This window comes from Eurypyga helias, unplaced genomic scaffold, assembly GCF_000690775.1.
Source record: "Eurypyga helias isolate BGI_N326 unplaced genomic scaffold, ASM69077v1 scaffold10208, whole genome shotgun sequence".
Taxonomy (NCBI): domain Eukaryota; kingdom Metazoa; phylum Chordata; class Aves; order Eurypygiformes; family Eurypygidae; genus Eurypyga; species Eurypyga helias.
This window is the reverse complement of record NW_010264986.1, coordinates 1-50,650: the sequence shown is the minus strand read 5'-3', so window position 1 is coordinate 50,650 and position 50,650 is coordinate 1. Positions and strand designations below refer to the sequence as shown.

The 50,650-nt window shown below is 38.0% G+C and overlaps 2 protein-coding genes across 2 annotated transcripts; both read right to left on the bottom strand.

The window, feature by feature from the left end:
- Positions 1-7,721: 7,721 nt before the first annotated feature.
- F13B (coagulation factor XIII, B polypeptide) lies at positions 7,722-17,364 on the bottom strand. The gene is made up of 11 exons (XM_010156559.1): positions 17,283-17,364; positions 15,363-15,563; positions 14,674-14,859; positions 14,056-14,232; positions 13,725-13,901; positions 11,847-12,026; positions 11,225-11,317; positions 10,377-10,559; positions 8,921-9,118; positions 8,259-8,441; positions 7,722-7,933 (listed from the first exon to the last, which is right to left on the bottom strand). Exons 1-11 carry the CDS (start codon positions 17,362-17,364, stop codon positions 7,722-7,724), a joined length of 1,872 nt encoding a protein of 623 aa, XP_010154861.1.
- A 1,637-nt stretch (positions 17,365-19,001) lies between these two features.
- On the bottom strand, positions 19,002-49,140 carry ASPM (asp (abnormal spindle) homolog, microcephaly associated (Drosophila); the record flags this gene model as incomplete). Its single annotated transcript, XM_010156560.1, is given in 30 exon segments — positions 19,002-19,116; positions 19,196-19,368; positions 19,918-20,094; positions 21,020-21,174; positions 23,646-23,838; positions 24,263-24,454; positions 27,109-27,258; positions 27,762-27,968; positions 28,543-28,642; positions 29,504-29,670; positions 31,639-32,166; positions 32,437-33,385; positions 33,387-33,583; positions 33,586-36,444; positions 37,253-37,447; positions 38,153-38,281; positions 38,383-38,549; positions 38,642-38,831; positions 39,754-39,972; positions 41,378-41,463; positions 41,542-41,687; positions 41,788-41,963; positions 42,647-42,777; positions 42,856-42,997; positions 43,531-43,598; positions 43,742-43,987; positions 44,850-44,996; positions 45,725-45,826; positions 47,431-48,787; positions 48,997-49,140. Coding segments are annotated over 30 exon segments (9,798 nt in total), but the record flags the coding sequence as incomplete, so codon positions are not given.
- Between the last annotated feature and the right edge of the window lie 1,510 nt (positions 49,141-50,650).

The window sequence follows — 50,650 nt, the reverse complement described above, 5'->3', positions numbered from 1 at the left end:
CTGGGAAAGCTCCAAAAAATACACAACCCCTTAGTGCCAGCAATGGCATTTTGTAGCATTATACTGAAATAAATTCTGCAAATAAGTCTATTTGTCCCAGATTCCTAAGTTCCACCTTTTTAAAATGAAAGAAGCTGAATCATTATTTGAAAGTATAAGGTATAGACAAGAAGCACTATTAAGGGCAGAGAGAGGAGAACAATCCTGATGTGATTACTAGATTTAAATGGATCAATTACAGAGTGTAAAACTGGTTATTTTAATAAATGTATATCATACAACTTACTGAAATAACAAAGTACCTGTATTTTTAAAGAGTTGTGTAACATGTTAAAATCAAATCAGTATTCTGCATGTGTAATAGCATGTACTCAGGGTGATAGTAGCTAAATTGAAATACAAAGGAATTGATATGGATTAATGCATTTTGAGTGAGTGATGGCTAGTAATGAGTTAGGTTCTTTATGAGAGCCATTAAGTTTAGGCACAAGGCAAAGAAGCAAGCTCATGCAAGACAATACAAAGCAAATGTTCTCAAATGCACAGCCCTAAATTAGAACTCTCGTTCCAAACTTCTGAAGGGAATTCTATTAAAAGTAGATGGTATAGTTTGGGGTTTTTTTTCAGCTGATTTTTCTTGATTGTCACCAGCTACATCAGTTGAAATCATAGTTTTTTACTTAACAGCTTACCTTTACACGTGGTACAACTCATCCACAGCAGAAGCACTACGGTGCGGCTCAGCAGTGTCATTTCCAACCTTTAGAAGGTAAAGATGTAGTCTGCAACAGAGTTGCTATTTTCTCTACTCCAAATTGCATTTATTGTATTCACTCATGTGATTCTTGAGGCTGTCCTTGCAGTCACCTCCCCTAATTTTCTTGCAACACAGCAGCGGATCTGTACATATTATGCAGTTGTTGCAAAAGGCTTCGATAATTTTTTCACAAAACTTTTCAGACTGAAGTTGACACAGAAACACCAAAACCCTCTGTTTATAACGCACCATATAGTGAACTTAGTTTTTCAAATGTTACAACTTAAAATTGTGTTATCGGCAAAACCACCTTATATGTGGAGCCCCTAATATTTTAAGCAGACTGATAATGAATTAACAGCTTAATAAAAATACTAATAAAAATAATAAGCTATTGTTAATAAAAATACTAATAAAATAAAAATAAAAATACTAAGCTATTGTTAGTCCACTTCCAATAATGCCAACATTCATAGTCCAAATTAACGCAAGCAAACCTCATAATGCAATTTTTTTAAAAAAAGCATTTTACAGAAAAACTGTCCCAATACCTAGCCACTTCCTTTGGTGTTACACTCCCACTTCCCCTGCTCCTCTGGTTGATAGCACCAGTGTCTCTCATGGATGCAAAACAGGAGGGGAATGACACAGCGCACCAAGGCTTTTGTTGGGAAGAGTTCAATGCAAGTAGCAGGGTTCTCTTCCTCCTAAGAATCATAGAATGGTTTGGGTTGGAAGGGACCTTAAAGACCATCTAGTTCCAACCCCCTGCCATGGGCAGGGACACTTCCACTAGACCAGGTTGCAGAACTGCAGTCTGCTTGTGTTTACATGCCTGTATTTTGTTAACACGGTTCACTTTTTTGGATCCCAGTCACTCAGCATCACTGTTCACCAAAATTGGGTTTACCTGGACAAGACCAAGCTGTCCTTCTGCTGGGGCGTCTGCTTGACTGCTGTGGTTTGGTTTTAGTCTTTGACCTCTGTTCATCCTCATGTCATCCCATATTCTCCTTTTCCACACCACATTTTGGCCTGATGTCATAGAAAGCTCGATAGCTGCTTGTTATCAGTATGAATTAAAGCTCAACTAAAACACATTTAGGCAGCAAATGGGGTGATGCTAAGCCACCGCTATCACAGCTAAACCAGCTAAAATCAGCTCAGGACAAACCCAAGCAAGTCAGAGATTGTCCAGTCAATGCAGAGCCTGTCTTCCATTATTTTCAATGGCAAAAAACTTCATTGTTGGGCTACACCAGCAGGACAACTTTGACTGAACCAAGCTCCACCCTCATGTTACAACAAAAAGATCATTTCCTGTGGAGTTTCTTACGTAGCCCTCTTTCTTAGGACACTTTTATTTCTTTCTTCTAATGTGCTTGCTGCTGGGAACGATGGTGAAATACAGGATTAACCAACAGCTGTTGGCTTCAAGTTGGTTTTTCTCCCTGCAAAAACACGCCTGGCATTGTTTTATCTACTGAATGATAACATCCACCTGAGGACCAGCAGATATTGCTGTTACTATGGACACCCAAGGAGTTTGATCATTGTCGAGATGCCTCTCCATACAGCCAGCAGAACTCCAAAGCACCTGGCAGAAAGCCTTTTTTCTAAATGCCAGTCCACAAAGGTCTCGGTGGCAAATGTCCAATATTAACACCCATACTAACAACTTTTAAGGAACTAGGCACACTCCTTAGAGAAAACTAGGAATATAAGCACTGGTATTTCTAGAGGCGTGTAGCATTTATTTGTATTTTACATTCTTACGTAAGAAGGCAACGTGACCCTCAGCATGAACTGTTTCTTACGGAGTTCGGGTAGGTTTGCAATATAAAACAACAAACCCCACAAACAGTACATAATACAGCTTTCTAGATTTCTCTCTGAGTCTAATCTGTCTGCCTCAGTTCGTCCTCCCCTTGTCAACCTGCAGAAAGCCTAGTCCCTCACTCAGGAATTTTTACTTTAAGTATAGCACTAAGAACAAAAAAGCGGATCTAAAGGAAAATTAATTTCCACCTTATCTGCCACCATTCCTACCCCTTTATGTCATTAACTTTTATAGACCTGCATAAGTCATTAACTTTTGGCTATATTTGTAACTCAGTTACTCGGAAACACAAACTTAACCTTTTCTAAATACCAATTGTTGGTCAGACAGTCATTTCCAGTAATTCAGCTCCAAAACAGTTGCATAATTTTTATTGCATAACATGCAGATTTCTTTCTTTTTATTAAAAAAATAGACAACAGAAATTGTTCTTCCTTATATTCGCCTGAGAAAATACAGACAGCGTTTAAAAGATCTGATCTCCACACCAAGGTAGGACTACGCTCAGCAAGACCAGCTTTCTGCACCAGTGCCAGTCTGAATCAGCACACAAAGTACCCAAAACTTTGATTGTTACAGGAATTGCCCTGATCTGTGAGTTTATATCCATACAAAAGTTCGTTCCCTCAATTATGTACCATGGAGGTGAGAGCTTAAATGGAAAACAGAAATCGCAATATATAAATAAATCTGATGTTGGCAAAAAACGTGTAAACGCAAGGTTGTTAGTCAAGAGGAAAGGCTCCTCTGTCGTGACAGAGCGACGGTTTTAAACTGAAAAAGAAATTGATTTGATTGGATGAAAGACTTTTTTTACAATGATGGTGGACAGACACTGGTGGCCTGTGTTGGTTTATAGTCGGGACAGAGCTATTTTCTTCTCAGTAGCTAGTATGAGGCCACGTTTTGGAATTGTGCTGAGAAGAGCACTGGTAACACTGGTGGTTTTAGTTGTTGAAAGGAGTGTTTGTACCAAGTCAAGGACTATTTCCAGCTGCTGACAATGCACCTGTGCTCCCAACTTCTTCGTCACAAGCAGCGGAGAGGGGACACAGTCTGGACAGCTGACCAAACTGACCAAAGGGGTATTTCATTCCACAAAATGTCATGCTCAGTATTAAAGTTGGGGGTGGGCTGGAAGCCATATTGGTTGGCTGGTTAGTTTTCTCAGTTGCTCTCTCACTCCTGGGGCTTGCTCTGACTCTGGTGCGTGCTCTCTCAGGCTCTGTCTCTCACTACTCAGGACCTGGCTGGGCATTGCTCGGCAGGTGGTGAGCAATTGTATATTTTGTTTTATTTTCCATTATTTTAATTGCAACAGACTAGAAATAGTGGTAGTATTATTTTCACTACATATTATTAGTAGTAATATTAGTATTGCTAGTATTATTAGTATCACTATTTTATTAATTTATATTCAATTATTAAATTGTTCTTATCTTAATCCACAAGTTTACTTGTATTTTCCTCCAATTCTCCTCCTCCTCCACTGGAGGGTGGAGGAGGGAGGGAGGAGGGGGCAGGTGAGCAAGCAGCTCTGTGGTACTTAGTTGCTGGCTGGGATTAAACCATGACAAACAGGCTGCCCAGAAAACTGTGGACACCCCATCTCTGGAAGTTTTCAAGGCCAGGTTGGAAGGGGTTTTGAGCAACCTTAGTTGAAGGTGTTCTGGTTCATGGCAGGGGGGTTGGCACTACATGATCTTTAAAGGTCCCTTCCAACTCAAACCATTCTATAACAAATAAAAGGCTGATCTTGAAAAAATTTGCTCAAGACAAACTTGGTGCAGAAAGTGTTATCGTATGATCTACACACTCCCAAGTCAGCACTCACACTGTGAAATGACAGAACTGAGATATACTGCCATTCAGATGCTATTAGAAAGCCCTTCTACACAAGAAAAACACCAACAGAAACAGTTATTTTTATCATGCCTCATACAAGAAGAAATAACACATTCTTTTCTGAACGTTTCTTGAGAAGGCTGTGAGAAGGCTTATTTCTGGTTTTGGCTTTCTAATGGAAGAGCACAGAGAAAATGGAGTCCTACTCTTCTCAGAGATGCACATGATATGATGAAAGACAACAGACACAAATCTGCAGGAAAAGAATTTCCAATGAGGTATTAGAAAAAAAGATTCAGCATGAGTGCAGACAGACATTGGTACAGGTTGCCCAGAGAACTTAGAAAATATTCTTGAAGATACTAAAAATCTCTGCCAGACAGGGTCATGAGCAACCTGATTCTTATTCTGCAATTCTATGCCTTGCTAGCTTTCTGCAGAGTTAGGATTGTTAAAGGGTTAAATTGAGCTCTTTGGTATGTTTATGCTTACTTTAAAAGTTTTTCTAGCCCCACAACTTAAGTCTTTCTCTGCTTCCAAATACACTTAGGAGATCAGAAACACATGGACTTGCACATCACCGAGCCTCATTTGCACGATATACTCCACATACCCTAAGCACAGCATTTTGACAGGTGGGCTTTCAGCATCTGACCTGCACGAGGACGACAGTATGTCTGAGCACCTCCTCTGCTACCAGAGCAGTGCAGGGAGCTGCTCTGTGTCCTCTCCCACTGCATAGCCATATTTGCATGAAAATATTCTGGGAAAATTAAGCTAGTGAAAAGGAATCATTAGCAAAGTTTCCTTACCGTCCAAAAAGCAACTTGATCGCCTCCTGTGTAATTCTGTAAGAATTCTGTGTCCAGTCAGTTTTGTACTGTTCATGTTGTAAATCTTTTTCAAGATTGCATGCACATATTTCTGAGCTATTCCAGATTTTGAAACCCAAACGGTAGCTCTCATTTTCTTTCACTTACTCCTGCCGTGCTAATTAACAGAAATATTATAGCCCCAGATTTCAAATTGCAAGCAACAAGTTCCTTTTCAAACAATTCATGCAAACAAATTGAAAATGAGAAAATGAAAGAAATGAGAAAATACCTGGATGCTGTCCTGAACATGCTGAAAAATAAATAAATAATCCAGAACAAGAGAATTAAATACACTGGTACAGGCTGGCGTTAGGAAGCAACTGGGAAGATGCTGGTGCCATCAAACCTGGAACAGGCACCAAGCACAGTGACATGTGGATGCTCCATCTGTTTTTCTCCGGTGTTTCTCCCTGCTAGCCAGAGAATGTGCACTCCTGCCTGCCCTGACTGGGTCTTCCAGACCATGCAGACAGGTTTGATCTCTGCAGTATGGTCAAGGCTACGGATTTGGCGTTTTGGCCCAAATTAAGCTGAGGTGATCAAGCGCAGACCTGCTTGACTGCTATCCCTGGAGAGTCTCAATTACACCATGTGCAGACCTTATGACCTTTTTTCTTGTTTATTGATTCTCTTTTCACCATGTCTGTATTTCCCTTTCTTCACCCCGTTCTCCTTCCAAACAAAAAAAACCTGTCCAAATTACTTTTCCCTATTTGCCCCAGTTTGGCTACATCTGTATTCAAATTGGGTTTTTCTGATACTGACACCAAGGTCATGTTGACCTTGTGTGGTGTTACTGATTTGGTCACAGTTGTACTGGTTGCCGTGAAAGATTTTCTCACAGATCTAGTCCGTCACGCAAACACCTTTCCCACTGAAGGGAAACAGTTTTTCTTCTAGCTCTCCTCGACACGGGAACGATTAGGACAAGCACTCAGAGACCGAGATGAATTTCTGTGTATTTTGGCCTCAGCACAAATAGTTTCTTGATGCATAGCAAGCCTACCTGACAGCTATTAAGGTAACAAAACCAGTGAGTTTTGGTGTATTGAGTGAAGAACTGTACACCAATTATTTTATTTAACCAAGTTCTTATATTATTTCTTAATTGAGAAAGACTCACCAATTCCCATTACAGTCATTGTTCATAACATGACCTACAAATAAAAGCTATAGGGAACACCTAGTTCCCATGTGCGTGTCATGCATCGAGAGTTCATTATATTAAATTGCTAAATCTCATTATTATTTGTCCTCATTTTAAATACCACTTTACAAAGCAGTGAGTTTTAAATCTTTTGAATATATTTTGTAACACTACTGTAAGTGGCATGCAAATACTATATTTATCAACCTTTTTTTCCCACCAAATGGCTGAATGGGTTTTGATAAAATAAGCAGAATTTTTCTATTTTGAATGTTTTAATTTCTTTCTTGTTTATTCATGTAGCACTCACAAAAAACTTGCAAAACCACACAGGACAGCACACATGCAATATCATAGAAAGATGGAGTTTAGAGAGAAAAATACAGAAGAGACCCTTACAGTGACTTTTTTTATTAAAACGTATTAAAATGGATATGAGGCAAACAGTGTCTGTATTTCTGAATTTCCTTCGTACCTTCAGACACACAGCATGTTCAAAGGCAGAGCCCCACGAGTACCAACGTTTAAGTGTCACAGTAAATCACACAAAGTAGTTGGACTAGATGCTTAATAGTTCAATTATCTCAGTTATGAAAACAAAGATGCCTGCTTGACTTTTTCTTTAAGAACAATAATGAACTACTAAGTAGAATTTGCGTATTTTTAGGTTTCATGGATCCATTAAATAGAATTTTTTTTTAGAATACTTGATTTTTTTTCTTGTCCATCAAGCCTTGTCCTTTAGAGGCTTCTCACCTGTGAAAGGAGACATGAGTACTGTTAAGATGTATAAAAAAAAATTGGTCTCTCCTCTCTCTCTGTAAAAAAACATCTATTTTGAAGGGCATGAAATTAAATCTCAATTTAGCTATGATCTGTGATCAGGTATAGCACTCATCCTATCAAAACCATCAATATCCTCACGAAGGGCACCATTTGTTCATCATCATCTTGTTGTGCTGCTTTGCTTAAGTCCTCCAGATTGTGACACATCCTCAAGTTCATCACTCTAAGCCTTACAGAACTCCCTCATCCTAAATTTTCCATGCATAGACCAATACTGCATTCTTCTGCTGCATTCCCTCATAACACAAAGCACTTTTAGCTTCTTCCCGTCAGCTCAGACCCAACAATGCCATGAGCACTCATTTCTCAAAGCTGCCTGTAGTGATCTTGAAAATCCATCTTAATTCAGCTGTTAAAACTAGAGAAAGAACATGTACATACCTTTCACAGAGGCTTTCCTGAAGTCCATACTCATTTTCCTCGTTCAACACACCTTGGATACACCAGCTCTCCTCTCCTACACTGTACTTGAAATAAAGTTGTACCAGATTCTGCTCCAAAATGATTTTCTTTACAGTAAAATCCAACATAATCCCCATGGTAGAAGTAAACTTGATTCTTATAGAATCCTTGCAGCAACACATTATTCTTTTCCATTTCATTTTCTGACAAAGTGCACGGCTCTAAAGAAGAGACACATAATCAGTGTTACTAAAGCAATTATTTTTGAAATCACATAATTTTGACTATTCGACACCAAAACTGTAGATTATTTCCCGTTCTCATAATACATTATATGTGAAATCACTCTATTTTTGGATAGTACTTACATGTCATATTTAAGGAAAAAAAAAAGCCAGACAAGCTTACACTTGCTTCGGTTAAAACTTCCATCTCTAACTGAAAAAACTTGAGATCTTAAATTTTTAATTATCAATATTCAATTTATAAATTCTATGTATCTGAATTATAGAGAGAAATAAGTGCTTGTTTACCTTATACACCTACCTATACAAACTGGTGGTGAAGTCCACTGTCCTTCAGAACAATAGATTCTCTCAGATCCTTGTAAAAAATGGTAGTCAGAGCAAATATACTGAACTGAAGAACCACTGTCATACTGAGTCAGTGGCGGGACAGTAAGAGCTCCATTTGCAATAGAAGGTGGAGAGTCACATTTTTTTGTAGGAGCTGGAATAATGTTAAAAAAGCATTTGAGAAACATTCAGCTTAAGGAACTAATAACTTAGCAGCTTTACATGCCTGTCAACACTAGATATCTATCAACTCTCAGTATTTTACTGTGTTCCAGGTCTGAATGCAATCTCCTGCTTAATTCTAACTATAAGAAATCCCTTGTGTACATTTAGTTGTTTACAGCTGTCTTTCTACAGAGCTGCTTCTACAGACTTCCCTCAGCTTGGAGAGGAGCTCATCCCTCCTTTCTACAGCCTTCCACATCAAGGGAAGGCGTATTCTTTTTCCACGTTTGTATACATTTAACAATATAGCTGTCCTGTGCAGGGGTATCTGTGTCTATCTGTATTGTTGAATCCTAAACATCTACTACTTACAACAGATTCTAGTCCTGCACTGCCAAACAGAATTGTTTCTAAATAAGTCCCTAATTGATTAATTAAAAAGGCCATAAAAAAAAAAAATTCTTTTACCTTGCAGAATGCATTTTGGATACTTCAGTCTGCCGTTGTTACACAGTGTGCTTCCAGGAGAGGTAGTCTCGACAAAACTGTATCCCTGTTTACATTCAAACTCTATGAGATCACCATGTAGGAAAATTAATTCTTCCTGGCTCCATTTCAGCTCTATGTTGCTGCCGTTCATATCAATTACATCAAGAATGCACGGCTCTAGGAAACAAAAGCATACTTCAGTACTCTCCACTGGACAGTTAGCACCATTAGCTTTTGAATCCAACTTCCATAAAGCCTGAAAGGGGGACAGTTAAATTTCTGGAAGTTCCACGAGAATCATTACCTGATAGGAGCTCTTATTAATGACCTGCTGAGGGAAAGGCAAGGAGAATCCCCCCTGACCGTGTCAGGGGGGTTGGAACTAGATGATCTTTAAGGTCCCTTCCAACCCAAACCATTCTATGTTTCTAAAAGAAATCATTTATTATGGATTTTGATGACAGCACCATAACAACAGCTTGGTATGGATGTTTTCCTGAAACTAACTACAGTATGTGCTGTTTCTGGTCTGGTTAGATGAGGGTTAAAAAGAAGCCACAGAAAACACGGGAAGGATGATGTGGTTATTTGGATGCTCAGGAGACAAATAACACTCACAGGAAATCAGTTTTCATTATTTCACAATATTCATTAAATTTGAGTATTCAGATCCAAGAATGCTGATCTGGATGTTTCAGTCCAGGCGACATATATTTTTTTCATTTAGAAATAAGTAATTAAAACTGAGCTGATTATTTATTTGCAACTTCATAGTAGCTTACAAACAAAGTGAGTCAATCTAACAAAGGATGCTAGTAAAATAGAATTATTTCATTAAGGGAAGGAAGGAAAGATAAACAACTCCTGTAAATCATCAGAAGTAGTATTCCTGCAAGTATTTGTCAATTCCTATTGAGAGTTCTATACATCGTTTTGAACAGCATACATAAGAATAACAGAAAAATTAGAAAATCCAAAGTGAAATTATAAAGACACATAATAAAAACAAAGGCTGAAGATTTAAAAGTTAAAGTCCAAGAAGTCATTGTATTCCTTGTTAATCATATCCAAAACTATTCTGGCAATGTCTACAGTAATTCCTTCTAAACATCTATTGAAGGATAGGAAAAAGTTTACTGAACAGAGAAAAAAATAGATACAGGGCTAGCTATGTTCTAAAACAGCTCACTCAGGAAAAGAGAGGAATCTAATTGGGTGTTTGTAAGAAAAGGCTAGAAGACACTTAGCAGGACTGGCCTAGGTATATTTATTTTGGTTTATCCCCATGTTTCTGGAATCTTTGTTAAATCAAATTAAATCAAATGAAAGAGAAAAGCAGGTCATGAAAGTGTTGTCTAGAGGTTCCTTCCAATTTTACCTTTCTATATTACACATGACAACACTTTCCTTTTTTTTGTTTTCAAACAAGACTTACCAAAGCAAGTTGGTTGTTCTGTCCAGTTTCCTTGTTCGCAGTAAGCAGTACTAGGTCCATCCAAAACATGGTAATGCTGACAAGCATATTCTACTGAGGAACCATTTTTGTAAGTTGTCAATAATGGACCAAGAACACCACCATTTTTAATCATAGGTGGAGAGGCGCAGTTTTGCTGCATTTCTAATACAAGGTAGGGAGAAAGGTGATTAGATTTCTAAAACAATATGAACACTGGTGAAAGTATTAGACTAACAATAGACTGAGCAAAAAATTTACATACAAAATAAAATGTAAACCAGTATAATTTCTTTTTCAAACTACGTTTTCAGAAACTTGCCTCACAATGCCTGTCTGCAATAATGTATTTCCCTCTACACTCCTCATCTGTGTCCACTCTTGACTCTTGCTGGTTTACACGCAATATAGATTAGTTCTTTTTCTGTAAGGAGACGGTCTTCATTTGTTGCTTGAAACATTTAGCCCATGTGCAGTTCAAAATAAACAAAAAGAAACCTCGCTGAACTAGTAATCAAAGGATTAATAGCAAAATACTCCTGAATTTTCATGTTCAGACAACATTAACAAATGAGTGAAGGTAAGTGTCAATGTATGAAATCAAGTTACAAATACAGAACAGGCTTTTAGGCTTAGTTTATAATCATAGAAACAAGCAACAATGGGCATTTATTCAGACTGCTACACTGGTATCTGTAACACATGCAAACAGTTTCAAGACTGAGGAACTGCACTATAGTAAAAGAATAGTAAGAGTAGTCATAAAATGCCTATAATAGAATTGGAGAGAATTTGAGTCCCTTTTACATAGAAAAGCAATGTTCACCTACTTGTATCTTCATTGCGATATGTTTTGCTTGCCCTTATTGCTGCATCTGCATCGAGTGATGGTGGTACCTCAGATTCCTCTTCATCCATAGTTCCTATAACCACAGCAGAAACTTAGAACCAGTTTTCTCAGAGATAACTCTTTCAAATACCAAAACAGACAGACACTGCTGTGTTATAAAATGTAATAAATATCAATATTCCAGAGGAGAACTACGCAACACGATTGTCAGCTGAATTCTCAAAGCTCATCCTTTCTCTTTAACCTGTGAACAACGAATCACCTGCAAATTATGCAGCACTTCACCTCTCAAGCATTTTAACAGAGGAGGACATAAACAGTTTTGCAGATATGGAAAAAGAAGAACGGATGCTTCTGGGGCAGCTGTGGATGCCCCATCCCTGGAAGTGTTCAAGGCCAGGCTGGATGAGGCTTGGAGCAACCTGGTCTAGTGGAAGGTGTCCCTGCCCATGGCAGGGGGGTTGGAACTAGGTGATCTTTAAGGTCCCTTCCAACCCAAACCATTCTGTGATTCTACACGGACACGGAGGGTCCCCAGAAAATTAAGGCATTATTTTAAGAATTGTTTCTATTCAGTCGTCAGTCTTCACAAAAGTACTCACTGATACAAATAGGGGGTGATGTCCATTTTCCCTTTTCACACTGGATTTCCTCAGATCCTCTTATTTCAAAGGTACTTTGACACTGTATACGAACTTTGTCTCCATTATGATATGTTCTTCTAACTGTGAGGATATGGGCATGAGGAGGGAGTGGTGGTGGAGGACATTTATTTTTTACATCTGAAAATTTAAAAAATGCATATTGTTTTCTCACTAATCAAAACCAGGTACACAATTAATTTTACTATGCAGCATGCGAGCCTATCACTCAAAGGACATTTTTGGTTGATCCAGAGTAATTGCTTACTCCCATTTTCCTAACATAATGGGAGACTAGAACAAAAAAGCAATTTTACATTCAACAAATATGAAATAGAGGTATTATGCTATTGCACTGCTATAAACAAATTTGTAAATTTCTCCACATAGACTTAACAAAATATTTGTCAAAGGACTTCAGGAAAGAGAGATTTCCCATACCCTCCATTGACACAATATTTAAAGCAGCTTATGTATTAATTCTAAAGCTACAGAAGCAGCTGTAATCATAGCCCATCTCCTACCCACAAATGAAGTGATTACTGTATTCTTAAAACTAAATTTAGGACTTGTTTTCATTCTCCTGATCACCCCACCTTCTCTGTGCGCCCTCAAGAAAAATTCCATCTTTGTCATTAGAATAAACACAGTGCTGGGGTCCTAATACATGCCATTTATTTGAGAGATTCTAGAGCATATTAAACACTGCTGTATCTTCTAGAAAAGGAAGGTGAATTTCATCTTTGTACTCAATTACATGGTCTTCTACAAGATTAGCTATAAAGTAATTGCAAAACACTAATTTTACTAAAAACTATGCTTAACACATCTGTATTTTTTAAAGGCTAAATCTATTTTTTTTTTCACTCTCCAGCACCCTACACCCAACAATTATTAAATTTGCTTTAGAGAACATACTTCACAGGGAAATTTTTCTGTAAATTATATTGCAAATGAATACCACATATTTACCTTAAATCAATAAAAAAGATGGATTTTTCATCCTCTGTCATAAACACCTGGCATCCCTTATATGTAAAGCAGAGAATTTGTAACGAGGCAGTGAGACCTCCCAAGTCTCAAAAACATTCCTCATTCAGAAGACAATATGCAGATAAGACAATGACCAAGTTATTTAAAACATCATAAATTCTCAGCGCACCTAAATATTGGTTTGAAGTTTTCTGCTATATGCTGTGCCTCATCTGGTTCACTACACCTTTCATTCTTTTGAAAATCTCTCTTCTGAGAATCTCCATGATCCCCTAGTGATTGGGGAAGTGACAGTAATTGCAAAATATTTGTTCCTGTCCTCAGGATGACCTTTTTAGTTAGTTCTGTTAAAACAGGCAGTTTGGTGGGGCTGTAAAACTCTGAAAAGTGCCACAATCCCCAAGCTCAGGAGGAACTTCTTACTAATTTTATTTTTAATGCCTCTCCAGAGGCATGTTCCCACATCACAAGGCAGGATTAAACATGCTTGATTAAAACTTCATGTAACCAGCCCACGGTTTAAGTTGAGCTTCAGGGGCTGAACAACTTCCCTGTAATTGTTGATTTCTGCTCCTCCAGGATACAACATGCAGAGAAAAAACAGGAAGAGACAGTATCTCCTCTATTGTTAGAGTCCACTGAAAACTAATTCCAATTACCATTGCCTCTGTCCTCCCTGCTATTTCATCTCCATGCACTTCATTCACCCGACACCCGATTTCTATTTAGACTGTGAACTGGTGCAAATAGCATATTTTTATTTTGTATTCATAAAGAATTTCATGAAAGAAGGTGCCAGTCTTTCAGTAAGAATTTGACATTGTAAAACTATAAAAATAAAAGTACCTTCACACACTGGAGGGTCTGGATACCATCCAAAATAATAACATTGAATTAGGTCAAATTCACTGACAGAATAATTTTCCTCACAGAAAAAGTGAACTACATCTCCCTCTTCATAGAATTTCTTTGCAGGATAGAAACCTCCATGTTCTATTGCACCCAAAGAGGAGCAAGTTATTTCTAGGAAGAAAACACACAGCAGTGAAAAACAGTTGATGAAGGTTCCCTCCTGCCCCAAACAACAGCTTATAAAACAAGAGTTTTTGCATATATTTTTTTCATTTGTAGAATAAATCACACTTCAAACAGATTTACTTTCCAGCCCATTACATACTAGTGCAGTTTGGAGTAAGGGACCAGCCATATGTGAGACACACTGCCTTTTCTGTGGTGTTTCCTCCTGCAGTATGGTACCCCTCATCACATTTGTATAGCAGCGCTTCGTTCGGTCGAAGCTCTTGTTGGGCTGTGAAGTAGCTGCCGTGATGTAAATCAGGTACTTGACACGACTCTTGAATAAATAAAGCATATGCATAGTATTAATTGCTCTTTTCATTTCAAGTTATTAATCTGAAATTTTCTTTAGACACATCTTAAAAGTTGTCACATCCAAGGCAAAATCTTTACAAAGAATGAATAATTAAAAATGCAATAGTTTACACAAGTTTACCAGTCTTCATTTGGCAAGAAATTTTGGATAGCAAATGATTTGAAACAATGCAATTTAATCTATACTGATTCCATCTACATATAATTTTATCTCTACAAATTCACAAAACTAGCAGCGTATGAAATCTGACAACTTCTTCCCATAAGGTACAGCTGAGAACCTACTTTAGGAGCCCTCAGATGATAACCAGACATAAGCAGGTTGGCCCTACAAGTACAGCAAAGACAGAAGAATTATATAGACATATGGCAGATTACAGAGGAGAAAAATGCAGAATCCTACCTAATTTTTTAATACAACTTGGCTGGGAGGACCATCCCTCTGGCCGACATTGCACTGTACCTTCAGTACCACCGCTTGCAGTGTGGTAGCCTGGATTACATTTGTATCGCAGTTTCTCATGTATTCTGAAGTACATTTCTGTACCGTAAAAAAAGCCATTTTCCAAAAGAGGCTTGTTACATTTTTCTAAATGAAAGGAGACAGCTTGGTTAGAAAGAAAGAATTAATGGAATATTTTTGTTCTCTGATAAATGAAAGAATGGAGGTTTTAGCTATTCTGGTCTAACCTTGTTTTCCTGAACTACTGAACAAACTCTACCACCATCATCAAACTGGTGGTAATAGCATGGAACATGGCAAACAAGGAATCTAAAGCTAGGGAGGCTGTAGAGGATATACATCTCAGAAGAAACTATCTATTGGTTTTCCCAATGTAAGAAACAGGGCAACTTGGTATTCTTATGAAAACATATATGATAAAAGCCCTTAAAACATGTATTATTGCAAAAATATTCCATATATATAAACGTATGGAGTTTGTATATATAAGGGATTAATATCACCTTGTTGTCCTAACTTAAGACATTTTATCCCTCCAGTTATGCAGCTTCTGTTCCTGTATGTTCAGGAAATCCAGCTAGACAAGTTCCCTACTAGAAGCAATGGTGAGGTTAATAAAGCTAACTCACTGTAGCACTGGGGCACTGGAGACCACCCTTTTGCTGTACAAGTTATTCTTCCATCCTGAGTCCCAGTTTCAGTTGTATAACCAACCATACAAGAATAGGAAAGTTTTTTTTCTTTACGCATAGGGAAATAGTAACTTTTGAAATTATAATAGTATTGAGCAATCTTCCCATTTTCTATATGTGGCAAATCACAAGGTTTATCTGCAATAAAAAAAAAAAATTCTCATCAAATATGAACTGTTTTGCATTAATTTATTTCATATCAGTTGGATGGATTCAGGTTTTCAAACAAGGTGAATGAAATTCTGAATGCTTAGAATCATGAAGGGTCTTGTAAGGCTCATTAAAATTAAGATACATTGCAATTATATTGGCTTTTGTTCTTTAGATTCACAGGAGTACCAGCTGTAGAATGAAACTTCCTAATGTGAACTGGGCAAAACCGATGCATGACAGTTATTTGATTCTTTAGCCCAGAAGATGTAAGTATGGACAGGCTGTGCTACATAAACATACTGATGCCTGCTCTAAAATCCAGTGGCAATAGTGGCAATGTTGTCAACATTAGCTATGCCGTAGCTCCTCAATGCAGCAAATGTTACCAGAATAGGGCAATGAACTGCCAGGAGGCAATCAAAAAATTAAACTTGTTGAAGAAAGGGAATTTAAGAACACAGTCAACAAAAAAAGAAAGAAGAAATGGAGGTTCAGGAAAGAACAAGCAGAACTGGAATTAAAATATACACACTACACCCCCCTCCCCCCAGAAATACAAATTCATAATAGGAGCAAAACCTTTAAAAGGGGTTGTGCTTAATATGACACTATATTATTATTTAAAAAAAAAAAGGTAAGATTTATGTTTGGATTTCTATGGAATTAGCCTGTGGGTCTCAAAAATTACCTTGTAATGTCGTGGAGAGAATAAATTTAACATGAAGACTCAAGTTTTAAAAACTGAATCACCACCTATGAATCTCATTATAACAGGGCAGAATTTTCCCACAGGTTGGCACTGCTGCATTCACCCTACACATATTAGAACCAAATAAACAGTTCCTCCTTTCACTCAATAATGTCAGTAGGATTTACCACGTTTACTAGAATTTTCTGCAAATTTAGTATTTCTACTAAATAGAAAGTGCCAAGATAACATTTTAAAATAATTCTCTTCCTCACACAGTCACTGCATCACATGTAAATTAAAAAATAAAACCAACCACAAACCTGAGTGCAATTAAGATTAATTAAAAGACAGAAATGGTTGCTACCTACATACCTTTAGTCTAACTTTCCAAATGGTATCAATGTAATTTCACTGCTTCGTATAAGGACAAAACTCTAGTGAGGAAAGTTAGTTGCAAAAAATATGCTGGAGTTAAATATCCATTAGCAGACACAAAATGAAATTCAAAAAGGGAAAAGAGAACTTTTCAGTTAATGGAGACTCTCATACGCAGTTCACAGCTTTGTGAACTTGCAGTTCAAGTGGTACGTAAAGTTGGGGTAGGAAATGCAGAACCACCCCAGACTACCTTCTGCAGGTTCCATTTAATTTCCACTCTTTTGCTTTGTGGTAAAACCAGAACACTTCAATCCACAAGGCACTTCAACATATAAAATGTTTTAATAGTAAAAAAATTAAATTTGTGTAAGTGCCTCAAAACAATTCACATACATTTCAAAATAAACTCTTTCTGAATAGAAACTTGAACCTTTTAATATTGCAGCTTAGAAATGAATCTGTAGCTCAGGGCTACGGTGACAGCTGAATTCTGATCATCAGCCATCTCAAAAAAAGTGGATTTTAAAAGCAGTGCTTACTCTTGCTAAAAATATGAAAGACATTGCACTTGTTACCCAGACTTCATGTTCTAGATTCAATGTACATTTATCAACAATAGAACGCATTGTATTTACCTTCTGCAAAGACTTTGCCTGAATACATCGTAACTAGGAAGATAAAACAGCTTTTAAATCTCATCTTCATTACTGTCACCATCTACAGTTTCCAGGACCTGTGAAAACTTCCTAACTATTACTTTTGTAAATAATTAACTGGATTTCAAAAGTATTCACAAATGCCTCAGTGTCCATGTTATTTTGTAACAAGCTATGCCACTGAAAACACTGGTTTACTTTGTTTCAGTTTTCCAAATACCCTAACACTAGATTTGCAGATTTCTCCTTCCATTTGGCATACTTTACATCAGTAAAGAGGACAGAATTGATCATTCTGCAGAGAAACCAGTCAACGAATTATGGAACAATTTAAACTAATTGAACACCATTCCTCTCAGAACCTCCTGATTTCCAAGTTTAAAGGGCATTCTGTTATCAGATTATTTACCTTGGCTGAAATAAGAGGAAAGTCATTTCCTCCAGCCTAACCCCATACAACCAGTTAGTTGCACTCTATATATTATTCATTCTGGAAGCTCTTACATTAGGAACATAGCCAATACTATTACCTGTCGGATTTTGTTGGGTACAGCTATGCCTCTTTTTGAGTTGTTGTTGGTTTTTGGTTTGTTCAATCAGATTATTTACCTTGGCTGAAATAAGAGGAAAGTCATTTCCTCCAGCCTAACCCCATACAACCAGTTAGTTGCGCTCTATATATTATTCATTCTGGAAGCTCTTACATTAGGAACATAGCCAATACTATTACCTGTCGGATTTTGTTGGGTACAGCTATGTCTCTTTTTGAGTTGTTGTTGGTTTTTGGTTTGTTTATTTTAAACAAAAAAAACCCAACAAAAAACCCAGAACCTTATTTACAATGCATTATCACCTGGCTAATGGCTACCAGTTGAGTTAGCATCACGTTGCACCCCTGGGAGGCATAATCTTTAAATCAGGGGGTGAGGGTATCATTTTACAGTTTTCATTTTCTTGGCCTTGCTCTAAGAAAAGGCAACTCCGAGGCACAAGAGAACAGAATTTAAGAGAGATGCTGTGATAAACACCATCTATTCAGTCAGATGAGATGCATGGTTGTATGTACTGCTCACTTGATAGCAAGAAAGTGCTCACAAACCATCTGTATTAAAATGTCAGGTCAGAATTTCTAAATTCACCCTTACATTGCTCCATCATAATCTTGTAGTACTTAAAAAATAGTAATTACAATATTTTCTTTTCCTACAGTCATGCATGATCTCTCAAAACCTTAACAGAAAGTAAACTCAAGCTCCCCAAAACCAGTAGCCAGTTCTGAAACCCACAGACTGTGCTTCCTTTCTTACCTCTCCCTCCCCAGGTCAGACAAGCCAACATAACTGCCCCACAAAAACAACTGGCTTTAATAGCATTCTACAATATTTAATCAGTGCGGCGTATCATGCTGTTTGTGAGATTCACAGTTGTGTAATAACAATACATTATGACACTACTGAAATTTCCAGGCTTACGATTTTATTGTACGATTGCTTTTGTAGAAGTACAAAGTAGGATTTCAAAAGCTGTATACAATACAAAAACTGTTACAGAAATCTTCATTTCCATTTGAAAACGAACGAACAAACAAAGCAAGCCACAATATTTCCAAGGTTAGCTTTACACTTCCTTGCTTTCTTTCAAAATCATTTAACTGTCCATTACATACACGCTGTACAAATACATTAAAATATATACACCATTTACATTTCAGTAGCAGGCAATACCAAGTGTATCCATCACCATCAGAATTGCTTGCAGAGGATCTACAACTTCTTGCATGTTATCTTTCCTCAAAACCCAGTCTGGTTTAATTCTGTGAAAATATTAGTGGCTCGTTATTAAAATATCGTAGTGCCACAGTAAACACAGCAGACGAATTTTTCAGCTCTTACCTTGAAACTGTTTTTATTCTTACAGGAGTTACTGGAACAAAGGAAGTTCCACTTAAGAACGTGCTTGTTTTCTGCTTCACAAGTGTTCTCTCTGCATCCATTTTGTGTTTATGAGCTGTAAGTTTATACAGGCTTTGGATGCAAGTAACAGCTCTCGGCATGCTTCGAATTTCCTGAGAAAAGGTGAAAGCAGTGCACAGTTAATGCTACAAGCTCAAAAGCAACTTAACAAACCAAGAAATCTGTTTTTATTCAAAGAAAACTGAATGTTTATAATTTAAGCTGAACTTCTACAGACAAGTACAGTGAAACCACTTTAAAGCCAGTGCACCTACCAGTCAGTGGTCTAGTGCTTTCTACATAATTAACTGGTGTGCAACTTGAGATCTCCAAAAATTCAAGCTCTTGCAAGTCAGATTTTACTAATTCCTCATTAAAACCGATTTTCACATTGGCATTGACATATGCCTTCAATGATTGGTACACAGAAACAAATAAGTGTTTGCACCCATTGCCATAGCAACGAAAGACCAATGGGCAGAGTTGAGTGGATAACTTAAGTACTTACATCTGATGGATAAACAGCTAGGGAATGTAAAGCATAGAACCCAGACTTCCCCAGTAACCTTACTGGGGATTCTAGCAATAGGTATGAACAAAGGCAATTCCCTTCAGAAACAGGCTATGTCTGTTCCAATAGAGTATATCAACATAAAGCTTACCAAAGCTCTTTTTGAGTCCTTTGAAAGGATGGCCAACAAACAACAAGTCTTTGTGAAAATGCTTCCTCCTTTCTCTGAAATTTTGTCCCCAGCTTTCCCTCTGTACATCTGCAGTAGGTCTAGTAATGTATGTATAGAATTTTCTACTTCATAAACTGCTTGAGTAGTTCTTTCATACTGTTATACAAGAAGAGACAAGAGAGGTTAGACAGAGAAATCTTTAAAATATCTTTCAGGTTAGAGGAAAAAGCAAAATCCATATTCTGACCTAGATGCTGATCTGGCATCCAAGCAATAAAAAAAAAATCACACCTGTATGTTACAACATCATAACAGGTTACAAAAAGCTATGCTTTGTGCTTCCCCCCTTGTTTAGAAACCTGTAGAATCTGACCTTAAGTTTAAAATAGAAGAATAAATTGAATAAGTTTGAATTATTTTTAAAATAAGTTTGGCCTAAATGTGATCTTTTTTCCTGAAATAAAAATTTAAAAAATTGAATGTAAAATGCCTGTAGGGTGGATATAGGATCAAAACTATGTTTAGCAACTATTCCATATTTCAAAGTGAAAAAACTCTAGAATAATCAATCCATAGTGACTAACTATAGTGCTACTAGGGTACTGAAGCAGCTTTAATCATTTATGAAAATAATCAGTCCTGTAAGAAATCAAAAAGTGTAAATATAGCCTATTCTATGACACAAATTTGGAAATGCATCCTGTCTTCTGGAACATACTAATATCTACCTTTAAAAAAAAAAACAAAAAACTTCATAGCTTACCCTAACTACTACGGTATTGCATTTCTACACTGTTTAATGCAATACTGGGCATACCTTGCAATATACTCAATTAAAATTAAAATTATTACTTTAAGCCCATGAAAAAGTTTTCTTTTGCCAGAAGGAAAATTAAAAAATTACTACAGAAGTAGATAATGGGTTTCAAAATGACACACTATAAAAAAAACAAGTTTCTGAATTTTATCAAAACTATTACTTTTGTAGTTTCAAATTTATTCAGAAATGTTGTGGATAAATAAATACTACAATAAAGGAGCCTACAGCTTATGAACCTGCAAAAGAAAATATTACAGTTACCTTTGAAACATTAAGTAAAACCTGAACCGAGTATCTGATCACATCCATGCATGGAACGCTCCGGTTGCAACTTCGGATCAGAACAAAAATAGTGAAGATTGCTCTGCTCTGGGCCATATTTTCACAACAGAGTGGGGACAGCCTGGTAGACACCTCTATAATTAAAGGGAAAAAAAAAAAAGAAAACTGAAGCTTAAGCAATTTAATTGCAAACAAGAGTTTCGTCTCATTTTTAAGTAGAAGTGCAAGGAAGTAAAACCCACAATTATTGACTTAAATAAGTATTTCTAAATCAATCGTTTTAATATTCTAGATGAAAAATTAGGCAGACAATTCACAGAGAACATATTCTGGACTCCAGGAGGGAAAACTTTGGCCTCTCCAGGGATTGGAAGAGTTCCATGGGATGAGGCCCTGGAGGGAAGAGGGGCCCAAGAAAGCTGGCGAATATTCAAGGATCTTGTCCAAGCTCAGGAGCGATGCATCCCAATGAAGAGGAAGTTGGGTAAAAACACCAGGAGGCCTGTGTGGATGAACAAGCAGCTCCTGGACAAACTGAGGTGGAAAAAGGAAGCCTACAGAGGGTGGAAGCAGGGGCAGGGAGCCTGGGAGGATTACAGGAGGGTTGTCTGTCAAGTCAGGGATCAGATTAGGAAACCTAAAGCCCTGACAGAATTAAACCTGGCCAGGGACATCAAGGGCAACAAGAAGGGTTTCGATAGGTTCATAGGGGATAAAAGGAAGATCAGGGAAAATGTGGGCTCTCTGCAGAAGGAAACGGGAGACCTGGTTTCCCAGAATATGGAGAAGGCTGAGGTGCACAGTGACTTTTTGCTTCGGTCTTCTCTGACAAGGGCACAAGCCACAACCTTGAGTTCCAAAAGACAGAAGCAGGAAATGGGAGAATGGAGAGCCGCCCTTGGTTAGAGGATCAGGTTCAAGAACACCTGAGGAACCCAAAGGTGCACAAGTCCATGGGACCTAATGAAATACATCCTTGGGTCCTGAAAGAACCAGTGAATGAGGCTGCCAAACCTATAACCATCATATTTGAGAAGTCATGGTGGTCTGGTGAAGTTCTCACTGTCTGGAAAAGCGGAAACAAAACCCTCATCTTTAAAGAGGATCTGGGGAACTACAACAGGCCAATCAATCTCACCTCTGCGCCTGACAAGATCATGGAGCAGATCCTCCTGCAAACCATGCTAAGGCACATGGAAAACAAGGAGGTGACTGGTGACAGCCAACATGGCTTCACCAAGGGTGAAGTTCGGCACCAGTTCGTGCCTGATGAATCTGGTGGCCTTCTATGATGGGGTCATGACCTTGGTGGATAAAGGAAGGGCAAAAAATGTCATCTACCTGGACTTGTGCAAAGTGTCCCACACCATTCCACACAACATCCTTGTCACTAAACTGGAAAAAAGCATGGATTTGATGGATGCATGAGAGGTGTTCCTCAGGGATCGGTATTGAGACCAGTGCTGTTTAACATCTTTGTCAGCAACATGGATGGTGGGATCGAGTGCATCCTCAGCAAGTTTGCTGATGACACCAAGCTGTGTGTTCCAGTTAACACGCTGGAGGGAAGGGATGCCATCCAGAGGGACCTGGAGAGGCTGGAGAAGGGGGACCATGAAGTTCAACAAGGCCAAGTGCAAAGTCCTGTACATGGGTCAGGGCAATCCCAAGCTCAAGTACAGGCTGGGCAGAGAATGGAGAGAGAGCAGCCCAGAGGAGAAGGACTTGGGGGTACTGGTGGATGAAAAGCTGGGCATGATCCAGCACTGTACGCTGGCAGCCCAGAAAGCCAACCGTATCCTGGGTTGTATTAGGAGAAGTGTGGCCAGCAGGTCGAGGGAGGGGATTCTCCCCCTCTACTCTGCTCTCATGAGACCCCACCTGGAGTACTTTGTCCAGCTCTGGAGCCCTCAACATAAGAAGGATATCAACTGGCTGGAGCAAGTCCAGAGAAGGCCATGAAGATGCTCAGAGGGCTGGAGCACCTCTCCTGTGAAGAAAGGCTGAGAGAATTGGGCTTGTTCAGCCTGGAGAAGGCTCCAGCGAGAACTTATAGCAGCTTTCCAGTACTTGAAAATGGCCTACAAGAAAGCTGGGGGGGGACTTTTTACAGGGGCCTGTAGTGACAGGACAAGGGGTAACGGGTTTAAATTGAAAGTGGGGAGATTTAGATTAGATATCAGGAAGAAGTTCTTCCCAGAGAGGGTGGTGAAGCACTGGGACAGGTTGCCCAGAGAAGCTGTGGCTGCCCCATCCCTGGCTGCCTTCAAGGCCAGGCTGGATGAGGCTTTGAGCAACCTGGTCTAGTGGAAGGGGTCCCTGCCCATGGCAGGGGGTTGGAGCTAGGTGATCTTTAAGGTCCCTTCCAACCCAAACCATTCTGTGACAGAAAAATATCATTAGCTTATATAAGGCATGTTATTACTAGGATGCTTACCAGGAGATTAGAGCAATTACTGGATTTCCTTTCTCTACATAACCATTATACTCTAACATATTCCCAATTTACAGTCAAAGAGAAAGCCTAAATATCATTACGAACTCAGCTGAAAAATTCCAGTTTCTATCATCCTGGAATTCAGAAACAATAAAATGAAATACTGACCAAGATGCTTTAATGCTGCAAGGATATAAGAGAGATGTTTGTATTTTAGAAGATATTCAATAGCAATTGCAGTTCTGTTGCACAGTTTGTTTTCTTCTCTGCTCTTTTCATTAGCCTTTTCCAAACTATGTCTTAAAGCTTTCATTTTTGCTGTGTCATTACTCTTTCTCCAAAAATATCCTCTCCACAATGCCTACAGAAAAGAGATTCCACAAACAGAAAAAAAAGTTGTGAACAAGAGGCACTAGAACAAGACTTCCATTAACTGTCCAAATCAATTTTACACAAGTCTGACAAAGTATTTAATTACTCTCGTTAATAATTTTTAAGTAATTCAGTGTTTAATCTTCCAATTACTGGATTTTCAAGACAAAAGACCAAAACAAACATGCATATACACTCCACACACACTCCCAAATAAATCCCCTTAATATTATTTCATGATCTCTCTGCATTTAGCTTTGATGTCTAAACTGAGGCTGATTTGCCTGCAATTTAACTGATAAATTCAATTCAAAGCAAACAGATGCTCCCCAAAACTCATGAGAGAAAAATGAAAAAACAAGAACAAACTTAAAAAAAAAAAAAATCATAGTTTTCTTACAAGAGGTATTTACCTGAAATTTAATTATTCCAACTGCAAATCTTCTCCTACGTCTACAGGCAAGGAACCTTCGTACATTTCGCTGGATTCTTGCTGCTGCATCATTCCTGTGATTTAGCCAGCCTCGAATTGCATGTTGTAAATGAATGATTCTTTGATAATCTCTTAGAAATCTCTTCTGTTGCAGTTTTGCTCGGAACCATCTCTGTTTAAAATTAAAGGACCTTTCTATTTATTTAAGTCTTTGCCATAAATTCCCTTCTCCAATCCTAAACAGGCATCAATAAAAACTGAATAACTATTTTAACCTGAGCTTTGACAGATGCAGGCACTATAAACATCACTAGCACTCATATGACCACCATGACACAGCTGTGACTGGCCTTGGGGTAGCTCAAAAATGCAAGTCTGCAAAATTAAATCTTAACGAAGAGCAGTTAGAGAAGCATTCGAAAGAAGACAGACCCACACACACACACAGACAGACCGACCCCACAAAACTTTCAGTTGGAAGGGGCCTACACCTCATCTAGTCCAACTGCCTGACCAGTTCAGGGCTGACCAAAAGCTGAAACATGTTATTAAGGTCATTGTCTAAATGCCTCTTAAACACTGACAGACTTGGGAGCATCGATGACCTCTCTTGGAAGCCTGTTCCAGTGTTTGACCGCCCTCTCTGTAAAGAAATGCTTCCTCGTGTCCAGTCTAAAGGTGCAGCCGTGAACCACTCCCACGCATCCTGCCCTGGATCCCAGGGAGAAGAGTTCAGCACCTCCCTCTCCACCTCCCCAGGAAGCTGTAGAGAGCAAGGTCATTCCTCATCCTCCTTCTCTCTAAACTAGACAAGTCCAAAGTCCTCAGCCACTCCTCACAGGATACTGCTTCCAGTCCATTCATCAGCTTTGTTGCCCTCATCTGGAGGCATTCAAGGACCTTCACATCCTTCTTAAATGGTGAGGCCCAGAACTGCACACAGCACTCAATGTAAGGCTGAACCATTGCTGAATATAGCGGGATAATCACCTCTTTCACCAGCTGGTCATGCACCTCGGGACATGTTTTGCCCTCCTGGCTGCCAGGGCACACTGCCCACTCATACTGAGCCTCCTGCTGACCAGCACCCCAAAACCTCTTACTACAGGGCTGCTCTCCAGCCTATCCTCTCACAGTTTAGACTTTTGTCCAGCATAACTCCATCCTAGCAGTTTTCTTTCTCTTGGCTGGTGTCGTGGTTTAACTCCAGCCACCAAAAATACCACAAAGCTGCTCTCACACCTCCCCCCCTTCCTCCAGCATAGAGGGAGAATCAGAAGAAAGAGACAAGGAAGCTCGTAAAACTGAGATAAGAACTATTTACTAATTGAATAATATAAATACATACAGATACTACTAATAGTAAGTAATTAAAATAATAGAAAATAAAACATATGATACAATTGCTTACCAACTGCTGACTGATGCACAGACAGGTCCCATGAAGTAAGAGTCAGAGCCAGAGAGCCAGAGCCCAAGAGCGATTGCAGCAGAGTCCGAGCGAACCCCATCAGCAACAGCACGACCGTGAAAACTAATAGACCCGTCAACTCACTCATGAACAAGCCAGCAAAGGAGTTAGCAAAGCAGCTAACAAAAGAGTTAAGAGGCCAGCAAAAGAGCATAAAGACAGTGGAAGTGTGATGGCCTTCGAACCCACTCACTGCTTATGCCCTGAGCATGACGTACTATGGAATGAAATAATCCCTTGGTCAGTCGGGGTCAGCTGTCTGACCTGTGTGTCCCCTACACTGCCTGTAGAGAGAATTGGGAGCGCAGCTGCAGTATCAGAAGCTGAGAGAGACCTTCAATTTGGTGCAAGCGTTCCCCAGTATCAGCTAAAAAGACACCTTATCAGTACTTTTCTTGGAGTAAATCCAGAAACAGAGCTTCATACCAGCCACTGTGAAGAGAGTTAACTCTTTCCTGATTTAAACCAGCAAAGCTGGCTTTTAATGAGAACCACCACGTACTCTACTTTACAAATTTCCCAGCTGTTTCTTCCCCTCCATATACAGAGAAGACAGACAAGGTACTGAATGTCAAATTGGAGCAAAAAAACCCCCTTCTTTCATCCCTTTGCTTTTGTCTTAAGGGGAAAATGTAACTTATGGGGAGACGTAACATCTGTATATACGGAAAAATAGTGGGGCAAGGTTTACCATAACACCCTTGACTAGAGAACAGTTATTTTAGGATTCCCATTTCAGACTTTCCATTTATCTAATCCTGACCTTCCACTACTGGGCCTAAGCTAACGGTCACTTTGGAGACCTGAAGATAATTTTTACTATTAGGCACTGCTGCAATACAGACCTGATTTTTCGTCTTCATTTTGGAGAAGTAGAACATGGTTATATTAAAACTACTGCAACTCAGGCAGGCTCTGGTACCACTTGCAAGTTAGAAACATCCAAGCAAATAAATCACTGTATCCCACAGGATTATTCATGTAAGGAGATACTCTTCCTTTCATAAGCCTTACAGGTTGTGTCCTGTCTGATCTTTCCTACTTCCAGTAGGACATATAGAAATAGGCTAAGACTATAAATTAGCAACTCGGATTGCTTTAGCAAGCTTGAGGGTTTGAAGGAAAGAAACTTTCCCATCCATCTTCAGCTTTCAAATGCTTAAGCCTCCAGAGCCTGCTGGGACCCAATCTATTATGCTTAGCTGGGTATAAGCAGCATTATTTAATAATAGTCTTCACAATTTAGCTTTATTTTTGCATGTGAAAGAACTGCAGTGTCTTAGTGCTATAGCTTAGCTGACAAAAAAGACATTAAATTATGTTACACAAAATCATTCATCCTTATTTAGACTAACCTGTATTATAAGAACAGATGAGTTCTGGTTTTGTGCAAATTTTAAGAGGAGGTGAGTCCTATACGCTCTTTGAATTTTAATTGCAGAAATATGATGATATGCAGCTGATGTAAAATAAAGTAGCCTTTTCTTTTGTTTCTGTTCTGAGATCTGTAGAATGAAAACAAAACAAGGTACATTGGTAATTTTCATACTCAGAGGTAGCTGATTGTCTATGCAAAGACTATCATACCCAGCAATATACGCTGAAGAACTGCCCCAGAAGTCATTACCTCAGACCTAAGTATGCTACCTTTCTTCAGTACCAGGTTGCTAAACAACAACACAGACAAGTGTTTGTAACCAACACCATTAATACGTGGCAGAGAACAGTCTCATTGTAAGCCTGTGTGCAGAAGTATGTTATAGGTAAACCACAATGCTAAAAAAAAACACCCAACAATGAAAACCTATTTTATAGTACTACAGGATTGTGAGAAAAGGCTCAAATGATATTTTGTTCTATTCTGACCACCCAGTTCTCAAAACAGTCAACAAGAATTTGAATTCAAGAAGTGAACAGGTTTTCCTTTCTTGCCAGACAGAATTAATGCTAAAGTAACTCTAGAGCTAATGTACATTAAAAGTATAGTTTTAATTTGAAGTATACCAACCTTTTTTCTGACTAAATAGCCCCGTATAACTGCTTGCAGTTTAATGACAGCTCTTCTAGTTTTGTTGTATTTCATATACTGAAACCTGCCTTCCTGCCAAGCCCTCATATACTTTTGGATAATTACAGCAGCAGCTTTTTGTTGAACAAGTTTCCTCCTTGCCATGAAACCTCTGTATGCTTTTTGTATCAAACGTGCAGCTTGAAGCTTTTGAAAAAGATTTTAAAGATCGCATTAATAATTAACAATAAATACTTATATGATGGAAAATAAACACCCTAAAATAAGAAAAAGAACAAAAATAAAACGGAAAATACAAGCCAACTCATATAGTACTAGTTTATATAAAAAGACACTTTTGTAATTTGGAAGGTCTTTTCCCATACCTGTGGTCAAACATGGTCAAAATATGGCCAATTTAACATAATCCTTTGTAAGCAATAAAGCTGGCAGAAATTTTTACATTTTGTCTTGTTATCAGTATAGACAGGAGTAATTCAACAATTGGAACTCTTCAAAAATAATAATAATCAACCTCATTGTTCAAAGCATAAAGGAAATTTAATATTTTGAAGACTGAACAGTTTTGATCTGAACAGTCTTTGTTCTGGCCTCACCTTTTTATTTTCTACACTTCTGCATATTGATGACAAAAATCATGTAAATACATTGACAACTTTGAAAACAGCCATGACTTAGGAGAGTGCAAGTGAAAACATACCTTTTTTAAAAGTCTTCCAGCCCTGTACTGTCTATATGCCAACTGAATCTTAACTGCAGCATTCTTAGTTGCCAGAAACTGATGTTGAATCATTCGTGCAGTAAGGGTTGCTCTCCATCTCCTCTGAATGGTAAGTGCACAGAACTTCATTTTCAAAAACCTAACATGAAAATGTATTTTAGGTTTTTTTTCCAAAAGTTCAGAACACTTGCATATTTAAAACAAGAAAACATTGACGGTTTAATAATTACAAAATTATTAAGACAGAAGTTACAAAAGCAGAGCTGTCCTCAGCCAAATCTTGGAATACCAAGGGAATAACCAGCAATACTGGCAGAAAGACTGGTGTAAAATTGAAAATACTTTCAGTTTTCCCACAATACAGACTTCCAGAACTTGCTGCCAAAGGAGGCTGGGGGAGAGAGACAGCAGTTTAAAAGTCATTAGACAGACAGACTGACATACAACAAGGCCATAAAAGGATAATAAAGGGAAGAGGCAAGGATGTAAATTCTCTCATCCATAATATAACAACCATGGATGCCAAGGGATGACCTCAGAAAATAGTCAGGTTAACATACTCTCCGTAAACTGCATCTTCTACTGCCACTGGCAGAGGACAGAATTCTGAATGAGATGAGATATTAGGCTAATCTAGTAGATCATTTATTTTAAAACCATCTCACAGCAAAACAACACACAAACTAGTTTCCATTATGCATTATAATGAAATAGTTTTTCATCCTACTAGATATTCTTAAAATTCTGGCATAAAACAACATGTTTCCTGTAAATAAAAAAAGGCCTACTCTTTCTAGATACCCAAGACACAAAATTTAGATTTGTGAGATAGCTTCCAGTTGAGAAAAAAGTACTTATATTTAAGAAAAAGCTTGTCTCAAAGAATAATCCCACATGCAGTGCCTGAGAATCAGTAGGCATTTGCTAGACTGCAAGCAATACTCAGTTATATAATAAAAGCTTTGAAAAGTAGAGAAATTTATAGCAAATTCAGTCTTACCAAGTCCGCTGCAGTTTTGCTCTGAAGTGACCCTGAATAACACGTATCGCTTTTAGCACACATGCATATTCCTTTCGTGCTCTGCAGCCTCGAAACCAGGCTTGAATTACTTGTGCTGCTCTTATTTTGTTAACCCACTTCCTGGCTTTATATCCTCTATATGATGCCTATTAAAAAAAAACCAAAATAAAACCAACAACAAAGAAACGCACATGACACCCTTGATTGGTTTTTTTTGAATAAAAAGACAAAATTAAAAGGAAAAAAAGTCACATTAACATGCAAGGCTTTTAGGATTCCTATGTCTACACATATTTAACTCCTCCCATCTAGATATTTTCTAAGCAAGTGAAATGCATTCAGGGAAATATCACAAATGCCACTCTAAGGTCTGTAAAAATAATTATGTCATGAAGAAACAAATACAAGAAAGATTTAAATAGAACAACAACAAAAAAGCCCCACCTTCTGGGCTTACCTGAATTCTAATGGCCGCTCTTTTCATTTGATGGTACCTTTGTTGTTCAATGTTTCGCATCCGATAGCCTCTGTAGTGCTGTTGTATTAATACAGCCGAAAACTTGCATCGAAGGTATTTCTGTCTCTCAATAAATCCACGGAAAAATGCCTTAAAAGAAAAGGACATAATCTTGGAATATTTCACCGCTTGCATGGTATTGATTGGGAAGGTGTTTGCATATTTTAAAGTGCGGCTGTCCTCACTAGCTTGTTAGAAAAAACAATATAAGTAAATACATTTCTGATTTCCAGTTAATTCTCTTCTATTATTTAAGCAAAGTAATCATATTGTTCAGGATATACTAGTTAAACATTCAGAAAATAACTAAAAAGCTCCCACTTCCCCCAAAACGTGGGAATGAGGAAGGCACACTTGTTTTGCTATCTGTTAAGTAGAACACATGCACTCCAGCAAGACAGTAATAGCAAGCTAAGAAATTATAATGAGAGATTATTTATTTCCCTTTCTTCCCTGATTTGAGGGGAAAAAAAGCCTTTAATTCTAATAATACTCTGAAGAGACACTGCTTCCCTTGGGATAAAATAACCAAGGACAACACAGGAAGTTACTCAGGGCTTTTCCCTGAAGGAAAAAAAGAGTGTACTCCTACTACATACAATTCATAATTAACATAAAGAAGAAGGAAATATATCTTCATCCCTTGTTTAAAAAAAAAAAAAAAAAGGCACTTCAGAGTAACTAGTTTTCTAAGCTTCTTCAAACTCACACTGGATTGATATTTAGCTTGCTACAAAGAACAGTTCTCATTACTTCTTGCTAACCACACTTTTACTGCTTCAGTGATGGAAGGAAAACAACTAAACACGTCCCACTTCACAGAATGGTTAGGGTTGGAAGGGACCTTAAAGGTCATCTAGTTCCAAACCCTCTGCCATGGGCTGGGAAAACTTCTACTAGATATAATTCCTAGAGCACCTCTGAGAAATCATACATCCAGTTTTATATTAAGTTTCACGTGGCACCACTCAAGGTACCAAGCGAAACATACAATAAAAATGCAATTTCTCTCCTTACACTCCTCTTCAAAAAGTTAGCTAGGCTCTCAAATTAGTCTAGGGCCACTTAACAAACCTTAAAGCACATGATTATTGTATTCATGCCTTCCTAAATTTTAGACTTAAAGATTGTAGCAGTGATTCCTTTTTTTGCCATTTACTTCAATTTATATCCAATACTACTAATTTCAATATGTCAAGACAGCTTTCATTCACATTCCAATTTAAGAAAACATTCATTAAGCTATTAATGCTTATACAGGTGAAAGCCAGTTATGACAAATATTTTCTTAGAACAACCACAGAAACAAGTATCAGAACTCATTTGAAGGAGTAAAATTCTGGGGGAGAAACGAGAAAAAGAGAACATCACTTTTTAAGATGAGCACCTCAGCAAGAAAACACAAAACAGCTGAAGCGAGACTCATTTTTGTGCACTGCGGTAGGAAGCTTTGCACAACTGCCATGTAGTATACTTCAGAAATAGATTCCACTTTAATATACAGCTTTAAACTGTTGTTTGAAAGAGCATTAATCTTAATTAAAAACACACAAAGAAAACCCACCACCAAAATCCACTTTTATACATTAAAAAGTACCTGAATCTTTATTGTGCTGTCTTTAATTCTGTGAAACTTCTTCTTTTCTATGAATCCTCTGACTCTAGCCTGCACAATGATAATGTTCCTCCGGGTTTGTAAGTAAGCCATTCTTTGGTGTTTCACAGCCAAGTGGGATCGGTAACATCGTTGTAAGACAACTGCTGCTTTTTTATAGCTTGTATACTGTGATTTAGTTTTATGCATTAAGTAATAGGCTCGTAAGGTAGTAGCTGCTCTTCTAAGCTGAGTAAGTTTTCTACGCTGCACAGCCATCTGAAGAAAAGACTGAATCTTTCTTGCAGCTCGTATTTGTCTTGCAATTTTTCTTGCTTTCATACCACGGAAGGCAGACTGAATAATTACTATTGCTTGTCTTTGAGCAGAATACTCTGCTTTCTGTAAACGAGCCTGGTGACATGCTCTGTACCACCTCTGAATAGCAACTGCTGAACTCCGAATCAATTTATAGCGAGTCCTTGTTCTTTGGCATCGGAAGATAGACTGGATCATTATTGCTGCTGCTTTCTTTGCAAGAAAACGCCTCCTCTCTACGCACATTTTTAAGAATGACTGTATGCAGCGTGCAGCAACATTGGCTTTATGCAACTGCCTAGATTTTTTAGTGCGAAAAGCGGATTGAAGGCAAATGACAGACTTTTTTATTTTTGCCCACTTTTCCATGTCAGCTTCTTTTGCCTTTTTGGCTCTGAACCTTTGCTGTATAACTCTGACAGCCCAACACAACTGTTTGTAATATTTATGCTGCAGGTACATGCGATAACTAGACTGTATTACAGTTGCTGAAACATGCATGACTTTCAGCTTTTGTCGTTCCTTCATGCCTCTGTATGAGGCTTGAATAACAAGAGCAGAATTCTTCATTGTCATGTATTTCTTTCGTTGAGTCTTTCCTTTAACGTAGGATCGATAATAGTTCTGTATAACAATAGCCGCAACCCTCATATTTTGATAGGACCTCCTACTCCTGTGCATTCTGTAGGCTGACTGTACTGTGCCAGCAGCTAAATGCATGCGCTCAATACGCTTCCGCACCCTGACACCTCTGTACACAGCCTGTACATAAATAGTTGCTCGGCGAAGAGAAAGATACTCCAAAGTACACTGTCTTGACAGAACCAATGCTCTGTATCTTCTCTGAAAGACTAGAGTAGCTGCTTTAAGAGAGAGATACCTTTGACGTTCTCTAAAAGCTTTAAAATTTTTCTGAAGAACAATAGCAGCACAGTGCATTGCTCGATGTCGTTTTGCTCTCATGTCTCGAAAAGCCTTCTGAATACAAGTTGCTGCTTTCTTTAATGAAGAGTAACGCTGTACTGCAATTTTCTTCAGGTTATTTGCTCTGTACCTCTCCTGTATTAGCTGGGTTGCCCACTGAACTTTTCTGTAACGGCAGTACTGCCTATACATTCGATAGTTTCTCTGTATTGTAAGTGCTGCCTCATGTCTTTTCTTCAACAAGCATCTTGTTTTCATCCCTCTATATGCAGCCTGAAGAACTAAAACAGAATTGTACAGTTTTAAGTATATTTGTCTCACACGCTTTCCTTCCCTGTAAGCACGATAACGTTGCTGTATGATTACTGAAGCAAGTCTGACAGCTTGATAAGAAATGTAAATTTTACGCATTCTTAACGTTGCTTGAATAACTGTAGCAGCTTGATGCATCTGCTGTATTTTTTTTCTTACCACAAAGCCTCTATAAGCAGACTGTATGTAAAGAGTGATATTCTTGACGCTGAATTTTTGCCAGTTTCATTGCTCTGTATCTTCTCTGAATTACAATAGCAGCTCTCTTAAGGGAAAGAAAGTGTTTTCTTTTAAGAAAAGTTCTAAATCTTCTTTGAATAAGCTCTGCCGATTCGCTCATAGTTCTTGTAAGTCGTCTTGTTTTCATACCACGGAACGCAGCCTGGATACGGAGTGATATTCTTGACGCTGAATTTTTGCCAGTTTCATTGCTCTGTATCTTCTCTGAATTACAATAGCAGCTCTCTTAAGGGAAAGAAAGTGTTTTCTTTTAAGAAAAGTTCTAAATCTTCTTTGAATAAGCTCTGCCGATTCGCTCATAGTTCTTGTAAGTCGTCTTGTTTTCATACCACGGAACGCAGCCTGGATACGAAGTGTAGCACTTTTCAGAATCGTATAGTTGTGAACTTGTGTATCTCGCTCTTTACAAGCGCGGAACCACTGCTGAATCTGCCTAGTTGCCAGCAACAATTTTCTGAAATCCCTCTGCTGTTTGTGCATTCGATAATAAGACTGTATTATTGCTGCTGCCTGATGCCTAGTTTTTAAGTCTTGGCGGACCTTCGCGCCTCTACAGGCAGCCTGAAGGATAATGATAGAGTTCTTCAGTTCCAAGTACTTCTTACGTTGCACTTTGCCCAAACAAAATGCTCTATATCGTCTTTGAATTGTGATTGCTGCCATTCTCATTGCCCGATATTTTATGTTCATGCGATGCATCTTAAACGTGGCTTGGATACAAACAGCTGCTCGATGCATACAGCGAATCTGTCGTCTAACTCTTGCACCTCTATAAACAGCCTGCATTTTGCCTGTGGTTTTTTTCAAAGACAAGTATTTCTGCCTTTGACATCTAACACGAACAACTGAACAATAATGCCTTTGAATTACTATAGCTGCAGATCTAAGTCTTTCATAGTCCTTTTTGACCATGTAAGAGGTGAAGGCAGCTTGTATAGTTGTAGCAGCTTTGTTTAGCTTGTTCAACTGTTTCCTCACAGTCATCCCCCGGTAAGCAGACTGCAAGACTAGCACAGCTACCTTTGTTTTTAGATAAATTGCACGTTGGGCTTTTTTCATACAGTAAGCTCTGAAGTATGTCTGAATCACTAGAGTAGCTTGTCTCAGTCTCTTATATTTTAGTTGGTTTACATGCATTCTGTAATAGGACTGAATAACTGTTGCAAGATAATGTTTCTTTTGAATCATTTTTCTCACAGTTCTCCCCCTCCATATTGCCTGAAGATGCACTGCAGAGTTACGCAGCTGAACATATTCTTGCCGTTGTTTCTGGCCTACAACACTGGCTCTGTAATGCTTTTGGATTGTTAGCACAGCACGGTTCATAAGTCTGAATTTTTTCCGAGTCATGCATTTTCTGAAGGCAGACTGTATCCGGGTAGCAGCAACACATTGTCTTTGAATCTGCTTTCGTACCTTCCAGCCACGAACAGCTGCTTGTAAAGAAAGGACTGCTGCTCTTGTCATTAAGAAGTTCAGTCTTTGCCTGTTACCAATCTTAAAAGTTCTGTACCACCTCTGAATCACAATGGAGGCCTGAACCATTGCCTTGTATTTCGTTCGTGCAGCATGAGCTCTAAAAGCAGTCTGGATCTTAATCGCTGCTCTATGTTTAAGTTTAAGCTTTTCACGTGCTTTATAACTCCTGTAGGCTGCCTGTAAGCACACGGCTGCTTTTTTAACTCGCAAGAACTCCTGCCTCTGACTCAGTTGCTTTTTGTATGCACGATAATATTTTTGAATGACAACAGCAGCACAATAGATGCTTAAATAACGTTGCCTGTCCCTTCTCATTCTGTAGTGTGCCTGGAGAAATACTGCAGACACCCTCCACCTTTGTATCTGTTTCCTGACAAGATAGCCTCGAACTACAGCTTGAATTCTTATGCAAGCTGCCTTCCCTTTCCTATAATCTTCTTTAAGCTGAAGAGCGTATCTATGAGACCGATACCTTCGCTGGACATAAAGTGTTGCCTCCCTTAAAGCACAATAATGCTTACGTGCTTGCCTCATCTTTACAAAAGCTTGAATCTTCACAGTTGCATCTTTCAAGATTTTAAATCTCTTCCAGGCAATATAAGCACGGTAGCTTGACTGAATTTTTATCACAGATCTCAATATGCAAGCCTCTCTCCTAGCTTCCATTCCACTGTAGGCAGATTCTGGGACAATAGCAGCCAAGTGCATCCTCTGGAAAGAAACAGCTGCTTTTTCAGAAATTAAATGTTCCCCATACCAAGTTGGGATTACAGAAGCAGCATTTTTAATCTCTTTGTATCTTTTTACCTGTTGGTATTTTCTGACGTGTGACTGCAATGTAGTAACAGATTTTTTTAACCTTAGAAATCTTAGCTTTTCTTTTTTCATTCTCCACAGTGACTGTACAACACAAACCGCTTTTGTTTGTCTGTAGAGTTTGCGTGCCTTCATGCCTCTAAAAGCAGCTTGGAGAACTACTGCTGCCGCACGCTTTTGCAAATAGTACTCTCTTTCAGTTTTTCCTAGTTTATAAGCTCTGCAATACTGCTGAATGGTCACTATTTTTGCCCTGTGTTGCTGGTAAATACATCTAGCCAGGTGACACCTGTACCAAGCCTGAATCTTGATAACACTTTGCTTAATAAGCAGATACCACTTCCGAGATCTGTGCATCCTATACCAAGACTGTATGACAAGGGCAGCCCTCTTTCTTTTCGCCAATTGTGAAGATTGCCATTTTCGGAAATAAGTCTGAAGCACTAATGCGGCTTTAATTTTCCGTTGCATTTTGTGTTTTCTCCATTTTCTGAAGGCAGACTGAATAGTAAGCGCTGAAGACTTTAAGATTTCGTATCTTTGCCGATCTCTTTTTGCCCACTTGGATGCACGCAGATGACTCTGGATTGTAACAGTAGCCCAAACAATTTGTTTATATGCAGCAACAGACTTCACCATCCTTATCCTTGCTTGTATAACAATAACGTAGTGTCTTAGCTGTAAATATCTTTTCCTAGCAGAGTATCTCCTCCAATAACCCTGCAGGAAAAAAACATAAGATTTAGTATTTTCTTCACGGTATCTCAAGCCTAAATTTGTGGACCTCACACCTTTTAAGATTTCTTTCTTCCTACTCAATCTCTACAAAGATAAGCCCAGCTATCTACATATAAAACGAAAAACTCAAATGCTTGATTCATTGCTTTTTTAAGCATTTTAAATTCTGGGAAAAAGCTACATTTGCCCTGGCAACAAAAGATTCCCTTTTAAACTACTGACAAATCAGTGATTCTTTAATCTCCATTCCAAAAAGTCTTAAGACAATAATATGTTGCTTTGGGTAATAGTGGGGAAAGTATCTTGAGAAACTGAATTAACTGCCCAACTACCAATTGGTAACTAATGACAGCCCTTCTGAATGTGCCCACTGCAGGTGTCATAACACTAGGAGAGCTTCAGGGTTTTGTTGGTTGTTGGTTTTGTTTTTTTTTCTTTTTAAAGCCTCTTTAAGTAGTGGTCAAGCAGTTGCAGAGAGGCAAACCAGCACAACCGGATCAGTCTTTACACTGACTGGTTTGAGGCCTAGTTGTTTAAAAGTTTATGGTATACCAAAATATTCACTAAGAAGGAACAACTGTAGATTTAATAGCACATTATTTCTCTCTGAAATGAGAAAGTTACAAAAATATCTCAAAACCAGCTGGGGGTTAAAAAAAAAATAAAATAGTATTATGCTTTCATGAAGACATCAGTGGCTGCAAGCAGAACAAATGACCCTGAGCAAGCCTTTTTCTTACAGGTTTCAGAGGGTTTTCTTGCTGCATAATCTCACTTCAGATCATATTACCTGTATGACTGTGGCACATTTACTTCTGGCTTCCTCCAGTTTTGTCTTTTTCAGATTTAAAAAAGTCATCCTGGCCAAGTATCTTCTCCAGTGCTTCTGGATGAAAACTGCTGCATTCACTTTCTTCATGAAGCGTCGACGAGACAAGTAGTTTATTACAGACTTTTGAATTACCCGAGCAGCTCTGTCTCTTTCCTACAAAGAGTAAATTTCAACTAAACAGTCAGGATTAGAAAGGTCACTCAGATTTTTGATCTATTAAAGCTATTTAAAACAATATCTTAAAAATTAGGCTTATTGGTACCAGAGCTTTTCTTTATTCCAGTAGAAGAACTTTTCTGAGACAGAATATTTATTTCTGCAGAGAGTTCTTTGTAAAAGGGTGGTATCACTTAAATCTGCATCCTCCTACCTTCGTAATTATTCCTCTTTGATACTCAATTATTATTCCTCTTTGATACTCAACACTAGTGAATTTAGCTCCTGAACAAAAGTAGTAAACCCATGCAGAAGTTTAATTACTCTTTTCATCTTGTAGACATTAACAGAAATCAAAACTTAACTACTCCCTTTTTGTTTTAAGGAAGTAGTGCAGCTATTTTATATTTGAAATATTGGGAAAAGGGCTTAAGAGATGACATGCCTTAAGTGGAACACAAGAAAAAGTAGCCTTTAAGCAAATGTAATTACTTCAGAATAGTCTTTAAATTGAAGTGTTTTTAGTAGATTACACTACTAGAGCAGCCATATATATATGTATAATAAAAATGGTACTCATTAATTTAAATGCCAATATGATTCTAATAAACCTGTATACTCCAAACAGTGAATTTGTATTCTTCATTTATGTTGTGGTTTTCTAAAAGTAAAAGCTATGAACACTGCACAGCCAGAAAGTACCTGAGAGAGTTTCAGTTCCCTTTTCAGACTATAATTCCTCCAAACAGACTGAATTAATCGTGCAGCTCGAGTTTCTCGCCGAAGATCTAGAAGCCGTGAACACAGAAATGCCAGGTAGGTAATAACAACCTATATAAACACAGAACACAGCAAGTTAAGAGCGATATGAAAGAGCAGGACACGTTTGCAGGAAAGCAGAACATGTTTACATAACTCTAAAGGCATCTTACCTTCTCGTCAGGAATTGTATTTGACATGTCCGAGTGATGCATCATTGCTGGTATTCCACCCAGGTCAGCGACTGCAGCACTGATCAGCTGGAAGTTTTTCCTTTCATTGTCCAAGAGCTCCTTGTATAGGACTGAGGTAGTTAGAGTTTCGCAAAGAGAAAATGTTTGTCAAATTAAATTGTGCATGAAATAAGTAGATTTAACATGAACTTCTGTGTATCAAGTAACTCACTTTTGTCAAACATTCCTTCCATAACATTTAGAGAAGTATCAGACTCTGAAGAGGATGAGGAGGAAGAATTTAGTCCCACTTTATGAGTTCTTGAGTATTCCACTGTTTGAGTTGTACGTTGGCACACAGCTTCCAAAGGCATGTAACATGGATGATAATGATGAATCAAATGACATAATACTCTACCATCTGAGAAAGACACTGTGAAGTTTTCCACCTGTTAAATAAAATACAGTAAGATACAAGTTCCTTGAATTTTTGTTACCAGAAAATTGGTATAAAGTGAATATAGAGTTTATCTTGTCCCTTTGAAAGTGACCAGTTACCAGTTTGTTTTTGTTTTTATTTTTAACAAAATAAAATGTAGCTAGTTCTTCCTCTGAACATTCACTTCACAGTGACATACAGCTGTGAGAAACCTGAAACAAAGATGTGTGAATCACTGTACAGTGAATCCTCAAGGGAATATTTAAGAAACTAAAAAGAAAGCAATCTTTCTACAGAAGGATCCCAAGGAAACTTCTATAGACACCTTTACACCGGTTATTCACTCCAGAAATAGGTTCTGAACTTGCATCAGTCTTAAATGCCCTATTTTACCATTCAGAAAAACTACCAGGTGTGAGTGTACTCTGACACGTGTCTGAAAAGGGCTGCTCTTCTTGGAAAGAATAAACAACATGTCCTTTCTCTAAAGAAATTCCTTTTTCTTTGAGGAAAGGAATTGCCCTTATCCTAAGCATCAGTTTAACTCTCACAGTTTCTATAAACAGTGAAAATTTTATGTGCAAATACTAATGGATTAATGCTCATTAAAAAAAAAAAAAAAAAAAAAATCAAACACTCAAACAACCCCATATTCCTGCAAAAATTTTTCATTTTTAAAGGGCATCTTTATGCATAAGACTACTGGAAGGAGAGAACCTTTTGTTCAGATTTATTTAAAAAGAAAGCTGCAGCTAAACACACAGAAAGATGGTTATTTCAAATTAGATTAAACGAAGTCCAGAAGGATATGTAAAACAAATTACCATTGGCTGCTACTACATATTTGATAGTTTGAAGAATTCTGCTCTATAAATAAGCATTCTTATAACAGCAAATGATGTACTTGCTGAAATGTACACAACACTATTTACCTTTATATTGTAAAATCCACAAACAACATTAACCCATGCCATCAGCAGCTTCACATTTTCACTGTAACTTTGAGTTGAGGAGATATCACTGTTATCTTCTTGTACTCTACAAGAATTTGGAAAAGTCTTGAAAGCACCCAATTGTATTTTCCTCTTGCGTACGCTTTTTAAAAACTCAATTTCTTCTTTTAACTGTTCAACATTAAGAAAAACATCCACCTATCAGGAAGAAAAAGAAAAAAAATTCTATTTACATCACCACCAGCCTGACATGTCATGCATTATAGCAGCTGGATACAGAAGATTTAGATACGGCATTTTAAAGAGAAATAGTCTCACTACTTAACAGTACCTACCACAATGAATCAGTAGTAGATAATCTGGATTTGACAGCATATATGGCAGTGTCCACTACCAACTGCTTCAAATAAAAGAACCTAAAACCACACTCCCACTGTTCTGTGTAAAATGGTAACTTCATCAGTCAATAGTTGAGGGAAACAAAGAAATTCCCTGAAACAGCTTGCGTAATTTCACCATACTTTCAGAGTAAACAACAATTTCAGCGTCTCGCCTCCATTGCTACTCAGTGTGTGTACTGCTCCACCTCATTTAAGGGATTCCGAGAGGACTTAAGCTGGGTTGATAGTGTGAGAGGATTTGGAGAACAAGTAGCATATCCACAGGGCTTGGGTTAAGCCACTGCTCACTGAAATTACTGTTTAATCAAAAGCAATGCAGCTGTGACACAGGCATACAGGAGAACTAACTGGAGAAAGATAACCAGTCAACACTGTAACAGTAGTTAAATAAAAAAAGTAGTTACATTCTAGTTTTATTACGTTATTCTGACTCACTGATAGTTCTGTGGCTATAGTATTCAGAATTCTTGCTTTAGATATAGTTAATTGTACTTATATTCCTGACTACCTACTGGTGAAATTCCAACTCAACTTGTATCTTGACTTTCACACCCTATGTTTCTTCCAACTGGATTTGTCAGGTAAGTTAGTCTTTTGAAATTAAGTACCTGACTCAAGTTAACCCTTAAAACAGTCTTAAGAACACTATTTTTGCTTCCCCTACCATATTTTTTTTTCCAGCGCCTATGAAATGCCATTGAGGTAACAGCTAAGAAATCTTCATTCTTATTTCAAGAATGTTTCTTCAAATTGACTGTTCCAGACAAGTGGAAAAAAGTAGAATAGCTATATAGCTTTGGAGCTTACTCTACCACTGCTATTAGTGTAACCTCAAATGTCCGTTTCAGTTAGTAAGAGCGTACCAGTATTTTGAGACCAACATTATTTTACCCTTAATTGTCCATTCTGTTGGCATACAGCAAAAACTCAAAGCTTTAGCAAAAAAATTGTATCAATGTATACAAGAAAAAGCACAGATAAATATAACCTAAACTGTATTGTTAGGGAACAGTTAGCAGATTTATGTAGTATGTATGGCTCTTTAAACATATAAAGTTCATTGCATCACGATTCATCGTATCATCTAAAATTCAATTAGTACAGGATTTCACAGATAACAAATACTCTGGAAGGAATGGTGTTTTCATTATTTCTCATTTGTAATTAGTATCAACCAAAGAAAATATGTAATTGAATAATACCTGGAAAGCAAAGACTATTTTCCAAAGCAGTGCTAATGTTCGTTCTCTGTGTCTGTCCACAATATCCCTGGAGTCAATTGACACACCTACCAAATAAAACAAGGAATTAAAGAGTGCACTAGCCTTCTGATACACTTGTAATAACCCGGATTTCTAGAACTTACCACTTTCATCTTTCAAGTTAATTCCTCGCTCTTTAAGGACATTAAGAACAACTTCAACATTATGCATCTTCTGTAGACGACTTATTGCAGGAACTCTCAGTTGTTTTGAAAGATTCCAGTTTTTGGTGAGGAGTTCCATTGTTCTCCTAACAAAGGGAATTTCACTGTTTAATGTCTCACCTCAGTTTATATTAAGTATTACACAAAAGAAAATAAACAGTTCAAAATAATTCTGTATCAACGTACACAAGACGAATGCCACATTGTAAGTCCACAGCCAGATTGGTTACAGCAAAATCAAATTCATCAAGTGGAGTTTGAATATGACTGACAGGTAGTCCTAAGAAACTAAGATGACGGGAAAGGTCGCCTTCGCCACTCAGAAAGTCCCGAGAAAATGCAAGCAGAAGGTCTTTGCTAGCCTAAAAGAAAAAGGAAAAAAACAAAGATTAATTCTTAACATTGCAATATTTGTCAAGCAGAAAACAATTTTCATCACTTGTCCCCAGAATTGTATTCCATATTTCTTTACCCAATACTTTTTTTTTTAAATTTATTTTTAGCCAGTTCACACAGTTTTGATTTTCATCGTCCCTGGCTACCACATCACTGAAAGCATCACCACATTCAGGAATACATTTTTCTCAGTCTGTGTGACTACACAGTACAAACCCAAGAAGAGGCAATTCTATCTGAACATGCTTATTAATCAAAGCCTTTGCATAACAGATGTTGTGAAGTCTTCCTCATCACAGCAAAATAACATAAAAAAAACCAAACAGAAAAGCCCATCAAACTAACATGCAGTTTAAGATCAGCTGCAGTATGCTAGAGTGATACTTAAAAACAGTGAAGAAGCTTATATTTAGGGACGGAAGGTAGTTAATACAAGACAATGGAGTCCTTCCTACAAGACCAACACCTCAAAGTTTTTCTGGGAAGTTCTTCTACATGACTATGAGACGATGTGTTGAGAACATTCATGTAATAGGCTGAACACCCAAGACTTGTTAAAAAAAGAAAGATACATAGTCAGAAAAAAATAGATATTCTACATTTTGTCTTAGAACAATATTGGAGGAAGACATCAAATCACAGCTCTTACCTTGAACTCTGCATCCTTACAGAAGAGGCAAGGGTCATGGTCAATCATTCTGGACTGTTTGGCACAGTCCAGAAAACAAACTAACAACAGCAATTTTTTCAATGTGAATTTTGACAAAGCTTCTTCATGACCTAAAAATATAAAACCCATTAAGTGCTAGTTCAAAAATTGAGTGCTAAAAATAACCTATTTTCGGAAGTATTAGTTACCTTCTCGGTAAAGGTGAGGCACAGTGGGATGTCTGTACTCAGCTGCAATGTCAGGGTTCCAAAGCAAACGATTAAGGATAAATATTGCTAAACCCATAACATCACTATTACTCTCCAAAGCTATCAGTTCTCCATAAATGGTCTAGTATGAAAGGAAGGGAAAAAAGCAAAACCATTAAAACTTTATTCAAATACTCTGAGGATTTTTTTGAATAACATTTACTATTTCAGTAATGTTAATTAGTCTCTAAAAATCAATCTGTTTTTCAAATCAGTCACTGAAGGACAAAACCAAAGGAAATTTCAGAATATCCAGTCTCATTTCAAAACATGTATGATCATCTGCATCTGAATAATTAACCAGAAACTTTGTTAAGACTACTGCATTTTTCTCCAGTTTAGTAAAGATTGAAACTGATAGGAAACTACTTTTGTGTTATTGATCAGGGAGTTAACTTCCATTTTCCTTGAATAAACATTTTCCTTTTTAATAAGGTAAGCACTTTTTTAAAGAAAGTCTGTTGTAATAATTGGAAAGAGATGTAAACATGCCATAACTGAAGTGAACTTACCTGCATTATTAAACAGAGTACAAAGAGACCTGAAACATTCCATACTAAAATAAATTGCTAGATGTCCTTTAAACTGATTATAGACCATAAATTCTGCACTTACCTCCAGACCTATACGCAGCCACAAAGGGTTGTAAGATAAAAGCCAGTTAAGGACTTTCTGCCTCTCACCTGCAAGAGATGATCTTGTAATATTACATGCAGCAAACACTTCATACTACAGCAAAGATCTCTACCAACCAACTGTAGACCAGTGTGTGAACAACCCTTTTTCTGCTTGCAAAAGAGTGGATGCAAAGTTTTAGTATTCTTACCTACATCTTTCCAGAGGTGTCTGTCTCTACGAACTAGCAAACGTCTAGTTTCAATCTCAACTTCCAGTTTCTTAATAGCTTTCACCATTGTTTCAGACGTAAACAAGCGGCAAGCATCACGTCGCAATTTATTCAGCTTGCGATGAGCTGTATAAGCTTTTAGTGACGCTTCATCTTTCGTTGGTGCTTTAGGAACACTGGTTTTATGATAGTTTTCTTCTCCCAAGATAAGAGCAGCTGCATTTACTGTTTAAACATACACAAAAAGTATGCATTTACATGTCAAATAAAAGTAGCTTTACCCCCCTCATTCATTTTTTTCCTCTCCAAATTCACATTTTGCTATTTTCTTTCTGACTAGCGATTTTATCTCTCAGGAAGCTTATCAGCTGCTGCACTAAACATACATTTCAAGTACATGTATAATAGTCAAATACTTCACAACGCTTATTTCATAAGTGACCAGTGCTAGGAATTCAGTTTTAAGATTAATTGTACCATCTTCGATTTTTTAGACTGAAGTTAGAGGAAAAAGTACATTACCATCATTTTAGCAAAGTGACAGCTTAACTTTTTTCTGCAGGTGGGGATTCCCCACTCAACACCCACTGAGGAGTGCCACAGCCACATGTTGCAGTGTGTATTTCTTGCTGCAGAGCACACTACCCATTCAGGTGTGTGGTATGTTGTGCTTGGAGTGAGCAACTGTGCCATCCGCACTTACCACAAGGGGAGAATATGGCCCCGAAAAGGGTTAGAAAGCTACAAAATTCTGCTGGGGTGGACAGGACTGACTCCAGTGCGAGAACTGCTTTTGGTTGAGCGTATTCCATATTTTCTAGCATAGTCACTACTGAAACACATTACCAAATATCTGGTTTATGATTACCATAGCATGAAGTCACAGGCTGAAAATGGAAACACAGGTGATACCTAAAAAATTAGACCCCAACAACCTACTCCTACCGAAGCGCTTAATGTTACACAAACTAAAGTGACAAGTTGAGAATATATTTAAACTAGTACAACTATTAATTAACATTAATAAAGCACCTTGTGTAATGTTTACAAACCTTCAAAGATACAGTGAAAATTCTTGTACTCTTACCTTGCGAGGTGTTTGTTTTTACACTTAAGTCTTCAGGTGTAAGTACAAAATTTAACCACCAGGTGAAACCTCGTTGCTGCTTCTCCTTCCAACGCTCATCATAAAACATGTTTTTAGCAGCAAAAGGCATTGGGTGCCTAGGAATGGCTTAATTTAAAAAAAAAAAAAAGTGAGTCTCTCTAGTTCTTGACATGTTTGATAACCAATATGCATTTAATTGTGGAAAGGATTGACGTTTGATAGTCCATTTAGCACTGTAGTAGAAATGAGGTGATTGTTAGAATCTTCAGTGATCATCTACCATTAAATAAATTTCAGCCACAAACCAGGGATTAAGTTAATAAAGCACTAGAACAAAGACAAAACTTCTCAAGCCCAGGCCCTTTGCAAAACCAAGGGCAAATCTTAGGACAAAACCAGGTTGAGTTGGATTACATCCAGAAAGAAACACTCTGTAGATGCATTTTTCTCATCAGATCAACTTAGTATCATTAGCTCAGCAAAATCAAGATTTTTTTGGTACTAAGTTTTCTCTTCTTAGGTGTTCTGTTGTTGTATTAAAACATTATCAGAAGTGGAAGAGGCATTTCACTGATAACCGTCAGCTAGGATGTAGCTTTTGGCCCTTACAGGCAAAACAGGAGGAAATAACACTTTCAGCTGGCCATGTCTTGCAACTAATTTTCTTATGAGCAGTCAAGATGGAACATGAAAGGTTAGGTATGTTTTTCTACTAGATACTGATTCATTGCAGCTAGAATCTTCTATTTCATCTCAACTCCAACCAGTCGGGTCTTACCAATGACTAGCTGTACAGCAACTGTGACATTCAGTTCAGTGTATATTGTTTTACTAAACAGCAGAAGTCTGCCTACCTGTTTTTAGTGGTTTCACAAATGTCAGGTGAGACTGAGCCAATCCAGGGATGGGTTTCCTAATTCTGTTGGTAGTTTTAGATGCTTTCTGAAGTGAAGTACCTACAAGCATTAACACACAGGTATCAACAACAAATACATGAATGGAAGTTAATATATAAAGGCTCCTAGCACGTATAAAGCATGGAACTGGAGTAAATCCCCATGAACCCACACAAAATACCTGTAATCTGTTCATGGACAGAGTTAAGCAAAGCAGTTTGACCACAATCAAAAGGGAAAAATAGTTAAGAGCAAAAAAGAGTTATAGTTGTTCCATACACTAAGGAAATGTACTGCCTGCAATTCATTACCACAAGCTAGAAACACTAAACTAATTGGTAAAAACATTCATTAGAAGATGTGAAAATGTGGATTCTCTAAGTATCTGGGGTGAGAGATATGACTTCTTAGGGCTTGGGACACCTCTTCCCACAGTTAGGTGGCATACTACATTGATGGTCATTTCCGAGCAGCCGGACTTGTGTTAGTTTAGGCAACAAGGCACTAGCTCATAAATATTACCCACCACATAGCAGTAGGAGAGCTTAAATAAAACATACGGGAAAAAAATGCAGATCTAGACTTCCTGAACTCTCAGCATGTAAAAATACACACTTAGCACAATCATTTTGCTACATTGACAGCAAGTGGATTTAAAAAGTATGCTGTTGCAGATGGGCTGTAGTTGCTGCCTGACACCCCTGACAAGGTGGTACTTCAGAAACAAGAGATAGATTACACACTCCACTTTCCTGCTCAGCTGAAGTAGTGTTTTTCATGAACACTCTCTTCTACAGAAGTGAAAAAGTCATTCCAGTCTCTCATCCCTCCTAATAACTTTTGAATACATTTTGATAATGCTTAATAAAGTTGAACGTTAAGTGGATTAAATTAATGATGGGCATTTCAAAGTTAACTTTTAGTAGTGACATACGGTTTTTCTTTTGAAGCCTAGAGACAATGTCTACGCAATTAAAAGAATAACAAGTTATATTTCTCAAGAAAAATTGTCAAGAAGAATGTAACTCAAAGCTGTCATCATTTCTGAGTTTCACAACTAGGATTAAGAGACACCAAGATCATTTTGGGCTCACAGAATATTTCCTTGTCGAGCCCATCTACCCTTACCCTAATGGATGATAGAAATAACCTGGCAGATAACACAGCATTTCCTGCTGCACAAGAACACTGTTAGTCTAAGAAGACCAAAACCGTAACACACTATCTTAACAAGCAAATTACAGACAGTAAACAGAAGCCACTGTGAATGAGATTTGGGAACAAACCTATTTGAAAACACATGACAACAGCAACAGAGTCAAATATTCACTATGGTAAGTGTACGTATGACAAATCTCATGCAGTGTGTAACTCGTGTAAAACTGAATTACATAACAAGTGCTCTACTCAAGAAATGCCAGGTATTTTTCCTCTTACTATCATTATCAAAGATTATGAAAGAATAAATTTGAAGACAATTACATAACCAAAACTCTGGCCTAGTTCTCCAAGTTTTAAAATGCCGTTATCTCTTGAATTGCAAAGGCCCACATTGCAGAGATATGAAATATTGTTGACTGTTGCTTGACAGTTCATTTTGCTATACAAATTTAATAATCAAAGGCATCTTTCAGAAAATGGTAAATGAAGGACATACTGCTCACCAGCTTTCTTTCTCTGCCCTACTCTGTCTCGGTGTGTGGGTTTGAGGGCTGATGGTCTCATAGTGGTATGCGGTTTATTGTCCACACTAGATGTAAGAGTTCTTTTTCTTTCCACTTCTTCCACAGACACTGGAGCCACAACTCTACTATTTTCTGCATGTGTTTCACTTTTCCTCTTACGACACAAAGTTGATCCAGTAGGAGATGAATTTACTTTGTCATTGTGGCACTTACTTTCAGCTGAAATGAGACCTATAACTGGAAGGCATTTAGATATTTCTGCTTTTGTATGGACAGGCACCACATTATCACATTCCATTATTGCTTTACTAAGGCACTTTTTAGATTTTGGCTGGAGGATTTCCATTCTTTTTTCTTCAACAGCATCAGGCTTGTTTTTGATGACAGTGGCAGAAAGAAGTGGACGCTTTTTTGGTTGTAGTCTCTGATAAGAGCTGCAGGTCTGCAGTTCCTCTGTAGAAGGAAAACTGAAGTGATTTTCCTTGCGTTTGTCATGATGAAGTACCTGTGATTCTACATTATGCATCTCAAAGACTTCATTTAAGCTGTGTTCTATACGAACGTGTGTTTTTGTCTCTACATTTTCTTTTTTTTTCCATTTTGAGGGTAGGAATTTCTTTACAACATATGTCTCTGCAGCAGACAACACTGAAGTTGCCTTAAATTTTGGAGTCTTGGTTTGCTTATCTGACAAGCTGTCTTTCACAAACTGATCAGGTGACAGAATTGGAACAGACTGCTGTATTGTATCTATATCCACTTGATAACTGCCATTTACAAAGGAATCTGGACTTAAAATTCTCCTTGTACTTACAACAGGCAGAGATGCTGAATGTTCTGGAGTGCACACTGGTGAGAGTGTACAATTAAGAATTACCTCATTGTTTGAAACCAGCGGCTGTGCCAACCCAGTAGAACTGTATGCACTTTCAGATTCTAATTCATTGTGCTCATTAGCACATTTCTTGACATTACAGCTGTCTATTTCAGGCAGTAATGCCTCATTCACAGCAGCAGCAATATCGGAGAATGTAGTAGATCTTCTCATTGCAAGCGGTGTGCCACCAGTATTACGACATTCCTCTAGCACTGGTGCAATAGGAGATATTGGCAATTTATTTTCTGAGGCAACAAGAGAGTCATTTCCTGAGGATATATTACTTTGCATGGTGTTCTGATTTTCACATGACTGAAGTGGGCTTCTAAGTCTTTCCACCTCCTGGGAAACTTGAAAGGTTTTATTAACATTTTTAGCTTTCAAAGTACTTGTTTCAACTTTCATTGAAGCAAATGTTCCTGAAGAGTTTTTCTTTTTTATAGTATTCCAAAGACTCTTCTGAAAAAGAACCAGTAATAAAAGTTAGCATGCTGACTTTCTACATACTTTTACGTGTAAAACTGAACATTACTAGTGTATTCATTCAAAGTCTAAAAATACTGTGAAAAGAACACCTAGTCCAAAATTCACCGTAAGTTATTTCCAGGCTCTATACCTGTGTCAGCTATGACAAAGTAATAGAATTAAGACACATGATAAACACATACCTTTTTCTTCAGAGGTTGCTCAGCAACACCCAGGAGCACAACTTGATGTTTTACGATGCCATTAATAATAAAAGTTACCAGTTCTCTGACTTTCCCTTCTTCTGATGGTGTCCATGTTACAGAAACAAAGATCCTTTGTCCTGGCTATTGAAGAAAAAAGTAAAGTTAAATGTCTAGCACTTAGGTACATTTATGTAACGTCAAAGACATATGAGAAGAGATATACAGAAGTAACATATTCTGACAACATGAAATGACAAAACAATTGTGAAGTGGTTAAATCTCAATTTTCCTCTCTGACATGTGCATTTTAGCAACATCTGTCAAAAATGTTGTCATCCTAAAAGCCTCTAAATGTTATCTTCCTAAAAGCTCAGTATCTCTTAATGAAACTATTGCAGGAAGCAAGCAAGAACACACATAACACATAGTAGAAAGGACAAGATTTGATTAAATGTAAGTATAAGAAATCACATTCTTTTTTCACATATTATCCCTATAAGTCCTCTCAAGTACTTTTGAGATAATTATATTTGGACTAACAATCAGAGATTAATTTTTAGGACCTTAGCTGAATCTATATAAAAAGTGTCTTTTGTTTGTTTGTTTGTTTTTTGTCAAATGACCTGCAAAGATGAGATCCGAAATATAAGTTCATTGAATAAACATGAAAACACTGCCAATGAACAAGGAAGTTATGGAGCTATGTATGATCTCTGTAAAGATTCTTCATGTGCAGTAGCCTCTACCAAATCATTTTGGTGCTTTGCTGATATCAATGTAGACCAAAGAATGGTTATACTTCAGACAAAATCAAAGTGAATGTGAAAATGAGCAATCTCTTAAGCATTTGAGTTAGGAGCTCCACCTCCTTGGGCAGATGTATTTAATGAAAACGTACAAGTCAGTTCAATAGGTGTTTATACAGTAGAGCCGGTCAACAACGGTTAGTATTCATTAATTACTACTACAGGAACTTGTTATTCGGACGCTTCACAGCGAGACTCCAGTCTGGTTATGGAAGCAAATTGTTGCAAGCGATCTCCAGAGTTTCTTCCTCTCGCGGAAAGACTGTAAAGTTTACACGACCAGAGTTATGTGTTTGGCCAAATCGTCCTTTTCAAAACTGGCATTGATTGGATTAACCATAGTTGATACTTCCTTGAAAAGTGTCCAGATTCCTAGATCAAGCCTGCTTTGCCTTCTACTCTATTCTTAACGTACAGAAGGGTGAATCAGTACCCCACTCGCAGTAAGCTGCCTCAGCCTTTTTCCTAAGCTAAACAGGCAGCCTCCTACTTCCTGAGGGATCACTTTTTAAACTTTTTATTCTTCTGCCTCAGTCCTTAAAACCATGTTCCCAGAGAATTTTTTTTTCTGGAGGGGGGCACACCTTACTGCAAAAAACACTCTGCTGAGCCTGGGTTTACTGCGCTGGCAGCCTGTGACAGCTCCCAGGCCCCGAGAGGCCTAACCCCGCTACCTAAAGCTCCAGCTCTTCCCCTCTAACGCGACCCGCGAGACACGAACACAGCACCCACAACCACCACGCACAGCGGGGGTGCAGCTCCCGAAAAGCCGAGTCCTAGGCGGCCAGGTGACGCCCGACTTCCCCCGCGGGAGGGTTACGCCGCAACACGGTGACTTCTCACAC

Bases quoted from the DNA above. Each gene is read 5' to 3' on its own strand.
- F13B (XM_010156559.1), bottom strand. From the start codon at position 17,364: ATGGTGACAGTAATGAAGATGAGATTTAAAAGCTGTTTTATCTTCCTA. The intron at 10,560-11,224 runs GTAGGTGAACAT...ACCTTGTATTAG, and splicing joins ATATCGCAATGAAGATACAA to AAATGCAGCAAAACTGCGCC. The intron at 7,934-8,258 runs GTAGGTGTATAA...TCTCTTCTTTAG, and splicing joins TTCACCACCAGTTTGTATAG to AGCCGTGCACTTTGTCAGAA.